General features: G+C 49.0%; 2 protein-coding genes across 2 annotated transcripts; one reads left to right on the forward strand and one right to left on the reverse strand.

Moving 5' to 3' along the window:
• The first annotated feature begins 9,964 nt into the window (after positions 1-9,964).
• On the forward strand, positions 9,965-57,538 carry FAM241B (family with sequence similarity 241 member B). Its single transcript, XM_060126497.1, has 4 exons — positions 9,965-10,005; positions 54,588-54,735; positions 55,877-56,026; positions 56,743-57,538. The coding sequence occupies exons 3-4, from the start codon at positions 55,934-55,936 to the stop codon at positions 57,010-57,012; spliced, it is 363 nt and encodes a 120-aa protein (XP_059982480.1). The 5' UTR covers positions 9,965-10,005; positions 54,588-54,735; positions 55,877-55,933; the 3' UTR covers positions 57,013-57,538.
• NEUROG3 (neurogenin 3) lies at positions 17,742-18,389 on the reverse strand. The gene has a single exon (XM_060126764.1). The coding sequence runs from the start codon at positions 18,387-18,389 to the stop codon at positions 17,742-17,744; it is 648 nt and encodes a 215-aa protein (XP_059982747.1).
• Positions 57,539-70,974: the final 13,436 nt, after the last annotated feature.

Genomic DNA, 70,974 nt, shown 5'->3' on the forward strand with positions numbered 1-70,974 from the left:
GAAGGAGTGTGGACGTGGAGTGGCAGCATTTGGTAGGCTCTCAATAATTATTAATTTTCTCTCCCTTTGTTGAGCCCCGTGGAACTGCTCCTGGGAGTCCTCCGCTAAGCTATTGGGGCTGTGTGTCCTATAGGCAGACAAGATAGCCCAGAAATGACAGCATGGAAATATGATATACTTTAGCTTTTAGGACAGAAAACTAGAAAGCAGCTTCTATTAAAAAAAAAAAATTAATCTCTTAGACTAGTCACAATTTACAAAGGCCCACCCCCTGTCTCTCCCTCAGTCCCCATGGCCATTGTGTGAGAGTGATATAACTATCATCCCCGTTTGCAGATGGGAAAACTGAGAGGCAGAGTGGTTCTGTGAGTTGCTTAAGGTCACAAAGCTAAGTGTGGGAGGCAGCCCTTGTTGTCAGTTTAGGTCTGGCCATGGGGCAAGGCTCTGCCCTCCCAAAGACTCAACTAGCATGGTGGGGGACGGTTGCCACAGCTGAGGGCAGGCCCTGGCTGCCTCTATCTCCCACCTCCCCTAGAAAGGTGGCGCACTTCTTCCCCAACCCTTTGCCCCACGTGGACTACTGCCGCTGAGCAGCCACATCCTTCTCACCTTCCAAGGCTGGCAGAAGTGTCACCCCCTCTGACGTCATCTCCCCTGTAGATTTTCTCCTTCTCTACTCTGACTTCTATGGTGCTTCCAGTACTCACCTCCCAAACCCATGGGCTTCCTTACCTGCCTGCTCAACAACTTCTCTTCCTGGGTGGAAGCCTGGATGACAACCCCCCTGGTGGGGTGGGGTCCATGCTAGATTGGCCTTATTTCCAACCTCTGTCCACAGGCCACCCTCCTCCTACCTCTGCCTCTCACCCCGGTGCCGGTTGGACAGTCCACAGGCTCCAATAAACACAGGTCTAACCCTTTAGCAGTATATATCAAAAGCCTGAAAAAGTACATATACTCTGACCTAAAGTTCCACTTCTAGGACATTTTCCTAAAGAAATAATTGAAATATATATGTGTAAAAATGTTCATCTAACTGTTATTTATAAAGGGCAAAAATTGGACAGAACTTAAATATCCAATAGGGGATTTGGGGTTAAATATATTATGATACTATACCTGAATACTTAGAATATGTGTAGCAATTAAAATGATGAGATAAGATCTCTACTTCATTGGCATCATAATGTATTAAGTGTAAAAAAAAGATGGTAAGAAAAGTATATGAGAGTGATCTCTCTCTCTTCATATATGTATGTGTGTGTTTGTGTGTGTGAGATGTCTGTGTGTGGGTAGATGAAGATAGATATAAAATCTACCAAATGTTAACAGAGTTATCTCTTGGTGGTGAGATTAATGGGTGATTTATAATATTTTGCTAATCTACACTTTTCTGCAGTGGGTTACTTGGGAGATTGAAGAAGCAGGAAAAACATTTATTTTAAACCTGCATGTCACAGGTTGGGCTCTAGGAGTCTCTGCAGGCTCCCCCCCATTAGAGACCGAATGAGGCCAGGTGAGGCCAGGTGGGATTGGGGACAGGGTGGGTAGCAGGGGCAGCGAAGCTGGCTCCAGTTCACCTCTGGTCAAGTACGAGCCAGGCCGAATGACATCAGGTTTGGTTCTTGGCCTGGGTGGGGCATTCAGTCTCCAGGAGGCACCCTGTAGCCAGGTGATTGTCCCTCCCCAGCCTGCACCTGCTCCATTAATCTTCCCTGTCCCAACCTGGCCGACAGAGCCCACTCTGTCTGTTGACCTAAGCGGAGGGTGCCAAGGGCTCAGGGAGGGGCTCCTGTTCTATACCTGCCGTTGCTCAGCAGCTGAGCCTGGAGCCCTCACAGGGGGCCAGGTTTGTCAGCACTGATGGATGGGGAGCTGCAGGAAGGCCACTCTGTCCTGCCACCACTGCCCCACCTCCCCTGGCCCACGCTGTTCTTTGGAGTGTTAGTGCCCTAGACAGGATGGCTAATGAAATCCAACCTGCAGATGTCCACGACCCACACACAGACCCCTCCACAAGTACACTTCTGCAGTACCACAGGTTTTCTCATTTAAACCTCCCCTAAGCACGAGAACATAGCAAGTCAGATACTAACTTTTTTATAGATGAGAAAATGGAAGCAATTAACCTAGCAATTCAAATAACAAGGTAGATCTGTATTTCACTGAGATTGAAAGATATTTGTAATATATAAAGTGAAGTAAGCATGGTTCAACAAAAGTAGAGCATCATTTTTCCTGTGTAATATATATATGGAAGGATATCTGCCAGTTGTTAAGAGTGACACAGCTGATGTTTGAACCAGGTGTGTGGGCTCACATCCCATGCTCATTTCACTGTCTGCCATTGCCTCTTTGTCGTGAGGGTCTTCCCTCCTTCAAGCTCCACCTCCTCCAGGTGGCCTCATGGGACTCCTCCCCCAACCGGGGTTGGGCCACCTCAGTCTTCTAGAAACTCTCTCCTCTGATGAGCCCTTAGGCTGGACACTGCCCACCGCAGCAAGTTTGTGTTTGGCCTGATGTCTGTACGCCTGAGAGCCCCCAGCTGGTACCATGAGGTCTTTGCCCCGACCCCACTAGATGAGGCCACCCTCCTTCCCATCTCCTCTGGCATCATCCTGATGGCACGAAGTCCAAGACTCAAAGCTCATGCGCTCAAATGGAAGAGTTCCTAACTTAGATCCCACTTATTCTTCTTTTGCACACAATCCCACTCAGCTTGGATAACTGGCCCCACAGGCCACAGGTCTCTAGATATTTTGTAGTAGTTTGCAAGTTGCCTTGCCTGCCATCTTGCTTAAACTCCAGTTTTTCTCACTTAGCAATATACTGTAAACATTTCCCCTTTTAAGAAGCATTATTTTACAACACAATTTTCAATGGGGCATAGTAACCCCACTGAATATATATAATAATCTAATATATATTAGAATATATAATAATCTAATCTGTCTTCTGTGGTTGAACATTTCTTTTGTTTTTGATATTTTAGACACATATCTAATAATCTAATATTTAAATGTAATGTGTAATTTGAAATATAATCTGTCTAATATATAGTAATATAATTTGTTCTCCATGATAGAACATTTCCTTTGCATCTTCATTTTTTTGCCATTATAAAAGATGGTGTTATGAATGCCTTTGTTGACACATTTTCATGCAATTTCTTTTTAAAATTAATTAATTAATTATTTTGGCTGCGTTGGGTCTTCATTGCTGCACGCGGGCTTTCTCTACTTGCGGCGAGTGGGGGTTACTCTTTGTTGTGGTGTGCGGGCTTCTCACTGCGGTGGCTTCTCTTGTTGCGGAGCACGGGCTCTAGGTGCGCGGGCTTCAGTAGTTGTGTCATGCGGGCTCAGTAGTTGTGGCTCGCGGGCTCTAGAGCGCAGGCTCAGTACTTGTGGCACGCGGGCTTAGTTGCTCCATGGCATGTGAGATCTTCCCAGACCAGGGCTTGAACCCGTGTCCCCTGTGTTGGCAGGCGGATTCTTAACCACTGTGCCACCAGGGAAGTCCCTTATGCAATTTCTGATGATTTCTCTAGGAGGAATTACTGGGCCAAGATGTTTGACCATTTTCAGGCATTTGATAATACTGCCAGCAAGAAAGGATGGGTCAATTTTTAAAATAATTAAAGTAGTATATGGACATTATAAAAAAATTTTAAGTACAGAAGGACACTAATCATGACAGTAGCCACAGCTAACCTTCACTGATGATCTCTTGCAGTCTCCTACTTTTGTATGTTATTATATTGTATATAGTGTATACTATATACAATATATAGTGTATACTATATAGTGTATAGTTGGATATTGTATTATACTGTAGATACTATGAGAGAGGCACTATCATTATTCCTATTTCACAAATGGCATCGAGGCTTAAAGAGCTTGTCTAAGGTCACCAAGCTGTAGGTGGCAGATCTGTCATCCAAGTACAGGCAGCCCAGCTCCTAAGCCGCGCTCTTGTCCACTACAACAGAGAGTTGTAGGAGGACTCCTACAGTTGTTGTAGGAGCTACAGGAGCTGCAGTGGGAAGATAGGCTGTGGCGTGCGGGCTGGACCAGAGGGAGAGGGGACAAGAAGTCTCCCGGCAGGGACCTCTGCCATAGTGTAGCCAAGAGTTGAAGGAGAGCCAGGGCGGCTCCACGGACATTGCAGAGGCAGAATCAACAGAGCCAGGGTGAGGCTGGCACCCAGGTTTCTAGCTTGGGAGGTGCGTGGCTCGTGGTGGTGCTGTTTGTAGGAGTGGAGCCTCGAGGAGGAGGTGTGACCAGTCACAGAGGAGAAGCCTTGCTCTGCTCTGCTAGGGCTGTGCTTGTGGGTCTGACTGGCCCCTCCTGCTGAGGCCCATGGGGCTCTCTTTTCACACAACTCACACAGGGCCTGGCATGCACTGAGGACCGGTGGAGCCAGAGCCCCTGTAAACCTGCCTGCTTCTCTTTCCCCTCCTCCTTCTCTCTTACTCCTTCCTGTTTCATGTTGACCTGGTGAGATGCCTGTTGCCACCTCCCTCCCTGCTTGAGGCTTTGAGGATTCCAACCTATTTGTCCTGCCCCTGGAGAAGGGTGAGAGCACCTCTCTCCTTTCCGCCAGTGTTGACTGTTCCTAGAAGGGGAAATGGCTAGAAGGGGTTTGACTGCTAAACGTACACCTCTTTCTTATGTATCCTCCCTGCTCGCTGGGCCCAGGGAAGGGAACACCCTGGGCCTGGCAACAAAACCACAGCCCAGAAGGTGGCTGATACGAGATCCAGAGAGTAGGGGCCAGCCTGGCCCCTGCATTCATTCAGTTCAGTTTCATTAAAAACATTACCACTGAATGCCTACCACATGCCAAGCATTCAGGGGACACTGCGATGAACTGGACACTGTGATGGCCCCTGCTTTCGAGCTATGACCCTCTCTTAGCCAGACAGCTGAGACATAAAAGGAGAATAAACTTGGTGCTGTGGGCATGGAGGGGTAGCCTCAATTCTGCGTAGCGAGTCTAGGCTGCGAAACTGGGACACTCAGCTCCGGACCCGGACCTGCCACTAACTCTGCGTGTGACCTTGGGCCAGGCTCTTCCCCTTTCAGGGCTTCAGTTTCCACAGCTGTGAAGCCAAAGTTCAGGACTCAGGGGTCCATGAGGCCATTGCCAGCCAGAGCAAGAGGCAGTTCTGTTCCTGGATCCCGAGTCCTTTTTCAGTTGCTGCTAGCTTTTTGCTCCCACTCTTTAAAAGCAATGAGAAGAGGCTGGGATGGGGGCAGGGGACATGGGGACTGTAAAGAAATTCCCAGACTGATCTGTTGCTTTTTTTGTGTGGATGGAGGAACTGGGGAGTGCTGGGGGAGGGCGGAGGGGAAGGACAGGGATGGAGTGAGGAGGGGGAGAGGAGGGTGCACAGGGGAGACAGAAGAATGAAATAAAGGCGAATCCAACAAAAGGAAGTGAAAAGTGAGTGACAAGTTTGAGGCTGCAGGCCGGAGGCCGGCCAGGCCTTTAGGGCAAAGAATGGAGACAAACGAGCTAGATTTTCATGCTTGGTGGATAGTGAATGAAGAGCATCTTTTAAAACCCTATCAGGAACTCTTTGGATTGTCATTAGATCTGGAGAGGGGAAAAAGACGGAGGGAGGAGACTGCTGAATTTGGCCCCTTGGGTGTGAAAAGATCCTGATTCTCTGCTGGCGGCTGGGGGGGCCTTGGGCCTTCTTCTTCCTGGAGCTAGGCGCGCCTGGGCCCCTCAAAGCTTTCGGTAAATTATTTATTATTTCGAGGGCCCTTGAAATTCGGTGGCAGGCTCCCCTTGCTCTCAGTGGGTGACACCACACTGGAGCTAGGAGGGGGAGGGAGGGCTGGGGTGGACACAGGTTTCTGGTTCCTTGTAGGGTAACCAACCATCGGGATTTGCTGGGGACAGGACTTCTAGTACTAAAACTGGGAAAGTCCTGGGCAAACCAGAATGATTGGTCACCAAACTTTGGGGTGAGACTGGTGGGGCGGGGAGGAAACTGACTTGCCCAAGGCCAGTCCCACTAAGCCAGGGAGTCAAGGCTGGCCTGGTCTTGGTCTTGGCCTTGGTCTTGGCCTCCAGCTGGCCGCCTGGCTCACCTGCTCAGCTGGGAGAGAGGAGATTCTAAGATGGAGATTCTTTGCACATTTTAAAAAAGTTGATTGGAAGTGTTTGAATATGACTAGCTGTTAGATCATATTATAGAATTGTTAATTTTATTAAGTACAAAAAATGGCTTTTTTTTTTTTAAACGTTCTATCACCTAGAAATGGACACTGAAGTCTTTACAAGTGGGATGATCAATATCTGGGATGTGTTTTTAAAAATTCCACACAAATAAATATAGAAGTGTGTGTGCAGGATTGGGGCAGACGGGGGCAGGGTGAATAGATGAAACAAGGTTGACCATGACTTAACGGTTGCAGAAGCGGAGTGATGATCCATGAGGACACGGGATTCTATTCTAGTTTATGCATGTTTGAAAATGTCCAAAACCAGAACTTAAAAAGGGGAAAAGTAGAGCATGGCAGTGGTACAGTGTAGCCGTGGTTAGGTCTACTGCCTCCAGGGCAAAGGACCCTGAGTTCAATCCAACTCCACCTCTCGCTGGGTAACGTGTAACATGTTAATGGCTCTCAGCCTCAAGTTCATCATTTGTAAAATGGGAATAATAATTCTGATCTCATAGATTAACAGAAAGCACTAGAACTCTGCTTAGACATAGTAAACACTCAATAAAAATTAGTTGCCATCCAGAAAAAGGGAAGTTTGGGGGGCCCTTTCCTCCCAAGAGAACTCTTTGGAGCTTTGATCCTGGGGGTGTGGGTGATTTCCTGGAATAACCTTTTTTGGAGAGGTCAGCTGTTAGGACCCGGGCCTCCTCTATACAACGAACCTCGGTAGGCTGGCTCCCTTCCCCCACCCTTGGCTTCCACGGAGCCCCCTCCCTGCCCCTCTCTTCTGTTCCCAATCTTATGTGTTTGGTAGACCTTAGTTTCTCCCTGCTTCCTCCAGGAGGTCTCAGTACCATGCTTGTGCCGTCATGCCTTTGTTTGACCAGTTTGACTCTGGTCTCTGTCAGTCAAATGTGAACTGCAAGAGGGCAGGTTTTAGTCTCCATCTGGGGTCTCTCTCAAAGGCTGAGCACATGGAGACATGAGAATATGCTAGTTCACACAGAGGGACAGCACACACTCAGACACACATGTACATGCACACACAGAAGCATGGGCACATGCATGCACACACATATACATGCAACCTTAAGGCAGGTAGATTGACACCTGCTCACAAGTGGGACCATCAGGAAAGAGGTCAGAAGGCCTAAAGATGCAAGGAGAAGAGAAGGGGGTCCTGGTCTTGCTGATCTGGGGGTCCATAGTGCAGAGCTGAGCAGGGTTGTGAGTGGTAGAGGCTAGGGGCCGTCAGCACCTGACACCAAGCTCACTGCTGAGGTCTGTGTTCTCATAGTGCAGTGCCAGGCACAGAGTAGTAGTGACAAGCCACTTGCCTCTATGCCAGGAGACAGCACCAAGAGACCTGGATGTTGGAGGCCAAGAGCTGACTTCCTGCCAGACTACAGCCATTGCTGATGGTACAGTGGTAGCAAAAATGGAAACAACGAAAGCCTCCATTTACTCTGCCCCTGGCACAGATGCTGAGCACTTGTCTTGTAAAATTTCATTTAATTCTGACAATTACCCTCTGAGGTATCATGGTATCCTTTTATAGTTGAGGAAACTGAGGCTCAGAGACATTAGGTTACTGGCTGAAGGTCACACCGCTGGGAAGGGGCAGATCTGGGATTTGAACCCAGAGTGTCTGTCTTCAGAGCAGCTCTCAGCTGCTACACTCTATGATGCAAAAAACAAACAAACAAACAAACCCAAAAAACCCCTGAAACTGGGGAAGGATTTGTGGTTGAAATTGTATGATGTCTTGGATTTGCTTCAAAATAATCCACAGAGGTAGTGCTGGGGGAAGTGGGTAGGTATGTGGGTGAAAAACAATTGGCTCTGAGTTGATCATTGTTGAATTTGGGTGATGGGTACATGAGAATTCATTATACACCTCTATCTGTGATTTTTTTCAAAATAAATTTTACTGGTTCTGCGTTCTACCTTGGCTACACCATCACTAGGTGACCTTGAACATGTTACTGAACCTCTGTTTTCCCACTGGGCCTTGCTGCATCTGTTCCCACCTCATTGCAGGACTGCAGCGCTGCTTAATTTGTGCCCGTGGATTAAGGGGTGTGGAATCTGGATCTGCTGAGACACAAGCTCCCCTGTTTCTAAGGACAGCCATGGATCCCTTCTAACTGACCATCACTCTCTGCCTCTCACTTTCCAGAAAGAAGAATTGTGGCAGAGCTGCCTGTGTGTTTGGTCTGTGTCCGGACTCCTAGAGTGGAAAATATAAGTGTGTGTGTGTGGGGGGGGGGGGGGTAGGGAATGTGCAATGCCCTGCTCACTCCACCTGTGTGGGTATCCTCTTCTCTTCCAAGTCGCCACATGTTCATTCCTCGTTCAAAAGGAGCATAGGGGCCCCAGGCAGAATGGTGGTGCTCAGACCCTGGGGGAGGCAAATGAGACTCTGGGCCTCCCAAACACTGGGGATGATAAATGGGGTCCAAGTCTTTCAGGCTTCATTATAGAGTCACCATGGGTTTGCCCAAACCATGGCAACCGATTCAAGCAATGATTAACCTAATAAAGCAGAGGCAAAGGGGAAAAAGATGCATTCAAGACCCCAAGTCAGGCTCTGGTTCTCTAGAGGCAGTAAATTTCCCTTCAGTGGGTACGGTGTCCAGGCTCCAGACGTCCTAAATCTCTGACTCCGAGAGTGGGGGTGGGAAGGCCTGTGAAAGCAGTAAACGGATGTCAGAGATCAGCTGGGGTAGCTCCAGTGCTCACTTAATGGTGCCCCTCCTGGGCCCTTCTTGGAAACAGACCCAGCACCGGGAGGCAGAGAGACATCTGCTTTAGGCCCAGGAGTCAAATCACCTAGGCTTTCTTCTTTTGAACTTTGATATATTTGGTCCTAGGGAGGTATATGTGTGTGAGTGCACACATGTGCGTGCACATGTGTGTTTGTCTGTCTGTCTCTAGGGTGTAGAAGGCAGGCAGCAAATATTCTGCTACTGCCGCTGTGATGGGCAGCCTCTAAGATGGACCCCAGTGATCCATGCTTCCTGGTATTCGTGCCCTTGTGCAATCCGCTCACCTTGGCTGTGGCCTGGATTTAGTCATTTCTAGTGAATAGAATGTGGCAGAGGGATGAGATGTCACTTGTGAGATTAGATTACAAAGAGACTGTGGCTTCCGTCTTGGGTGTCCCTCTACCTCTTGTTTGTTTGCGTTGAAGGAAGCCAGTTTCCATGTTGTGAGCTGCCCTATGGAGAGGGCCACGTGGCAAGGAACTGAGGAAAGCTTCTGGTCTAAAGCCACTGAGGAACTGAGGCCCTCAGTCCAATGGCCCTTGGGGCATTGAGTCCTGCTAACAGCCACATGAGTGAGCTTGGAAGTGGATCCGGCCCCAGCGAATCCAACAGGTAAGACTACATTCTTGGCTGACACCCTGACTGCAGCCTCATGGGACACTTGGAGTCAGGGATGCCTACCTAAGCTATGCCTGGATTCCTCACCTACAGAAGACCCACAAAATAAATGTTTCTTGTTTTAAGTAATAGAGTTTTTTTGTAATTTGTTATGCAGCAATAGATAACTAGTAGGACAGAGGTACTATAGCTGGTGATGATGTTAGAATAGCAGGAGCATCAGTTTGTCTCCATAATTAACAGGCTTGGGCAAGTCATATAAACCCTCCCTGGTTAATGTGGGAAAGTCAGTCCTGGTCTCTGCCTTCTTAGCTAGCCTTCTGTAGGCTTAAGATGGAGATGGGGTGGGAATTATAATGAGGTCTGCTTTAAATTGCAGGCAGGCACGTGAAGTGTATGGACATACCTGTCATCTCATCTGAATCCTCATAAAACCCTATGAGGTAGGTGTGGTCTTCTTCATGTTGATATTTGGAGAAATTTTTATATATGAAGGCTTGGAGAGGCTAAGTAACTTGCTCATGTGATAGAATTAGGAAGTGCTGGAGTTGAGATAGATGCCAAGCTTCATGCTCTAATGGACTATCTTAGGAGGGATTGGAATTGTTACTGGTGATCTCAGAAACAATGATACTCTTGTGATAACCCAGTCTCACCAAATCAGTTGGAGCATCTTCTAAAATAAACCTATTGGCAGCCAAAGACAGGCTATCTTGGTGCCGAGGAGGGTATGATGCAGGAAGGGTAATGGGTCTCTGTATAATTTATTAATTTATTCATTCACTTATTCAACAAATGTTCATTGACCTTTATACAGCAGCCAGTTGGGGGAAGGATAGAAATTTCTAACATACAATTGAAATACCTTTCATTCAGTCAGTCAATTCACTTACTCTAATTCATTCTAAAAACATGTGGCATATGGTTGGGAATGGGTACTCACTGGAGACACGAAGGACACTTCCTTTTGCCAGTGGAGGGCACAAATAGCAAACAGATAATCACAAATGCTACCTGGAAAGTGCAAGGATATTCTTATGCACAGGATATTATGGAAGCAGGAGCAAGGAGGGAGGAATAGTTCAGAGAAAGATTCTGAGAAGAGGTGATATCCACGTTGGAGATTTGGGGAGGGGGAAATGAGGGTTTGGGCAGGACAGCAGTGTGGGAAAAAAGCATGGAAGTGGTACTGACTGTGTTTAAGGGTAAAACTTCAAGCAGGTCAGTATTTCTGAGGGTAGATGCCAAGGCAAGCAAGACATTATGAAAGAAAGGCTGTTGCAGCAGGACTCTGGTCGTAAGCATGAGTGATTCGTGATGATAAAAACAAATATTAGCACATATAATCCAATGTAATCCTGACAACAGTCCTGTGGTGAAGACTGCTCATCACCTGCCAGAACCCATTCTTCACTTCTTCCTAGGCACATAGCCCCTCTTCCAGTTAGGTTGAGGGGATACGATCATGTACTCCCAGTGGAGTGTTAGCAGAGGTGAAACATGCTACTTCTGAGTCTAAGCTTTAAGACTGTGGGTGAGGCTCCTCCATGACTTATTTCCCCTTCCCACTGGCTGGGACCCATGGCAATGAGCCTCAATCATGTGGATGGCAGGGACCTAGGAGCTGGGGGAGGAAGAAGATGGAAGGAGCGTGGGTCCCTGAGTGATGCCACAGAGCAGAGTTATCCACTCACATGGAATGCTCACCTCAGAATGAATTATTGGTGAGTCTGGTATAGCAGCCTGGGTTTACTTTAATCTAAACTCCATAAGGTAATATTATTATCCCTGCCTTACAGTTGAAGAGATTGAGAGAAAGGCTAAGGAACTTGTTCATGAGTCATACTGATAATTAGTGAACCAGATGGGAATTGAACCCAGATCCATATCACATCAAAGCTCACATTACAACATCCTTCTCTATTGGAACGTGAGCTTTATCCCAGGGATGATTGGAACCATTTGAAGATTTTAAACAGGAGAGTGACAGTCTTATATTTGCATGTTTCTGTGGCTGCAGCATGGAGGGTATAGGGACAAGTATTGAGATTAAAGGTAGAGAAATCAGGGGGCTTCCCTGGTGGCGCAGTGGTTGAGAGTCCGCCTGCCAATGCGGGGGACACGGGTTCGTGCCCCGGTCTGGGAAGATCCCACATGCCGCCGAGCGGCTGGGCCCGTGAGCCATGGCCGCTGAGCCTGCGCGTCCGGAGCCTGTGCTCCGCAACTGGAGAGGCCACAACAGTGAGAGGCCCGCGTACCGCAAAAAAAAAAAAAAAAAAAAAAGGTAGAGAAATCAGTTGGGCAGTCTCTCCATGTGAAAGTTGAGAACCTGAACTAGAGACGTCATCATAAGGAGGTAAAGGAGAGGCCAGGTTCAAGAAATAGTGGGAAGGACAAATCAGCAGGTCTTAAGGGTTAATCAGTTGTGGGTAGTAAGAGAGAAGAATCAAGATGAACCCTAGATTTCCAGTACGGATGACTGGGTGATGCTAGTTAGTGAGATCAGGTACAAGAGGCAGCATTAGTTTGGAGTTAGGGGAGAGTAATTCCATTTTGAACATGTCTCATTTGGGGTGCCCAAGTGACATCTGGATGTATAATCCTGGAGCATGGGAAAGGTAGATCACAGCTGGGGAGGGTCACCGGGAAGGGGTGGGTGGCCCTTGGCCTTTGTGCCAGCTTGCACTGCACAGGAGATTCAAATTCATACAAAAGCAACCTCCTCCGCCCCCCAAAATCCTGGGAGAATGAGAAGAATTTGAGACAAATGAAGATGTTAATAATAATAATAATAATCACCATTTATGGCAGCTTAATGTGCACTAAAAGCAAGCACATTTAATCAGCCCAATTAAGTGGCTACTACTTATTGTCCCAACCCTACAGGTGAGGAAAAGGGGCCTTAGGGAGGCAAAGGGGTGTAATTGAAGCCCACTAGTTAGTGGCAGTACCAGGCTTTGAACTAATGTCTGTGTGATTCTGAAGTAACTGTTCTTAACCACTCTGCCATTTATGTATGTGTTTGGAGGGCTTCCTTTTGTCTTTGTTCTTGGAATAACTAAAATTTCATTTTAACCCAAAGAATGAGACCCCTCCCTTTTAATACTTAAGAGATTTATTAAAGCATCTTGTCACAGAGATGGAAACACATACAGATTAGAAACATGCAACCGTCATCATCCACAGTCAAGTTAAAATGTTGTATATTTTTCCTGTTTTCATAGCTGAAAACTTCAGATCTTAGACTGAACTCACTCACCCTGAGTATTTAATTCATTCTTCCTGAAAGTATCCAGGGCAGCAAATAACCAAAATACAAACTATTATATAAGGAAGGTGCAAAGTTAAAAAAGAATATGTATGGAGAATGCCCCCTTCCCACCCCCTTATCAAAGGCAAACAATGGCACTTTGCTCTTGCTTAACCTAGATTGTCTTCAAAAATTATCGAGGGCAAAGTTCCAAACCAGTTTTCCAGTTAGGGCTGCTGCATCCTAAATTTCCAATATTGTTCCACTTCAGACCTCTCATATGCTGTCAGAAATTCCTCAGCTGGTAACTAACTCAATTCTAACTCCATCATTTATAAGGGAATTTTCTTTGTCCTAGCTGAGAAAAGGGCCTGTCTGGGGTCGGTCATACAGTCAGTTATTAGCAACAGAGTCTGTGCTTTCACCACCATATCAAGGAAACCGACAGCCTTCTGGGTCTACATATCCACAGGGGGCTCCCTAGGGACTCAGCACTGGAAAGGTGGGCAGAGGCGGTTGATAGGTGGTTTTCCTTACTGAGAACGCCAAGTTCCCAGGAGCGTCTCTCCTCTGAACCGATGCAGTCATTTCAGCACCATGGTCAGGGGCACGCCGCCGCTTTTCAGGACCTCGGTGCCCGACAGTGTTAGCCAGGCATACGCTCTCTCCCACCGCTTTGGTGCTCGGATCGCAGAAGCAGAGGGGGCACACAGCAGCCTGTGAATCTCGCTAGGGTTCCGGAGAGCGGCCAAAGTGCGAGGGAGTCTCTTGGTCTTACAAGACCCAGAGGACACAGCTCAAGTCAGTACATAAACACCTAGAGACTGAGTTGGCACAGAGGGAGAGAGCTCTAAACTACTAGCCTAGAGCCAGGGTCATACTTTTAGCTTGCTCCAATAACTCACTGAGTGATTGAGGGCCTTGGGCAAGTCACCTACTTCCAAGACTTTGGCTCTCTATTTCCATGGGTGTCACCATCCTGCCTTGCCCCCCTCACCGGCTGTAGGAGGGGACCTGAGATAAGAAGTGTCCAGCCCCAAGTCTCCCACAGTCTGTGCTTTTGGCCCTTTGAAGGTGGAGCAGGCAAGTAAGGTGAGTGAGTGTCCCTGACGCCCCCCACTCCTTCTTGAGCACAGTCTGCAGATATTTAAAAGGGGAGGAGAGGGAAAAGAAACATGACAGAGAATCTTAATTACATATATGTAAAATGTAATTATAATATACTCAGCATTTGTTCTGCACCGCATTCTCAGTCGAATCTCCTCTCCCTCTCGCCCACACACACACTGTACACACACTGTTCCCCTGGGTCTAAAGGCTCTTTCCCACTGTCTCTTTTCCGGGGTCGCCCAGGCCTATAATTCTGTCCATCATTAGCAAGGCCTTCTCTTAAGCACCCAGAAATCCAGAGAAAGGGTATTAGGGACTCTCTCCAGCTTCTCATGTGAATTAGCTGAGGCTCAGAGACTTGTCCAAGGTCACACAGCCAGGCAATGTGGCCTTTGGGTGAGAGGAGGGGCAGAGGGCGTCTGTGGGGTTGCGTGCTCCCCCGGCCCCGCCTGCCTTTGTGCCAGCCCTGCGGCCAGGCTCCCAGACATTAGCATTCCAATAGCCCTGGGACGCTTTGTCCTCCGACTGCAGCCGGCTTGGGGATGGGGTGGGATGGGGGCAGGACACCATAAATCTACCTGCTTGTGTGTGCGGACGGGGTGGAATGGGGTGGCCGCAAGATTCATGTGCTGTTTTTCTGGAAGCCAGGGCTCAGACAAAGGCACAAGAGGGGGAAGAGTCCTTTGACCGGAGCATCCTTCCTGGCCCCGCTTGGGACCCTGTCTAGGTTTTGGGGAGCTGGGGCGCAGGCGACGACCTCAGACCACGGGAGGCCCTGCAGCCACTCTAGCTGAGGTGTAGTGGGTGGGCTTCCAGCTGAGACCCAGAGCAGCCTGACCAATTGTAAAAGCCGCCAAACGCAAAATGCCCGAGGATGGGTGGGTGGGTGGGGGCGTGGTGGTGATGCCACTGGGTTAGTTGTAGGCGCCACCCAGAAATGTTTCCTCGCCCTTCTTGATGAGGGGCTCTTTGGAAAGAGGCGTGGATGAGGTTTCCCATCTCAATACGATTCCATGCGCCTTGATGGAACTCATCCTGGGCAAGGAGCCCTAAACCTTCCTCCACCTCCTCCTGACTTGGAGACTAGAGCTGACAGCTCTGGGGGATCAAATCCACCCCAACCCAAGGTGGCAGCCCAGCATTCGAGTTGGTTAAATAGTACTTTTTTTTTTAATTTGTGGGGTGAAGGACCAGTCTGCGTGTGTTGGGTGACTAATACCTCCTTTATGAGCACCCTCACAAGCAGGAGAGGGACTGGGCAGTGGGTGTCTCCACCTGGAACACAGGGTCAACACTTTTTCTGCTTCTGGAAGTCGTTTGCACCAAAGGAGTCCCCTGCCTATTTGAACACTACTTTCCACAGCCTTTCACAGGAAGAATGATCTTCCTGCTTGAGGGCTTCCTCTCCAAACCTTTAGTCCTGGCCCAGAATGCCACCTTCTCTGGCAAGCTTCCCAATCTGGCTGCAGATAACAGTCCCACTGTCCCTTCTGTGGCTCCTACCTCCACTCAGCACCAATGTTTTTTAGCTTTGAATGATTTTGTCTATATACTTGCTATTATCCTCGGAGGACAGAGATGGACCTTCCTGATTTTTATGTCTTTCCACCCCTCCCCCCAATGTCCAGTAATTAGCAGACCCTGGCTTGGTCTGTGCAACTTGGAGCTGCCGACACCTGCCCCAGGGCGGTGCCCCAGGTGGAAAATTGGCTGCTGCAGAAGTCACCAATAACCCATTAATCTTTTCCTTCCAGATTAAAGCCATGAAATACAACAGCCTCATTCATTCGTTTGCAGCGTCCCCGTCCCCCCCCCCAATCCAGCCCCTGATAACTAAGACTTATCTCCTCCGAGCTACCTCTAGGGACCTAGGAATAGAGGAGAAAGGAAAAGCTCAATTTGAAGCGGGGAGGGCATAAGAGGCAGACACAAGAGGCATTAACCCCTGCAAAGCCACCACCTTTGCACTCTAACACTGGAAAGCAACCTGCCCTACCCAACCACTCCCAGCTCCTGACTGTGCCATGCATTCCCCACTGGGGTTGGCTCGCTTCTTCCGCTGGCACCCCGGGCCAATCCAAGGAGGCCTCCGGGGTTCAACTCGTAGGGTAGTGTGCCCACCTTCCATTTTCCTGTTCCTGAGAGTCAGGCCTGGGTTCTTAGAGCTCAAACCTGCTTCCCAGAGGTCCTGGGGGTCTTGGAAGCTAATGTAGGTCTGCTCCAGCAGTGCTCTGGGGACATGTCAGTGTCACTGTGCATCAGCCCTACTCTACCTTGGAAGTAATAGAGAACATGGGGCTGGAAACCTTGAACAGTTCCTTGAAAAGAATAGTAGTTTATTCAGTCAAGTTTGCTGGGTGTTGGGAGGTGTCAGAGACTGCAGCCGGACCCTCCACTTTCTCTACTCCCTGCTGCTTAGTTCCATGAGTCTAATGCCACAGCCTCAGCACCTGCGGCAGCGTAAAATGAGCTCAGAAGATGGGCTTGGGCTCTAAGCACCTTGGGAAAATTCCTGGGATGCCCAGCCTACCAGCATTTCTGAGGGTTCTGACCCTGCTGCAGGGTTATTACTCCCTCCCTTCCCCCAATGCAACAGTCACTCTAAATCCAGGCTAGTGGCATAGGGGAAAGGGCCAGCACCACCAGTGAGTAACCCTAGTTGGAGGCTTGTCTTTCTCCTAAACCACTGTTTAGAACAAGACAAGTCGCTGCCGCATAAATAAAACAAGGGGGCTGAGCCAATGATTTTTAAGAGCCTTCCAGCTCTTCCTTTCCAAGTGTGGATAGCTGACTTGCCCTGAGAATGCAGTCTGCCTGGCCTCCAGCCTAGCGCCATAGTTTCTCAGACCAGGCCTCAGGAGCGGCCCCAGATCCCCGGAAAAACTCTCATCCCTCTGCTTGGACAGGGCCCTCCTCCCCCAACCCCAGCCACAGAGGCTGGCCCCTCCCCTCTGCACCGTCAAGTTACCTTGCTCAGGCTTCTTTTTATTGGTTCAAAATCTCATTCACCAGTCCCTAAATCATCTTAGGTACAACATAAAAACTTTTCCCACTGTGAAATCTCATCAATAAATACAAACGTGTAAAACAGGGGAGGGGCCATATAATTTACCAGACAAAAATTCATTTCAAAAGATATCAGATAATTTACAAACTGATTTTTTTAAGACAGGGGTGCTTCAGTTTGCAGGGTGGTGGTGGAGGCGCTCCCCCTGTTCATAGCCTCGTCTCCCGCCCCTGGGAGGGCAATGGCTCCGGGAAATTGCACAAGGAGAAGGCAGAGGATCGCCTTCGTGAATTAAGGCAGAGTAGAGAGGCCCAAACGCCGGGGCTTGATAGGGACTAGAGGAGGTCGGCGGCATCCTTGAAGAAGACACGCTGGGCAACAGGAGCAAGTGCTGAGAAACCAAATATTGGATTAAGCCGCATTGGGGGAGGAGTGGTAAGAGAGAGACGGGCAGACAGACTTCAGTGGGGGTAGGGTGGCGGAGACAGTGGGTGTCACCTGCTGTGTAGTGCTATCATCCTCGTCTTTTCTGCACGAGATTTTGGGGTGGCCACAGGGAGGGGGCCTAAAACGCGCGGAGCCTGCAGTGCCCACTCGCGCGGGCAGCGGCAGAGGGTTGCAGTTGGCTTGGCGCAGAAGACCAAGGGATTGAACCCGGCCCGCCACCCTCTTGGGCGCCTGGGCCCGCCAGGGGTCAGCGAGCCAGAGGCAGCAGGAGCAAGTACGCCTGAGGGCCTCCACCGGGCGTCTCCGACGGCTTCCGCCCCTTCCCTTTCTACCATCACCCACTGCCCAGCAGCGGATAGGCCCCTTCATAGAAAGTCTGAAAAAGCCAGGGCGCCAGGGTGCAGGCAGGCAGGGGAAGCAGGCGCCTGCAGCCCGGGGCGCTCCTCCAGCGAGGCGGCGGGACTCAGGCTGCCCTCCTGGGAGACCGGGGAATAGAGGGAACCCCAGTCTCCCGGGGAGCAGCCGTCAGGGCTGGCCAGCTCCTCGCAGGGAGGCGCAAGCGACTCCAGCCCGTAGAGGCTGTGGTCCGCTATGCGCAGCGTCTGCGTCAGCGCCCAGATGTAATTGTGAGCGAAGCGCAGCGTCTCGATTTTGGTGAGCTTCGCATCGTCCGGGAAGGTGGGCAAGACGCCGCGCAGCGCGTCCAGAGCGGAGTTGAGGTTGTGCATCCGATTGCGCTCGCGGTCGTTGGCCTTCTTGCGCCGGCTCCGTCGCTGCTTGCTCAGAGCCAATTCACTCTTGGGGCGGCTGCGCCCTCCGCGTCGCGCACGGAGCTTCCTTGAGGACCCTCGGCAACCGCCCCCTTCCGTCTCGGCGCAGTTCCCCTGCAAGCGAGTGGGGCTGGGCGGAGCGGATGCGACGCAGGTCACTTCGTCGTCCGAGACACCCGGGAAGGGCTGCTCCGTCTCGTGGGTCACTAGGACACCTGGCGCACACGAGGGATGAGGCGTCATCCTGCGGCGGGGTAAGATGTAAGGGTAAGAGTGGGTCAGTCACCCGGGCGCAGTTCCCAATCCTGGGGCCAAGTGGGAAAAATCAAGAGAAAGCCACCCCCCACCCCCGCCGGACCAGAGGACCCCCTTTCCCCTCTGCTCATCGCTCTGTGGCTCCAGGCGTTACCTTGCTGTAGGGCGCAAAGGGGTAGAGAGCCGTAGGCAGTGAGAGCAGCGGTGAGCTGCGCTGGCTTTTTCGTCTGCAAGTTCAGCTGAGAAGCAGGCGCCGCCGCTGGAAAGTTTCTTCGGCCCCAGAGAAGAAAAGTGTAAAGGGGGCCCCGGGCCTCTGTTGCTCTCTTTTGGCGCGGCTGCGAGACCCTGCAGATTTTCTGAGCCGCCAGTCGTGTGCCCCCTTGGCACGCTTTATCTGCTGCGCCCGGGCTAGGAGCGTGCCTGCCCCGCTGCTGCCCGCGCCGCCGTCCAATCAGCGCCCGGGCCAGGGGGCCGCGCCACGCGAGCCCGCTCCGCCCTTCGAGGGGCACAGCTGGATTCCGGACAAAGGGATGGATGGGGTCGGGGGAGGGGAATGCCGCTCTGTTTGCTTTCTCCCCGCGGGCTCTGTCCCAGCAACTCTCGGTTCCTCAAAGAGCCTCGCCCAGTGAGAAGGGCCTTGTCTAGCTCGCGTCTGGCGGCCCCAAACCGCTTTGCTCCATTCTGGCTTTCCTTGGCATCTGTCCAGACCCTTTCTTGGTACCCTGAAGGGGGCTTTGAGAAGTCAGTAGGGTAGGTCAATCCCCGTGTGTTACACAAGGGGAAACTGAGGCTCAGAAAGGAGGCAGCTTGCCCCCAAACCACTCTGAAAGGACAAGGAGCCAGGTGTCCTGTCAGCTTGGAGGAGCATCCACTAATTCCTAGTGCCATTCTGCTCTCCTCCTCTGTGGGTCAGGTTAGGAAATACAGAGGGTGATGTTTCACTGACCCTTTCTATTTTGGGAGGAGGCACTGGGTGACCACAGAGAGAGATCCTGTCTATGTCCCTGCCACTTAGAGACCTTTGCCTGGGGATGATGAGCCCCCCACCATGCCCTGAGATGATGCCCCATGCTCAGATGTAGGTGCTTAGAACCTCTCCCCTCATCCCACCACCCATCAGAAACCTAAGACATTTTTATCGTGCCTCAGAGTTGGAGGGTGGCTATGGTGGGACCTCCAGGGGCATTCCACCACTGCCAATTGTGGACAGTACCCTAGCAATCTGCCGGGGCCTGTGGGGGAAGAGCTCAGATGAGAAGGGGTCAGGAGAGGGCCAGGAGTTCACAGCGAGCCCCTGTGTATTTTAAATGCCCCTGGAGTGCTGGTGCTTCAAGAAGCAGATCAACTCTTTCTCCCCTTAGTCCTCCTGTCCAATCACAGGCCGGCAGGGGCTGCCTGCACTACCTGGTGCAAACCCCTAGGCAGGGGTCAGGCAGTGAGCACAAGGCAGGGTGTCTTCAAGACCCCCAGTTAGCAATGTGTGGAAATAAAAGTGAGTCTGAACACACCATCCCTCCTTTCTTCCCCCGCCTGTCCCTTTGTCTCTGCTTTGGACACCCTGTGGTCTTCTGCTTCTGGTCAGTCAGGGTGAGTGTGCCCCTGGGGAGAAAGCCGAGTCTGGGAAGACCGGGGTCTGGATTAAGTCTCTGCAGGCCCCGAAGGCTTCACTTTCTAGCAGAACCAGATAACCTGAGCCTCTGGAAGCTGGCAGAGGGGGGCAGGACCCGGCAGGGAAACTGAGGGGATAGGGTGAGGGAATGAGGTAAGTAAGTCTGCATATCTGCCCTAGTGACAGCCTCTTGACACTTGCCCAGTCTGCTCGGAGGGCGAAGTTACCTTGAGGCAGAGAGAGGGTGGATATGCTTGGGAGCCAGGGAGCCAGGGCTCTAGGTCTGCGTGGAGGCGACGGTGCTGTCCTCAGGATCTCAGCTGCTGTGCTTTTGGCAGAGGCTCCTTCCCTTGTTGCTTGGGAACTGAAGCTAGGAGCCAGGCTCCAGACCAACAAAGGGACCCTGCCGAGACTCCTGAGTTCCACATTTTGCTGCTGCTCCTCCCTTAGGTCACAACTTGCTCCAAACTTGTCTTCTAGTCGTAAGAACCTTAGGCCCATTTTTTTTTTTTTTTTTTTTTTTTTTTTTTTTTTTTTTTTTGCGCTACGCGGGCCTCACCATTGTGGCCTCTCCCATTGCGGAGCACAGGCTCTGGACGCGCAGGCCCAGCAGCTCACGGGCCTAGCCACTCCGCGGCATGTGGGATCCTCCCAGATCGGGGCACGAACCCGTGTCCCCTGCATCGGCAGGCAGACTCTCAACCACTGCGCCATCAGGGAAGCCCCTTAGGCCCATTTTACAGATGGAAAGTCAAGGCCCAGAAAGGGTAAGTGACTCAACACAAGGTCACACAGCAAGTTCTAGCAGAATCACATAGAACTCAGGTCCTAAGACTCCTAGTCCTAGATTCTCCCTTGCAGCTGTTGCCTCTCTTTGATTGGGGGAAATTTTTTTTTTCAAGGCAAAACCAGACATCCCCAAATGTAGAAGATAGAAGTCCTGGGTCTATGAGGAATGACAGGGTCAGAGGACAAAAAGGATAGTGGCCCCATCTCCCAGTGCCAAGGGGAGCCAGTATCCACTCAGGCTCCATCTCTCTACTTTCACACCCTATACACCTGCCTTGCTTGATTTCTATCCTGCAAATTAGGATCTGAGAGAGGAAACCCAAAGCGTGCTTCCCTAGGGCTAGGGGACCCAGCCTGGCTCCGAGGAGGGAGCCCTGGCCATAAGGGATCAAAGCACCCCTATGGGTCCCTGGAGGCCTGAAGAGCAGCCCACAACCAGGGCTCTCATCCTGCAGTGGCCCTCAGATGAGAGCTGAAGGCGGGACTCGCCTTGGCTCAGTCTTGCCTCAGGTGGCCCATGTGTACTGATGAGAGCCGCAGGGCAAGCTTTCTGCACCAGGGAAGATTCTAGGGATACTTGGGAATCTTCTTGACTGGGAGAGAAATCTGGCACCTTCTGAGAATTCTTATCCAGCTTCCCCAGCGTCATTCCAGCTCAGGGCTCTCCAGGGCTTGCGGGCCGCCACCACTCCTGCTTTGCGCAAAACACAGGGCGAGGAGCGCGCAGCGGCCGGGGGCAGCGATCTCCTTGAGGCACTCAAGAACTCTCCGCAGCCCTTCCTCTGGTCTGGAGGGTGGGGCCGGAGGTCGAGGAGTCCTGGGGGATTAGAGATCAAGGATCCACGTCTTCCCTTTCAGCTGTAGAGGATGCGCAGCCCCCTCTCCAAAGTTAATTCCTATACTTTTGGCGGCGGAGGCGCAGGCTGTGATAACTCAGTGTGCGCTGGCGGTATTTGTGAAAGGGCTCTTCCAGCCGGGAGCAGAGCCTGTTCCTGAAGCCCCCGGCCGGCCACCGCCTCTAAGGCCTTAGGGAACCCCGCGCCCCTCAACTCTCTGAGACCTAGGCTTGCCTGGAGGCTGAGGGGGCCCAGGAGAGAGGCGACAGCCTGATGCCTGGAGACCGCGGGCAGATTGGAAAAGAAGGAAGGCAGCGGTCTGCCCTGCCGCCTTCCCGTCGGCGGGGGGAATCTTAGCAGTGCCTGGGGGCTCTTTGAGAAACGAGGGGAAGGGAGGGGGGGCCACAGGAGGCTGAATAGCTAATGACTTGCCAGAGGAGGGGGCTTCTTTCTCTCGCCTTCGCCTCCGCACTGAAAGAGGGCAAGACAAAAATCTGGCGAGCGAGCTGCCCAGGCCGAGACTAGCCACTTCAAACAGCCCTTCAAACAAAAGGAGACGACGAAAAGAAAGCCCCACCTGTCTCCAGTGTTTGCTAAAATAATAATAAATAGATTTCGTTTAATAAATAATTACAAGAGATTGTAAAGTGGAGTGCTTTGGAAAACATCTACTGCGGGAGTCCCGCAGCCAGCCGTCACCTGCTCCCAAGGCGGGCAACTTTATTGTTAAGCCACCCCCCAACTAGTTTGCCTCTGATAAACCCTCTCTCGTTTTCACAGTGACTGTTTACTCATAGTTAGCACAATATTACCTTTGCCGTGATAAACCCAGATGGGGGAGACCTGGCCCCTGGCCCCTGGGCACACCTGTCCCAGAAGCTGACACATGGATTTGGCACGGAGCAGGCCTTCCCCCGCCTCCCCTGGCCTTCCCCCGTGTACATTGGCCCAATTGCCACCCATTTATAACAGGTTGGCTGCAAGGCCTATCTCGGTCCTATTTGTCTTCTTTTATTGAAAGCATATGGTCTCCAGGGGCTCACCAGCCCCATATTTCATCTGCCGGGAGCTGGGGCGCTTCCGCAGGCTGGTGCTGCCCTGCGCTCTGCTCCCCACCCAACGGCTGCTGCGCCAGCTGAAAGGATGGCGGAGGTGGGGTGGGGAGAGATAAGGAGGGCTCCTCATTTGCTTTGGGAGAGAAGCTACTCCCCCAGAGACTCCCCCTCCCCGACTCAGGGAGCTCGTGCGCTCCTGAATGGGTAGCCGGTTCTTTTTCTTGGGTAGGTGAGAGGGCGCCATATGCCACCCCCCAGGGCGCACGAGGGAGCTCCGGCCCGGGGAGTCCTCGAACAAAGGGAAGAGAGGGCCCCGGACCTCAGGAGCATCCGAGGTCTTTATTTGCAGATGCCCCTCCCTGCCTAGGGCCGCCTCCCCCCGGGCGTCCGTAGCTCGCACGCAGCGCCTGGAAACAAAGTGTCTACATTATCTCCGCCGCGGACGGAGACAGTGAATGCGTGAAAAGGTGCATTGCGCACCAAGACACCTGTTGAAGCGGCGCCTCTTCTCAGCGCCTCTCTCTGCTCTGCCTTCAGTTAGGAGGGAGTGGGGGGTGGGAGGAGGGAGAGATACTGTGATTTGTGGCGACATATGTTGAGCAGATCGGTGTGTACTCTTCACAGGGACACACGCACCCTCGCTCCCATACACACCCCGAGAGAAGGAGCAGCTGCTCTCCTCACCTTCTCCCGACATAATACCTGCGCCAGGCGCTTTGGCGTAGCCTTTTGAGACTCCAGCTCTCCCCACCCTCTCTGCCTTCCGCCCCCACCCGCTGTCCCAGTCTTGGCAGCTTCGCTGTAGGACTTTATTGTCAAATTTAACAGATGCACGTTTGTTCCCAGCGCCCGGGCCTCAAACACACACATACACACACGCAGACATCCACAGAAAACGCGACAAATGACACAGATGCGGAGCGCGAAATGTCCATATGCCGGGCTCCGCGCCCGTGCGGACTGGGGAAACAAACAGGGCTGTGTGATTTTTCCCTCCCCAGAAAGGAAGAAACGGAAACCGCCCGGGGGGCCGTGAGGCCCCTCCTGGCGCCTCCAATTTCGCGCTTGCCCCTTGGCGCGGTGGCGCACTGCGCGGCGCTGGGGGCCAGGAGAGCGCAAGGTGTGGACGCAGAGCGCAGAAGGAAATGCTGCAGGAAAGGGGCCCCTGGGAGAAGCGATGAGGGCTGGAAGCTCTGCAGGTGCGGGTTCGGCACTGCCTGACCTCTGGCCCTCACTTGACCTCTGGGCTTCTAAACTCCTGAGTGGTGAAGACGCCTTGGTCCTTACAGGATTCCCTGGGTGGGCATCCACCTGAGGCGCACTAGGGCCGGAGGAGTCCGTTGGGCGCGCTTCACCAGCCCACTTATCTCCTTGGCGGGTGCGCTAACAGAGCATGATGAGGAGAGCAGTGGATGGGGGAGAGGGGGCCTGGCTCTGCCAATATCCCTGTGCCACCTGAGCAAATTTTTTACATGGGCCTCGGTTTCCCCTCTGTTAAAGGAAGAAGCTGTGAAGGAAATACTTCGTAATTTTCTTTTCAAGTTTTGCAAAATTTGGAAGTCTTGGATAGCAATGGGCCTTAGGCTGTGAGTGGAGGAAACCCAGAGGCAGTGCAGCTATCCTCCTCTCCCCAACACCCATACTGGTTCCCAGATACGAGCTTCTGGTTGGATGAGTCTTTCACCAACATTTGAGTGGCTGAGGGCAGTGTTGGTCTTAGGGAAAGACAGACACTGAGGGGTTTAGGAAGCTGTCTTCTGTCCCTCTGTCTTTCAACTCTCAGGGCATAGGCAACCTTTGGGCCACTGTGACATTCGGTGACAGTCAGGCATGCCTGATGAAACCAGGCTTTCAGACCTTCATTTCTTCCAGTGCCAGGATGGAGCTGGGAAGCTGGGTGGTGGATGTAATGCTCTTAAGCCCTTTAGTCTCTCCAGGCCTGTTTTTGGAGAAGAACATGCCCCTCCCACCCCCATTGTGAGCTTGGATGAACTCTGCTCGTTCTGAAAGAGAGAGACAGCTTCCCTCAGCCTTTCACAAATTGTCTTTATTTTCTGTGTGCGTGGTTTTTTTTTTTTTTTGACTGTAGGGGTTCTGACCTTTCTGAGGTCCACTGGGCCAGGGCAGGGGGCAGTCTCCTTTGGGAGAAATCTCCTTTGTAGAAGTCAGGGCTGGTGCTGGCAGGGGAGCCGTCTGCCTGGTGGTCCCTCTGTTCCCCGGTCCTGCTGTCCCCTACCCAACCACCCCCAGCCCTGTGGGGATTCTGTATAGGCAACAGCAGTCAGAACCAAAGGGTGTCAGAACTGCTGTGAGTTGGGGTGAGGACACCTCACTTTTTGAGGTTACCATAGATGAGATACTCACCCCACCTCCAGTTATCAGATTGGGAAGGCAACCTAATAAAGGGACAGGGGTAGAAGGTGGGCAGGGTCAAGAGTTAATTCTAGAGTAACTCAGTGGAGAAGCCACAGAATGTAATGCAGTGCAGCTTTCTACGAAGCACTTAATAGCATTCTATCCGTATAGAACCTTGAAGGAGGCAGAGCACCCTCTCACACAACCTGTGCGGGCTCCAGGAAGGGATTTTTCTTGTTCCCATTTTACGCCTCACCAGTCTGAAGCTCAAGGTCATAGAGCCGAGTCTGGAACTCCTCTTCCCTGTGTCCCCTCCAGCCAGCTGGCAGGGAATCTTCATTTAGTCACCCTCCTGGCCCCCTACCCACTGCCCACACTCCAGGATCTTCATCCTGCCACCCCCTGGAGCCCTTTGGAGATGGGCAGGTCTCAGCCAGGGCTTTGGGGGCACAGGAGTTGAGGGGTTTGAGAACAATAAATAAGGCAGACTTTTCCCTTCTCTCTTGTCTTCGTCTTCCTGTGGCTTCCAAGAGCCTCCCCTAGCTCCCGGCAATGCTACGGAGGCAGGGCCAGGCTTGCAGGCCCTTGAGACTGCGCACCTTCTTAATTTGTGTGCCCAAGGCACCTCACTTAACCTCACTGCAGCCCCAGCCCTGCTGTGAGGGCAATAAGCTTCCTGTCCCCCCTTTAGACTGTAAAATAAGTGGGCCCAAGTTTTTTTTTTTTTTGAAATCATTTTATTTATTTATTTTTTAACATCTTTATTGGGGTATAATTGCTTTACAATGGTGTGTTAGTTTCTGCTTTATAACAAAGTGAATCAGTTATACATATACATATGTTCCCATATGTCTTGCATCTCCCTCCCTCCCACGGGCCCAAGTTTTTTTGATTATGTGGCACTCTCAGAAAACTATTTTAGGCACACCCTTCAAGATATGTTAGCTACTTATAATTCTTCACATATTATGTACAATATAAAGCATATGCAAAATATGATTTATTGTAAATGATAGATGTCTTTCTGTACCAGACAGGGCAAGTAGTGGAAAAGAGAATGTGATTTGAGCCAGACACCCTGGGTTCCATTTTGGATTTCTGTGCCTAGCAGCTGTGTAACTTTGGCTAATTGACTCAACCTCTCTGAGCCACCTCCATTTTCTCACCTATAAAATGGGCATAATAATAGAGTACCTACCTCATGGGGCTTAAATGATTGGATTTGTTTAAAGTGATCAACAGCAGCAGGTAGTGAGTGCTCAGTCTTTATGAATACAATGTAATATGTACTTTATAAAACATACCTTCAAAGAAATTTGCACCCAGGAAATAAAAATAAATATAACTAGAAGTTCTAATACGTGACTCTCCTCATGCTCCCCCGTCCAGGCAACCCACTTTGAAGCCTGCTGTGTTACGCAGCCACCGTAGCAGTATCATCAACAGTTATGACACAGGTTTATATTTGATGGGTACTTTATCACCCGTTATTATTTCTCACCACACCAGTGAGGCCACAAGGTCAGAGATCTTAATCCCGTTTTACATATGAAGAAACTGAGGCTTCACAGAGCTGATGTGACTCACCCAAGGGCAACCAATTTGTACTGTGGAATGGGAATAAGAATCTAAGTCTTCTGACCCCACGTCTGTGCCTCGTCCACCCTGGCTCTATGTTACACTGTGGATCCCACTTATGAGCTGGTTGTAAACCCAACCCAGTTAGGCTCTTGCAGAACAACTACCAAGGAAGGGGGTGTGGGCTAATCAATGAGCTGGTGGTGTGTGCATATGGCTCATTCACTCTTGTCCAGCAGAAACCGTAGTGGGCTTGGAGGCCCCTGGCATGTGACCTTATTTGGTGGGTGGGGTACACGTTGCAGATGTTAAGTGTAGAAGGGAGCACTTTTATGCAGAGCTTCAAGTCTGCACAGGAAACAGCAAATCAAATTCCTGTCAATGCAATTGCCCAGATACCAAGATGGCCTGGGTTAATTGGGCACACCTTACCTTTGTCCCATAAATGTTTATGAAGGGTCATCAGGAGACAGTGGTGGCCAGCTGTTCCCTACAGTCACAGAGATTAGACTCAGGGGAAGTGGTTTGAGTTGAAAAGGCAGGGATATAGGCTATTTATGACCATGTCTTCCCTAATAGATAAACATGGTAAGAGTCCTCTTCAGGTGAGGTGGAATCCTCTCTGTAAAGACCTCCCATTCCTGGCATAGAATGGTTATATAGTCTGCTTAGAGGCAGGGGGATGGCCTGGATGATCCCAGGAGACCGTATCCATCCCCATGACTTTTCCACTGGGACTATTCAGTTTTATAGAACACACTTGGGGAGTCAAGTCACCTGCCACAGAAGTCCTTCAAGATCATGGGTGGAATTTATTACTATAGTTCTTAACCTGAGTGAATTGGAAGTAATACCAGTCCCCTTCTGAAGCATTACAGAACAATAGCACAAACCCATGATATGCTAGGTGTTGTGAGAAATATCAAGAACCAGAGGGTTGGGGCTGAGGAATACCTTCACTAGTATGTGGTCCCCAACACTAAGTTGACACATGATTGGGAACAGAAAGGAAATTTGTCTTGTCCAGTGTCACACTACAAGTGTGGCCAAGTCAGAACTCAGGTCTCTTTCCACTATTATTCCATGATCAAGTCCCAGAGCCCTTGCTCTGTGTTGTTCTCATTTGGTACCCACCCTTCTCTGCCTGGTGTGTGGAGGTCCCTTGTCCTGTGTCTCCCTCAGTAGAGGATGAGCTCCCTGAGGACAGGGGCTGTGTCATGTTGAGAATTTAGCAAGGATGTTGTAAATGGTGGGTCTCCAATAGAGACCAGCTTTATGGGCCCAGGCAGGTGAAGGTTATGTGAGACCTGAGTATCTGGGCAGCAAGCCGGAGGTTGGCAGGATATGGAAGGAGTGGAAGGGGCTGATCAGACCCCGTCTGCTGTTGTAAACTCTGATGCAGGTAACGCAGCTGAGGCTGTGGGGATGATGGAAGCAGAAAAAGGGAGGCACATTCTTCCCTTTAAGGGCACAACCTGGAAGTGGTATACATTACTTCTGCTTATGTTCGGATCAACTAGTACTTAATCCCATGTTTCATTTAGCTGCAAGGGAGGCTGGGAAATGTAGTCTGAAGTCCAGGTCACCATATGCCTAGTTATAAATTGGAAATCTATTAACAACAGTCTTTATCACACTTAGTTATTAGAAAAGATGAACTTTTCCTCCTTGGACTTCAGTAGAGATCCTTAATGTAGTGTCCATCCCCCAGCCTGGGGGCTCCCAAGGATTGTGAAACCCCAAAGTTAGTAGGCAATGTTCCGTGTATGCATGCATCTTTCTGAGAAAATTTGAGTTTCATTAGGTCATCAAGGGGTCCTTGGCCCTCTGCCCCAAACATTAAGAATTTACTATGGTCTGAAGGTTGCTGAGAAATTTTGTGCAAGTCATACAATCTCTCTGAATTTTTTTTTTGAGAATTCTTTTCTCTTCTATAGAGATGTGCTGAGGCTCTGAGTGAATAAAGAGCTTTGAATAAAGTTCTGGCAAAACAAAATGAAGGTCTCTCAGTCATTTAGCATATATGCACTGAAACCTGAAGTGGACCAAGCACTGTGGTCAGCGCTAGGAATAAATCTAGTCCCTGCCTCAAGAGCTCAGAGTCTAGTGGCGAGACAACAGGCACCTAGACTAGGAATTACAGAACTCTTCTGTGCCTACTATCGCAGATCAGGCCCTCTGGTAGCCCAGAAGTCTGAAAATTTAACAAGTACCCCAGGTGCTTTTGATATGAAGCCAGAGTTGGGGCCAGGCCACAGATGACTAGCTTATAAGCTTTTGAGGAGGTCACTGCAGGCAAAGATGCAGGAACCAAGGGTGGCAGGAAGAGTCCTGGGCTCTGGGTTCTAACTCCAGCTCTGTGGAACTGTAGACAGCTCCTCTGTAGACTGCTCACTCATTCATGAAGAGCAGTTACAGAGAGTGATCAAGAGCAGACTGTGGACATTCACAGAAAGATAGACAAATGAAAAGGCAGAGGACTTTGTACCAGATGAAGGGACGAGATAAAACCCCAGAAAAACAACTAAATGAAGTGGAGATAGGCAACCTTCCGGAAAAAGAATTCAGAATAATGATAGTGAAGATGATCCAGGACCTCGGAAAAAGAATGGAGGCAAAGATCGAGAAGATGCAAAAATGTTTAACAAAGACCTAGAAGAATTAAAGAACAAACAAACAGAGATGAACAATACAATAACTGAAATGAAAACTACACTAGAAGGAATCAATAGCAGAATAACTGAGGCAGAAGAACGGATAAGTGACCTGGAAGACAGAATGGTGGAATTCACTGCTGCGGAACAGAATAAAGAAAAAAGAATGAAAAGAAATGAAGACAGCTTAAGAGACCTCTGGAACAATATTAAATGCAACAACATTTGCATTATAGGGGTCCCTGAAAGAGAAGAGAGAGAGGGAGGACCAGAGAAAATATTTGAAGAGATTGTAGTCAAAAACTTCCCCAACATGGGAAAGGAAATAGCCACCCAGTCCAGGAAGCGCAGTGAGTCCTATACAGGATAAACCCAAGGAGAAACACACCGAGACACATAGTAACCAAACTGGCAAAAATGAAAGACAAAGAAAAATTATTGAAAGGAGCAAAGGAAAAAAGACAAATAACATACAAGGGAATTCTCATAAGGTTAACAGCTGATTTCTCAGCAGAAACTCTACAAGCCAGAAGGGAGTGGTACGATATATTTAAAGTGATGAAAGGGAAGAACCTACAACCAAGATTACTCTACCCGGCAAGGATCTCATTCAGATTCAACAGAGAAATCAAAAGCTTTACAGACAAGCAAAAGCTAAGAGAATTCAGCACCCCCAAACCAGCTCTACAACAAATGCTAAAGGAACTTTTCTAAGTGGGAAACACAAGAGAAGAAAAGGACCTACAAAAATAAACCCATAACAATTAAGAAAATGGTCATAGGAACATGCATATCAATAATTACCTTAAATATGAGTGGATTAAATGCTCCAACCAAAAGACACAGGCTCGCTGAATGGATACAAAAACAAGACCCACATATGTGCTGTCTACAAGAGACCCACTTCAGACCTAGGGACACATACACACTGAAAGCGAGGGGATGGAAAAATATATTCCATGCAAATGGAAATCAAAAGAAAGCTGGAGTAGCAATACTCATATCAGATAAAATAGACTTTAAAATAAAGAATGGGGCTTCCCTGGTGGTGCAGTGGTTGAGAGTCTGCCTGCCGATGCAGGGGACATGTGTTCGTGCCCTGGTCCGGGAGGATCCCACATGCCGTGGAGTGGCTGGGCCCGTGAGCCGTGGCCGCTGAGCCTGTGCGTCCGGAGCCTGTGCTCTGCAACGGGAGAGGCCACGGCAGTGAGAGGCCCGCGTACCGCGAAAGAAAGAAAGAAAGAAAGAGAGAGAGAGAGAGAGAGAGAAAGAAAGAAAGAAAGAAAGTTACAAGAGACAAGGAAGGACACTACATAATGATCAAGGGATCAATCCAAGAAGAAGATATAACAATTATAAATATATATGCACCCAACATAGGAGCACCTCAATACATAAGGCAACTGTTAACAGCTATAAGATAGGAAATCGACAGTAACAGAATAATAGTGGGGGACTTTAGCACCTCACTTACAACAATGGACAGATCATCCAAACAGAAAATTAATAAGGAAACAGAAGCTTTAAATGACACAATAGGCCAGATAGATTTAATTGATATTTATAGGACATTCCATCCAAAAACAGCAGATTACACTTTCTTCTCAAGTGCACACGGAGCATTCTCCAAGATAGATCACATCTTGGGTCACAAATCAAGCCTCGGTAAATTTAAGAAAATTGAAATCATATCAAGCATCTTTTCTGACCACAACGCTATGCGATTAGAAATCAATGACAGGGAAAAAAATGTAAAAAACACAAACACATGGAGGCTAAACAATACGTTACTAAATAACCAAGAGATCACTGAAGAAATCAAAGAGGAAACCAAAAAATACTTAGAGACAAATTATAACGAAAACACGACGATCCAAAACATATGGAATGCAGCAAAAGCAGTTCTAAGAGGGAAGTTTATAGCAATACAAGCCTACCTCAAGAAACAAGAAAAATCTCAAATAAACAATCTAACATTACACCTAAAGGAACTAGAGAAAGAAGAACAAACAAAACCCAAAGTTAGTAAAAGGAAAGAAACCATAAAGATCAGAGCAGAAATAAATGAAATAGACACAAAGAAAACAATAGCTAAGATCAATAAAACTAAAAGCTGGTTCTTTGAGAAGATAAACAAAATTGATAAATCTTTAGCCAGACTCATCAAGAAAAAGAGGGAGAGGACTCAAATCAATAAAATTAGAAATGAAAAAGGAGAAGTTACAATGGACCCGCAGAAATACAAAACATCATAAGAGACCACTACAAGCAACTCTATGCCAATAAACTGGACAACCTGGAAAAAATGGACAAATTCTTAGAAAGGTATAACCTTCCAAGACTGAACCAGGAAGAAATAGAAAATATGAAGAGACCAATCACAAGTAATGGAATTGAAACTGTGATTAAAAACTTTCCAACAAACAAAAGTCCAGGACCAGTTGGCTTCACAGGTGAATACTATCAAACATTTAGAGAAGAGCTAACACCCATCCTTCTCAAACTCTTCCAGAAAATTTCAGTGGAAGGAACACCTGCAAACTCGTTCTACGAGACCACCATCACCCTGATACCAAAACCAGACAAAGATACTACAAAAAAATAAAATTACAGACCAATATCACTGATGAATATAGATGCAAAAATCCTCAACAAAATACTAGCAAACAGAATCCAACAACACATTAAAAGGATCATACAGCATGATCAAATGGGATTTATCCCAGGAATGCAAGGATTCTTCAATATACGGAAATCAATCAATGTGATACACCATATTAACAAATTGAAGAATAAAAACCATATGATCATCTCAATAGATGCAGAAAAGACTTTTGACAAAATTCAACACCCATTTATAGTAAGAAACTCTCCAGAAAGTGGGCGTAGAGGGAACCTACCTCAACATAATAAAGGCCATATATGACAAACCCACAGCAAACATCATTCTCAATGGCGAAAAACTGAAAACATTTCCTGTAACATCCCGAACAAGACAAGGATGCCCACTCTCTCCACTATTATTCAGCATAGTTTTGGAAGTCCTAGCCGTGGCAATCAGAGAAGAAAAAGAAATAAAATGAATATAGATTGGAAAAGAAGAAGTAAAACTGTCTCTGTCTGCAGATGACATGATACTATACATAGAGAATCCTAAAGGTGCCACCAGAAAACGACTAGAGCTAATGAATGAATTTGGTAAAGTTGCAGGATACAAAATAAATGCACAGAAATCTCTTGCATTCCTATACACTAACAACGAAAGATCAGAAAGAGAAGTTAAGGAAATAATCCCATTCACCATTGCAACCAAAAGAATAAAATATCTAGGAATAAACCTACCTAAGGAGGTAAAAGACCTGTACTCAGAAAACTATAAGACACTGATGAAAGAAATCAAAGATGACACAAACAGATGGAGAGATATACCATGTTCTTGGATTGGAAGAATCAATATTGTGAAAATGATTATACTACCCAAAGCAACCTACAGATCCAATGCACTCCCCATCAAATTACCACTGGCATTTTTTACAGAACTAGAACAAAAAATCTTAAAATTTGTTTGGAGACACAAAAGACCCCGAAAATCCAAAGCAGTCTTGAGGGAAAAAAACAGAGCTGGAGGAATCAGACTCCCTGACTTCAGACTATACTGCAAAGCTACAGTAATCAAGACAATATGGTACTGGCACAAAAACAGAAATATAGCTCAGTGGAACAGGATACAAAGCCCAGAGATAAACCCACACACCTATGGTCAACTAATCTATGACAAAGGTGGCAAGGATATACAATGAAGAAAAGACAGTCTCTTCAATAAGTGGTGCTGGGAAAACTAGACAGCTACATGTCAAAGAATGAAATTAGAACACTCCCTAACAGCAAACACAAAAATAAACTCAAAATGGTCTAAATGTAAGACCGGACACTATAAAACTCTTAGAGGAAAACATAGGAAGAACACTCTTTGACGTAAATCACAGCAATATCTTTTTTGATCCACCTCCTACAGAAATGGAAATAAAAACAAAAATAAATGGGACCTAATGAAACTTAAAAGCTTTTGCAAAGCAAAGGAAACTACAAACAAGACAAAAAGACAACCCTCAGAATGGGAGAAAATATTTGCAAATGAATCAACGGACAAAGGATTAATCTCCAAAATATATAAACAGCTCATGCAGCTCAACATTAAGAAAACAAACAACCCAATCCAAAAATGGGCAGAAGACCTAAATAGACACTTCACCAAGGAAGACATACAGATGGCCAAGAAGCACATGAAAAGCTGCTCAACATCACTAATTGTTAGAGAAATGCAAATCAAAACTACAATGAGGTATCACCTCACACCAGTTAGAATGGGCATCATTAGAAACTCTACAAACAACAAATGCTGGAGAGAGTGTGGAGAAAAGGGAACACCTCGCACTGTTGGTGGGAATGTAAATTGATACAGCCACTATGGAGAACAGTATGGAGGTTCCTTAAAAAACTAAAAATAGGGCTTCCCTGGTGGCGCAGTGGTTGAGAGTCCGCCTGCCGATGCAGGGGACACGGGTTCGTTCCCCGGTCCGGGGAGATCTCACATGCCACGGAGCGAGCCATGGCCGCTGAGCCTGTGTGCCCGGAGCCTGTGCTCTGCAGTGGGAGAGGCCACAGCAGTGAGAGGCCCACGTACCGCAAAAAAAAAAAAAAAAAAAACTAAAAATAGAATTACCATATGACCCAGCAATCCCGCTACTGTGCATATACCCGGAGAAAACCATAGTTCAAAAAGACACATACACCCCAATGTTCATTGCAGCACTATTTACAATAGCCAGGTCATGGAAACAGCGTAAATGCCCGTTGACAGATGAATGGATAAAGAAGATGTGGCACATATATATACAATGGAATATTACTCAGCCCTAAAATGGAACGAAATTGGGTCATTTGTTGAGACTTGGATGGATCTAGAGACTGTCATACAGAGTGAAGTAAGTCAGAAAGAGAAAAACAAATATTGTATATTAACACATATATGTGGAACCTAGAGAAATGGTACAGATGAACTGGTTTGCAGAGCAGAAATAGAGACACAGATGTAGAGAACAAACGTATGGACACCAAGGGGGGAAAGTGGCGAGGGGTGGTGATGGTGGGATGAACTGGGAGATTAGGATTGACAGGCATACATTAATATGTATAAAATAGATAACTAATAAGAACCTGCTGTATAAAAAAAAATAAAATTCAAAAAAACAAAAAGTAAACTGTGGAGTCAGCTAGGTAGGTCTGAATACAGGCTATGGACGGATCTTAATCTCTTTGTAATGTTGGACTAATTACTTAATTTCTCTGGCTTTGATTCTTTTATCTAAAAATGGATGCAACCACAGTGCTCACATCCAAGGTTGTTCTTGTTTTAAATGAGCTAATAGATGTCTAGCACTTAGAATAGTGCCCAGCTCATAGCAAGGGCAATGCTTTATTGAGGGTTACTGGGTGCTGGCCACTGGGTCCATGATAAGGATGCACAGGAGAGCAAAACACACAGTCTCTTACAGGCTGACAGCCCATCTACTTGGGGGAGGCAGATGTTAACAAAGCAGTCATACGAATAGATGATGACAAACCCTGGTGAGAGCTGAGCGACAAGCTTTAGAGTGCAATGGAAGCTTGCAATCAGGGAAGGTGTTCTAGAGAAAGGACCAACATATTTAAGGCCTGAAGCAGGAAAGAGCATGGCACATTTGATCTAGTGAAAGGGCCTTGTGGATGGGGCACAGAAAAGGAGGGAGAAAGGTTTGAGATGAAGCTGGAAGGCTGGCAGGGCTCCTTTTGGTAGGGCTGGGCCCTGCATAGCTTCATGGGTATTTACCTTGAGAGCAGTAGGAAGCCACTGAGTGGTTTTGAACTGGGGACTGGCATGTTCACAATGTACATTTATGGAGAGATCAGTGTGTATGTGAAGAGCAGATTGGTGTACACAGATGGGAAGCCAAGGGGCCTGTACGGGTGAGAGGATGGGGCTTGACTGGGGCCAGGGCATGGAGAGAAATGGCTGAATCTAGCTGAGAGAGGGAGAGTGGGCAGAGTCTGGCAATAGATCAAGTATGGGGCATTAGGGAAGGGATAATAGAAATAATGGGGCCCTTGTCAGTGAGATGGAGATCACCAGAAGACATGTTGCATTTGGTGCCTTTGAGATGTCCAAGACGGGTCTTGGTGGAAATGTGTGCTGGAGATGCACATTTGTTAAGCCATCTGGGTATAGCCAGTGTTTGGGTATAGATGAGACAGTTTAGGGAAAGAGCATGGAGTGAAGATAGGAGGGCCTGGGAATCTAAGGAACTCCGGGCTTTAAAGGCATAAGAGAGGAGGAAGAGCTAAGGAGATTGAGGAGGAGTGGCCAGAAAGGAAGGAGGACCACCAGGAAGGTGCGTTGTCCTGAAGGCAAGGGAAGGGTCTCTTAATTCTGCCTGGAGTAAGACACAAGGTATGAACCAGCTTGAGGGAGAGCTGAATGTTCCATATGGATATAAGAAAGCATTGTCATTACGAATGTAGTGCTGTGAGTGAAAGTGTTCTACAAACAGCAGAGGGCTCTGCAAACGCATGAGACTAGCCACGTGAGGTGTGTGGTGAGAACTCACATTACAGTGCAGGGAGACACTATGGAATTCATCCCTAATCTTGTTTCATTAGCCAGTCTTTGCTGGTCCATATTTTACACCCCAGGAAATGCCATGAGGACGAAAGTCTGGAGATAGAGGATGAGGGGAAAAGCCTAGGAGAAAGCAGGAGGTGATGGTCCTGAAATATTAAAATATGCAATTTTTTCAAATCCGTGTCTTAGGAAAGGCCTCTGGAGAAGTGGAAACAACTTTTTCCCCTGGCATTTCAGCTCCAACATAAATCTCCTGTCTTAGAATGCCCGCATTGCATTGCGTATGATCAAGGGATTTATGTCATAGAAAAGAAGGTGAGGAATTGGATACAGGTTCATGGCATCCACTGGTTATTTCACGTATGGCATCTTTGAGAAGCTGCTGGCCTAACAGAGTGTTGGAATGGGCTGCTGAAGGTACCAATGAGTCAGAAAGGATAGGATATCATCCTCCAGAACATAGCATACATTCTTTTGTTTGTTTATTGAAATATAGTTGATTTACAATATTATGTTAGTTTCAGGTGTACTACACAGTGATTTGACATTTGCATATATTATGAAGTGATCACTATGATAAGTCTAGTAACCATCTATTTCCATACAAAGTTATTACAGTATTACTGACCATATTCCTTATGCTGTATATGACATTACCATGGCTTATTTTATAACTGGAGGTTTTTACCTCTTAATCCCCTTCACCTATTTCAACCCTACCCTGGTAACCATCTATTTATTCTCTGTATCTATCAGTCTGTTTTTATTTTGTTTTGTTTTGTTTTTTTAGGTTCCACATGTAAGTGAGATACTTGTCTTTCTGTCTGACTTATTTCACTTAGAATAATAGCCTCTACCCAGCCATGTTGTCACAAATTGCAAAATTTCATTTTTATGGCTGAGTAATATTCCATTGTGTATGTATGTGTGTGTATATATATATCTTCTTGATCCATTCATCTATCAACAAACAGGTTACTTCCATATCTTGGCTATTATAAATAATGCTGCAGTGAACATTGGTGTGCATATGTCTTTTTGAATTAGTGTTTTGTCTTCTTTGGGTAAATACCCCGAAGTTAAATTGCTGGATCGTATTGCAATTTGATTTTTAATTTTTTGAGGAACCTCCATACTGTTTTCATAGTGGCTGCACCAATTTACAATCCCCACCAATAGTGCATGGGGGTTTCCTTTTCTTCACATCCTTACCAACACTTGTTATTTGTTGTCTTTTTGATGATAGCCATTCTGACAGGTCTGAGGTGATATTTCATTATGTTTTTTTTTTTTTTCTTGTGGTACATGGGTGTCTCACTGTTGTGACCTCTCCCGCTGTGGAGCACAGGCTCTGGATGCACAGGCTCAGCAGCCATGGCTCACGGGCCTAGCCGCTCCGTGGCCTGTGGGATCTTCCTGGACCGGGGCACGACCCTGTGTCCCCTGCATCGGCAGGCAGACTCTCAACCACTGCGCCACCAGGGAAGCCCTCGTTGTGGTTTTGATTTGCATTTCCCTTATGATTAGTGTTGTAGGGCATCTTTCATGTGTCTGTTGCCCATCTGTATGTCTTCTTTGGCAGACATAGTGTACATTCTAAATCAACAATCTATATGGTGCTGTATACTCAGTAGGGTAGAACACACAAGTCCCGGAATCAATAGAGTGGAGGCAGGAGTAGCCCCACTCTCTATCACACTCAATGACCCTTTTGGGGAATTTAGCTCTCTGCCTCCACCATTTTGGGTGTGCAGACCCTAGGAACCCAAAGGGAGAGTGCTCCAACAGGAGATAGAACATGAGTGCATGGAACTACAAGTTTAGGTTGCAGCCTTGGCATATCAAGCTCCTTGAAGCAGGAAGGTGAGTCATCATCTTGGCAGGAGTAGTTGATTTCAATCCCCAGAATGATGTAGACAACTGATGCAAAGTGGAGGCGGGGAGTAATATGTTCATTACCCAGATGATCTACTTGGATGAATCTTGGTGACAGACGGACAAGTGTAGCAGCCACAACCTGAGTAGGGCATGGTGATAGGGGCTCAGACCTCTCAGGGATGAGGGTCATGCCATCAGGTAAACCACTGAGCCCAGCAGAGATAATATCTATGGGGGAAGGAAATCTAGAATGGATTGAAAATGAGGGGGATTTTGTGTATCAGTTGTAGCCCAAGATCAGATACATAGCAGGTATTGTTTTCTTCTAGCTGATGCCTTCATTTTCTGAGTTATCCCCCAGTAACTAAACCATCCCATAATTCTAGAGAAGTTGCACCCTGAACTTATCTAAAGAAATTAATCTGAGATCTGAGCAGCACAAGGGATGGATTGTAGTGGATGCTACAGTGATGCTCCATCCAGTTTGCTCTTTAGCAATAAAGGATTTACTCTTTTAGATGCTAGAAGTGCCTTTGGCTGTCAACCCTCCTCAGAGATTGCCTCAGGTTAATGTAGTTGCCATGGCCAAGGTCATGTTTCCTTCTTGCACAGCCTGCATCTGATGACTGGTCAAAGTGGGGTATAGATATCCATCCCCATCACCCCAACTTGGGATAACCTTAAGGACCATCCCAGCTTCAGAGCTTTCTTGGGTAGAATGAGACCTTTGTTGAGAACATATCTCAGCCCAACTTCACCCTCTTCCCAGTCAGGCTTTCTTCCTTTCCTGTCCCCTCCACAGGTTTGGTCCTAAGAGAACTCTCCCATAAACTCCCTGCACAGTAATCTCCACGTCAGAGTCTGTTGCCTGGGGAAGCTGACTTGAGACATCGCTTTGAGAGTTAGTGTTTTGGAGATAATAATAGAACCACTGAACTTTTAGAGGTGGAAGGGATGTAAGGATAATCTAGTAATACCTCAACCACTTCATCTTTTAAATGAAGACCCCAAAGTTCAAGAGTAGTCTTGCCCAGAGTTAGTTGCTGGATCTAATCACTCCCAGGTTGTCTAAGGATTGGCTTCCTGACTTGACCTATTATGACTCCTTTGAAATCTTGGTTTGACACAAGGGCCAGCAAACTATAGCCAGCCACCTGTTTTTGTAAATAAAGTTTTGTTGAACACAGCTATGCTCATTGATTTAGGTGCTACAACAGCAGAGTTCAATAGTCACAACAGAGACTTTATGGCCCACAGTGCCTAAAACATTTACTAACTGGCCCTTTACAAGAAAGTTTGCTGACATGTTTTAACAGATGAATCAGTCAAGGTCCAGTGAGAAAAAGAGAAAGTACTCTACGTACTTCAGCTGAGGGAATTTAATATAGGAAATTGGTCAAGCAGGTGTTGGAAGCAAAAATTACCTGAAGGTGAAAAAGCAAAAAGTTTATGCCAAGGGAACACAGAGTAATAACTACAGGAAGCAGCTACTATCTCTAGGAATGGGGGTTAGAATCTACAAGTTCGGAGCAGGGTTTCCTTGAAGCCAGAGCTCAGAGCTCTGAGGAGGGGCGTTGGCTGGTGCTGCTACTGCTAGCTAAGGAGGAGTGATGAGACTGGTGCTGAGATTGCCAAAGGAAGCTGGAAGTTTCTTGCCTAGAATCAGTTTCCACTGTCAGGGCCATTGTTGGGGCCATGCTGATAGGAAACTCCAGCAAATAGGAGAAGCAAGTCCCTTCTCACCTCTTCTTGTCTGCCAGTCTCCCTCTAGTGACCCCTGTGGTCAAACCTTACAGGAAGCTGGCAGGTAAAGCACGTATGTGGTTTGCACACTCAGCTCCAGCACAGCAGAGCAGAGTATAGAAGGAGCTGAGAAATAGAAACACAGTGACCTGCCCCATAGACCAGGATAATGTTAGAGCTGCTAGTTAGCTTCTGTCTCAAGCTCTCCCCAGGCCTGGCAGAAGGAGTAGGGTAGCAACAGAAATAGTCCTATGCCCCATAGACTTGCCCTGCTTGGGACCTACAGGTCCTCTCCTATTTGTGGGCAAGTCACAGGGAAAATGGTCAGATTAATGGGTCTGAGTCAAAGATGTGCTCTAGGGACTGTTGGGATAAGCCTATGTCTCAATAAAGAAACATTCTTTTCTGTCTGAGGATAAGCCTTGCCAGATATATCTGCTTCCTTTGCAGCTCAAATTAGTATTATGAGTCTCATTAGCTCTGATTCATATCTGACTGGGGTTGTATGTCCATCTCTGACCCAGTTATTAGGACAAGAGAAATGAGATGCTCTGACTGGCTTAGCCTGGGCCACATGCTCCATCCCTGGAATACTGGGTATGAGGATGGGGAGGGGAAATGAGGGGTCCATTTCATCTGAATCAAATGGACTCAGAATGGGAAGGAAGAGTTCCCCCGTAGTCAAGCCACTGTAGTGTTACCAGAAGGAATGGTCAGTGTCCTATTAGAGTGTGAACAGAGTGTGGTGAGAACACAGAGGGGCCAGAGATGATTTGTCTCCAGGCTGGGAAGACAACTCAAATCATAAGTTCTATTGGCAACATGGGGGTTATTACAGGACTTGGCCAGAAAATCCAGATGAGCCTGGCTGACCCAGAGTTCAGACAGAATCACATGGTAGCGTGGCTGATTGGGTGATCTCAGTGTCAGGCAAGAAGGAGGGGGCATGGGGTGGGGTGGGGCTGGGTTGCCAAGCGTATCAGACTTGGGGTCACTTGGTGACTCAATAGATGGCTATGTGAAAAGGGGTTATAGGAGGAGGAAGACGTCCATACTAGCAGCAGGAGGCCCTCCAGAGCCAAGATAGAAAGACGATATGGCTGGACCACCACGAGCTGCCCTAGCCGTGCAGGGCCAAGCCCGCCCTCTTCTGCCATGAGATATGGCGATTTCCCAGCAGGCGGCAGCATCTCTGGAATAGTCCCTGCTTTCCCTGAGATCCCCTCTTTGCTATTCCCTGGCTCTGCTCGAAGTTGCAAGGAGCTGACCTTGGGTTATGTTTCCTAGGCTGTGGTTTCCGCCTGGGATCAGCCAGTAGGAGACACTGGTGGGAGATTAAAGGGTGGGAAGAAGAGAAACCAGGCTATTTCTCACCTTTCCTGTCTATCTAAGGCAGCATCTCCAGCAGCAAATTTACCAGCTAAGTGTTTTTTTACTTCTCTTCCATGGCTCTGGTCTTTCGCCACCATGTATGATGTTATTGGTAGGTTTTTCATAGATGGCCTTTATCAGGTTGAGGAAGTTCTTTTCTATTCCTAGCTCACTTAGACTTTAAATCATGAATGGCTGTTGAACTTTGTCAAATGCTTTTTGCCCATCTATCAAGGTGATTTTGTACTTCTTGTCTTTTATTCTTTAATGTGAATTTTATTGATTAATTTTTTAAAAATGTTAAACCAGCCTTGCAGTGCTGAGATAAAATTTACTTGGTCATGATGTATTATCCTTTTCATACATTACTGTAATAGATTTGCTAATGTTTTGTTAAGGACTTTTACCTCTGTGCTCAGGAAGGATATTGGTCTGTAATTTTCTTGTAAGTTTTTTCAGTTTTGTTTTCAGAGTTTTTCTGGCCACATGAAAATGGACAGAATGAATTGACAGGCTGTGCCAGTTATCAGTCTATTGCCTATCAACTCCAAATCCATCCTTCTTTGCCTGCTCTGCGATCAAGGAGATGGTCATGTAAATATTTCACCTTGGTCAGCAGGCACCACGTTAAGTCAGTAGAGGATGCTCGAGGGACACTGGAGGAGAGAAGGATTTTCTCTTCTTCCTGTAGCATGAGCTCCCAGTGCTTAGGTAGATCAGCATGGTGACTCCCCCACCTCCCTGTTCCTGCAGCACGTGGCAGCCAGCAGCCTTCCTGGGTACCTTCTCAGGTGGCGGTGGAGTGGTGCTGGTGAGGTACTTCCCCATAAATGGCCACCCCAGCAACTTTGTAGCAGGTTCCAAGGCACAGCACCTCACTGTGGATGACTTCCCTCTGCACCTCAGAGGACAGGTTTCCATCAAGTCACATGGTACCTCGGGCACCTTAACCCTCTCCACTGTCCAATGTGCTGTGCCGTGTCCTCTTCAGTGAAGTCTGGATCTCAGCCCAGGGAGGGGGATATTTAAGATTGCCCTAGCTCAGCCCCTAGGAATAGCGGCTACTCATTATGTTTGCTATTCCAGTATTCTTTAGGGCTCTCTTGCACTCTTACTAGACAATTTCCCCCTTTCCCCCCCAATCTCCTGATAATATTTCTTTATATTAAACTTCAAATTACCATTTGAATTACCATGTAGTTTCTGTCTCCTGATTGGACCCTGAATGATACAGAAGTGCTCCTTCCTCTTCTATTTTCCAAAAGAGTGTCTAAGATCGATATTATTTCATTTTTAAAATTTGTTCACAATATTTTCTCATTATTCTTTTAAAGTCTGTAGGATCTGTAGTGATACCACCCATTTCATTCCTGATACTGGTATTTTGTACTCTCTCCTTCTTCTTGATAAGTCTAGCTAGGGGTTTATCAACTTTATTAATCTTTCCAAAGAACAGACTTTTGTCTTTACTTTCTCCTTTATTTATCTCTTTCCATTTCATTGAATTCTGCCCTTAATTATTATTTTATCTTCTGTTAACTTAGGGTTGAATTTCTTCTATTTACTTCTTTTTCTAGCTTCTTAATGTGGAAACCTAGATAACTGATTATTTTATAATATAGATGGTATAGATGGCATAAATACATTTACCTCTAATGTAATTATTAATGTGGTTGGGTGTAAGTGTATCATCTTGCTACTTATTTTTCATTTGTTCCTTCAACTTTTTGTTCCTCTATTTTTCCTTTTCTGCCTTCTTTTGGGTCAATCAAATGTTTTTAAGTGTTCTAACTCATTTGTTCTATTGGCCTCTTAATTCTATACCTTTTCACTACTTTTATTATTTCCTTCCAAAAGTATGATGCCATTTACCTGTCCTCTCCATCTTTTGTGCTATGTTTGTCATATATTTTCCTTCTACATAAGTTATAAACCTATCTTACATGATTATTATTTTTGCTTTAAACAGTCTATTTTATTTTATTTTATTTATTTATTTATTTTTTGCGGTACGTGGGCCTCTCACTGTTGTGGCCTCTCCCGTTGCGGAGCACAGGCTCCGGACGCGCAGGCTCAGCGGCCGTGGCTCATGGGCCCAGTTGCTCCGCGGCATGTGGGATCTTCCCGGACCGGGTCACGAACCCGTGTCCCCTGCATCGGCAGGTGGACTGTCAACCACTGTGCCACCAGGGAAGCCCCAGTCTATTTTATTTTAAAGAAATCCCAAGAATAAAAGATAATATAGCCTTTCATATTTACCTACTTATTTACCATTTTTGGCGCTCTTCATTTCTTCCTGTAGATTAGTTATCATTAGGTATCATTTCCCTTCAGCTTGAAGAACCTCCTTCAGCATTTCTCATAACCCAGGTCACTAGAGACAAATTATCTCTGATTTCATCTATCTGATAATGTCTTCATTTTACACTCAACTTGAAGGATGTTTTTGGTGGCTTTAGGATTTTTTGGTTGGCATTTTATTTTTCTGTTTCAGCACTCTAATGATGTCATTTCATTGTCTTTTGGTGTCCATTTTTTTTCTGATGAAAAGTCACATGACTTTTCATTCATATCATTGATTCTCTATACATAATGTGTCTTCTCTAATTGCTTTCACGATTTTCACTTTATCTTTGGTTTTCACTTTATCTCTGGTTTGACTATGATGTGCCTAGGTGTGTTTTTCTTTGTATTTGCCCTACTTGGAGTTTGCTGAGCTCCTTGGATCTGCAAGTCAATGTTCTTCATCAGATTTGGGAAATTTTTGGTTGTTATTTCCTCAAATTGTTTTTCTGTCTCGATTTTACTCTCTTCTTCTGGGACTTTAATTATATGCATGTTAAATGACTTGTTATTGTCTTGCAGGTCTCTGAGATTTTGCTTAAATTTTTCCAGTATTTTTTCCCTCTGTTCTTTAGATTGATTTATTTCCCTGATGTTTTCTGCTGCCGTCTCCATTCTTATCACATCATAGCAAAAGTACATGACATTAGCAGCATGGTTTATCACTGATAGTATTAATCACGATCATTTGGGTGAGATAGTGTTTGTCAGATTTCTCTGCTGTAATTCCTTTTTTCCTTTCCATACTATAATTTTTGGAAGCAAGTCACTAAGTGCTGTCCACACTTATGATACGGAGAATTAACTTCCCATTTCTGGAGGAGTAAATATTTACATAAATTATTTGGAGTTCTTCTGTGTGGGAAATTTGTCTTTTCTTACTATTCATTTATTTATTCAATCATTTATTTATATCAGTATGGACTCAGAGCTGGCAGGATAGGGTATACTGTCAGACCAGGTCTGGTCCACATGGCCACCTTTGGACCTGGGAGTGCGATTAGCTTCAGCTGAACTAAATGGACCAACAGTGGAGAAGGGCCCATTCACTCAGGAGAAACTGGCCTGCTGATATCAGAAGAAGGGAGAACACATGCTGGGCCAGCTAAAGCAACAGGTGACCTTTCAAAGGTCTTTTACAGGCAAAAGAGCCAAAGTGTCCAGGATACAGTTGAAAATCACAACCCAGGGCTCTAAGAAACCCCTAAACACAATTTATGTCAGACTCTGGAGAAGAACAGGAATATGGGCTCATGGCATAAAGAGCTACAAGCAAAGAATGTGTGTGTAGTAACTTTACACTGGTGATCTTAAGCTTTAAAGTACATCGATGTGATTATGACGTGTGACAAACACAGCAGGTTTCCCTGTGTGATCAATTGCCTAAAAGACAACAAAAGGGCTCATAGAAACAGAACATTACATCATCATCATACATTAACCTGAAACTGAAAATTCATCATTGCAATAAAGATATTGAGCTTCATCAAGAGTAATTCAGTAATTTTTAAGTTAAGCATCTGTCTTAGTCAGTTTGGGCTTTTATAACAAAAACACCATAGATTGGATGGCTTAAAAAACAAACATTTATTTCTCACAGTTCTGGAGACTGGAAGTCTGAGATCAGGGTGCCAACATGGTTGGGTTTTACTTTCAGCAAAATCTAATTTCCAATCCTGTCTCCTTCTCCCATTATTGGAAACCATTTTTATTAGTTTTTGGTTTATCCTTCCATGTTAAATATATAAGGAAATTTATGTATGTATGTATGTATTTAGTTGTTTGCGTTTGTATTTTCCCTTTTCTTAGATAAAAGACACCACTCTATACATTGTTCTGTACCTTGCCTTTTTCACTTGGCAACTATCACTCCATAGTTGTGTATATGTAACTGGATTTTGAATGAGCTAGACTTGCTAGGATGCAAATAGAAAGCAGCTATATATATCATTTCTCCCCAGCCCTTTTAAACTGGCTTTCCCATCTTATTCTTCTTTGCCCCTGGGTGAGATCTCTGGCTGTTTTCAGGGCTTTCCCAATCACTAACAGGTAATGAATAGCATCTTTTTCCAAATCTTAGAATGTCCAGTCCAGTGTACTATAAGAACTCCAACTTTATTTAGGGCTTCTCGCCTCCCTCAGCCTAGACCTATAGCAGACTGGGAGCCCTGCAGGGGGACACGTGAGCTTATGGGGGGTGTGATCAACTTCTCTCTTCCTTCTCCTGCCCACCTCCCTAGCTGCTGGTTTCTACCCCAAAGTGGGAAGAATCAGGAAAGTTCTTGCCTGACTGCTATAGTTGTCACCTGGTGCTGCTGCTCTGTGGCTGTGGTTCTTTCCAAATGCTCGTCATCTCACTCTAGAAGTAGCTTCCTGGGTTCTTCGCAGACCATCTCTCTCACTAAGGATTTCTCACCTATAGCTCCCTTGGCACAGACATTGTCTCCATTTGCTGTTTCTGTATATGACCCCTCTCTGCCCCTTGGTTTCTGGAGGGTCACCTAGTCCCTTCACACTCTCAAGGTGACCCAGCCTGGCTTCCTTCTTCAGATTCCACATATGACCCAGAGGAACTCACGGATTCTTTGCCTGCCCACTTTCTGCTTTTCTCCCCTCAGCTATCCCAGGGCAGCCGCAACCTGGCTTTTTTCTTTAGACTTTTCAGATGTGAGTTGGACACCAGTTCCTGCATCCTTCAAACTCCAAGGAGCACATGTCAAATTCTACATGGTTTTCCTGAGGTCCCTTAACTTGGCTTGACGTCCCAGAATGTAGAGGAAATGCTTAGCATGCTTACAAGTCTCTTAAAAATTCTTCACAGTCCACTTCCATATCTTCAGAAATTTCTTGGTCTTCGTTTTTTACTGTCTGTTTCCTCACTCTGCTCTGAGTGTCCTCCTGGGCTTGTGTCAGGGCTGCAGGAGGGGAAGGTCACACGTATGATGATGGGTTGCTGATAACAGTAAACCTGCACAAAGCACTGTGTGCTAAGGGCTCGACAAGGCTCATCCTCATTAATTTCCATTGCGAACATAGAGGATGGGAATTATCACCCCATTTTACAGATAAGAAAACAGGTTCAGAGAGCTTAAGTCACTCACTCGAGGTGACCCAGTTGACGAGCAGCAGAGTGAGCATTCAGATGGAAGCTTGACTCTGAGTTCAGCCCTTCACCCTTGGGCTGTCTGGCTGCTGGGACCAGGTGAGGGGAATGGGGATAGGTCGGGGGTGGGTGAGTGGGGTGGGTCCTGCTCGTGGGCGTGGCAGGTACTGGTGACTGTCTGCTGTCCTAGACAGCCTCACCTGAATGGCACACTTTGGGAAACTGAGTCCCACAGAGGGTCACAGCCTGCTCGGGTGCCGTAGCTCTGTCCTACCCCAGGGGCATTTCCCCACACTGGGGTGAGGGCTCTGCTACCCTTTCTGGTTGTTTTATTTCCTGTTCTGGAAATAGTGGAAGGTGACTCTGGGAGACACTGTCGGTTCTTGTAGGGCTTAGGGATGGTCCCCCTCAATTCCCCCCCTGCTGGCTCCCCTCCCCGGCAGGCCATAGGGCCCAGCACCATTGAAATTTCAGTCCCAAACCTCAGCCAGGCCCTGAACATATGTTCTACCCTGAAAGGAACAATGGGCTTAATTAAGACCCCACAAAAAGCGCTTGGCTGGGCTGGCCTCATTCTCTGCTTTTGGTTCCTTTTTTGCTCACCCCACCCCCGCACTTCTGTTTCTGCTGCTCCCTCTGTGGAAGGGATGAAAGGCGTCCAGGACCCTCCCGGCTCCTCTACTCTCCCTGCTCGTCTTTTCTCACAGTCTGACCTCTCTCTGCTCTTCTGAGCCCTGGAGTAGAAGAGGCCGCTGGTTCTGGTGCCAGACTGCCCGAAGCCCCCATGCCCAGCCCAGCTGCGGAAGCAGGAGGCCAGTGAGGGCCTGCCTGGCTTCCAGTCCCTGAAGGGGTGCCCCAAGCCGGGACCCTCTGGATAACCCCTCGGCTCAGCCTGGCCTGGGCCAGCAATCTGGTCTGGATTTTAGTGGGTGGTGGCCTCATTGCCTCTAAGGTGGAGCTCCAGTTCTTGGGCCCAAGACCACGGGCCTGTGAAGGCTTATTGATGGGCCCAAGAGCACAGGTCCTCGAGGAATTTTTAGGTTGAATGAATGTACAACTTTTTACTTATTTAACAAAGCTCATGCCCAGTTTACTGCACGCCTGAGAGCTATTAATCTTCACATTAGGTAGTATTATTATCCTCATTTTTACAGATGAGACAACTGAGGCACAGAGAGGTTAGGCAAACTGCACAAGGTCACACAGCAAGTAGGTAGCAGAGCCAGAGAATTCAAATCCAAGTCAACTGAACCCAGAAGCCATACACTTAATCCATACCTAGGCAGCCTCTAATGAAAGAATAGACCCATTTGACCACGACTTGGATAGACTGACTCCTTCCTCAGTTCTGTCCCCCCCACTTCCCTGTGCAGTTTAACAAATTATTATAAAGTGAATGTGCATGAAACTACCAACCAGGTCAAGAAGTTGAATATTGTCAGCCCCTTATAGCCTCCGCTGCCTACCATGTGCATACCCCTTGCCATGCACAATTCCTCTCTCTCCCCTGGAGCTAACCACTAAATTTTGGTAATGATTTGTTTGCTTTTCTTTATACTTTTATCACCTAAGTATGCATCCCTAAATAGTATACTTCAATTTTACCTTCTCTTGATTTTTGTATAAATGAAACCATGCAGTAAGGTTCATTTTGCTTCTGGCTTCTTTTGTTCACTATCGTATGTTTTTCTTTTAGCATGGTTTATGTAGTTTTCAAGATAGGGCTACAGTGGTATAGTCAGATGACCTGGAAAGGCTCGTCAGCGCTGTAGGAGGCTGTGGGGCAGTCAAGGCACTCTCCTCAGGCAGCCTGAGGAGTTTGTAAGTCAGGGCAGTTTGTCAAATCGGAGGAGCTGGAGAAGGATTACGGATCCCTTAGCCCCGGGTGAGCAGCTCTTTTCTGGGTTGCACAGCCATGCTTTATCTTCCTTCTGGGTGTGTGATAAGTATCTTTAATGTACCTTCGCAAATTTTCTTGGTTTGACCCCTTTCTCCAGCGATTGCTTTAGTACCCATGCCATGCTGGCTTTGACCAGTTTTCTGCAGGTGAAACCTGAAGGTCTCTCCTCAGACTTGTGCTGCTGCGGGTCTTGATGTCAGCCCTTGATTTCACTGTTGATGGGTGCCTCTCTGACTCCCCAGCATGGATTGCCCATGCATAGAACATGCTAAACAAAAATATGGGTAAATAAAATAGGCTTTCCTTCTCCTCTTAAGGTTTCTAAATTATGTTTGACCCTTGAAACTAAAATGATAACACTGTCTGATGTGGTTCTAAATATATGTAGAGTAAATGTTTAAGACAATTACATTATAATTGGGAGGGTAAATGGATATAAAAGAAAGTAGGTTCTTATGTTTCACTCAAACTAGTAAAATGATGTCACCAGAAGACTGTGATGAGTTATGTATATGATATTTAGAGTAACCACCAAATAAGATATATAAAGAGATATAATAAAAAGTACTATAGATAGGGACATCCTTGGCTGCTCAGTGGTTAGGACTCTGCCATTCCATTGCAGGGGGCACGGGTTCGATCCCTCGTTGGGGAACTAAGATCCCACATGCTGCGCAGCACGGCCAAAAATAAATAACTAATAAAAATTTTAAAAAATGAAAAATTCATTGAACTAAGTGAAAATGAAAACAAAACATATCAAAATTTGTGGTGCACAGATGAAAAGTGCTGACAGGGAAATTTATAGCAGTAAATGTTTACCGTAGAAAATAGGAAAAGTCTCAAACAAATAATCTAAGCTTCTACCTCAAGAGCTTAGAAAAAGAAGAGCAAAGTAAACCCAAAACAAGCAGAAGGAAAGAAATAATAAAGAGCAGAAATCAATGAGATGGAAAACAAAAAAAAAACAATAGAGAAAATCAATAAAACTAAGCTGTTTCTTTGAACAGAACAATAAAATTGACAAATCTCTAGCAAGAATGAAAGAAAAAAAGAGAGATGACACAAATACCAGTATCAGGAAGGAAGAATGGGATATCACTGCAGACCCTACAGACGCTAAAAAGATAATAAGGAAACACCACAAACAACTCTATAAACAAATTCGACAACTTCGACAAAATGGACCAGTTTCTCCAAAAGCACCTTCCAGCCTCAGCCAACCTCAAGAGGAACTCTGGAGCTGAAATGGCTCATGGATACCTCCTACCTCCATCAGTCATTGAATGTGGGCAGCCTCTGGAAGGGCTTGACCTTGAGTGAAGTGTCTCTGTGGTGAAGCAGTCTATGAAGGGGCTGATGGCTGAAGGCTGCCCTGATGGCCTCCCAGAAATTAGGGCAACAAATCCTTCCTTGGAGGGGGTCTGGCCAGCAATCCTCATGTCTCCCACAGTCCACTCCTTGTACCACTCAGATCTCCTTTCTAAGGATTCTGGTGGGTCTTTCTGAGAAATACTAGTGGGACAAACTACAGTCCCCTCTGTTGTAGCTGCAAATGGTCCGTCCACTACCCCTCGGCTAGCACCTCTTTTGGTTTTAGTGGCTTACCTGGTGGCATGACCCAGACCCTTGTCCCTGAGGGCTCTGGGCTCCTGGTCACATGCCCTTCTCAGGACAGAGTTGCTGCACCTGCCCTTTACCATTACATTTGGGTAAAGGAGAACCCAGAGACATCCAAGTGGATCACCTGGGTGCCAAACATGGTCTGCTTGTCCCCATTTTGTAAGAGCAGCCCTACCTCCCCTGGTGATCAGGAGCAGTTTCTCCTGCCAGGACAGTGACTCCTCTTCATGCCTGCGAGTCTCCAGAAATAGGAACTCAAAGTACTCAGGCTGGGCTTCCCTGGTGGTGCAGTGGTTGAGAGTCCGCCTGCCGATGCGGGGGACGTGGGTTCGTGCCCCGGTCTGGGAAGATCCCACGTGCCGCGGAGTAGCTGGGCCCGTGAGCCATGGCCGCTGAGCCTGCGCGTCCGGAGCCTGTGCTCCGCAACGGGAGAGGCCACAACAGTGAGAGGCCCATGTACCACAAAATAAAAAGTACTCAGGCTGCACTCTTAGCTTGACAGGACTCTTGCTGTGTTCTCTGGTTCCAGTTACTGCTGCTTCCACCCCTTGGTTCCTGAATCCATTTCTAATTAGAGACACAACAGCTTGTAAAGGTATTTGATTCAAGGTATTGAATGCATACTTGAGAATGACACCCCATCCTTGCAGAGTACTGCCTCTGAGCTGGCATTTGCCTGTGCCTTCAGTGGGCTGTTGTAGTGTTCTATCAGGCCAGTAGCCTCTTTTTTTTTTTAAATATTTTTTTTTTGTGTGTGTGTGTGGACCAATTTTAAAGTCTTTATTGAATTTGTAACAGTATTGCTTCTGTTTTATGTTTTGGTTTTTTGGCCCCAAGGCATGTGGGATCTTAGCTCCCTGACCAGGGATCAAACTGTCACCCCCTGCATTGGAAGGCGAAGTCTTAAACACTGGACTGCCAGGGAAGTCCCTCAGGCCAGTAGCTTCTCGCTGGTGACATATGTGATATAACCAGTGAATCCCATGGTCATGAGCACGATCCTGTGCCTGTTTTGCTGTAAAATGGGACCACTGGTCTAATGCAATGTTATATGGGATCCCATACTAGTAGATTAAACACTCTGTAAGATGTATGGTGCTAGCTGAGGCCCTGCAGGCAGGAAAGGCACACACACCTGGAGTGTGTGTCCATTCCTGCCAGAAGGAATCTCCGGTCCTGCCAGGCTGGGAGGGGCCCAGTGAAGTCAACTTGCCATCAACTAGCCGGAGGGTCTCCTTAAGAATTGGAGCTATATTGGGGGCTCAGTGTTGGTCTTTATTGTTGGCATTTGGATATTCAAAGGAGGCAAGTGACTGTAATTATGATGATGTACCTTGGGCAATGTTCCCCGTCTGGGGCTTTGGCTATTATACAAGTTAATCTTTGTTAGCAAAGTGGAATTTGCTGCTTTGTATCCGAAGAGGCTTTAAGTTTGAGGGGCATCTACCACAGTGTTTTAAAAATGACTACACGTCAGTGTTCACAACCTTGAGTGCCTATTCCGTCACCTGGAATGGAGGTGCCTAGGCTTCACCTCCTAGAAGTTCTGATTCAATTGGTTTGGGCACCAGTGGTTTATGAAAGTTCCCTTTGGTGATTCTAATGTGCAACCAGGGTTGAGAACCATTGTATTAGTGGATAGAGAAATCGAGTGAGGTCTCGATTGGCATTTTCTTTCCTTACAAAATAGAAAATGTCACCGTATAGCTAATATAGAAAGGATAATATTGTTTTTGAAACTTCTTTTTCGTGTGTGTGTGGGGAGGGGCTACTAGGTTGTGATGTAAGATGTATTGCCATCAAAAGAGCTTGAAAAGCCCCTGGTCCAAAGTAGTGCTTGTCAAACTTCAGTGTATGTAAGAGTAACCCTGCAAAGACCAGGAAAACCAAAAGCACATTTTTACCGGGCACCTTCTGGGAGTAAGACATGACCTGGGGCCAGTCTTGTGCCAATGGCATTGGATGGGAGAGCACAAAGTAAAGAGGCAGCAGAGATGGGACAACGCTGGGGGAGGCTGTTTGGTGGTGGCTAGATACAGAGCCTACAGTGCAGAGCTGGGGGGATCCTGGCTCTGCCACTGACCGCGGGATGGTCACCCAGAGTCCCTCTGAGTCTCTTTATTAGCAAAAGGGGAACAATAGCCTACACCTTTCCTATTTCAAAATCCAAAAAGGATGATGTGGTTTCTGGAAAAGCAGTTTGGAAGTGGTAAGGACTCTGTACACATAGAGGTTATCATTACTACATGGAACAATCAGAACTGAAGTTTATATTGTTGGCATTAAAATTTGGGGATAGGGTGGGATTTAGATTGGGTGGGGAGGGCCTTTGGGCAGATAGTCAGGCCCAAGCAAAGCAGGACTTCGGGTGATGTACTTCAGGGAGAGTGAAGAGACCCTGGCAGGCGGAGCTGAGGGAGGGAGCTGGTAAGAGTGTACTGGGGCCAGATTTGGAGGGTTGTTGGAGCCTGTCAATGAGTGGGTCTTATTGGAGCAGACAATAGGGAACCATTGCAGGTTGCTGGGTAGCGGAGACATCTGAAGGAAGTGGAGAGGTAGGAAAAGTGATTCGCAGCCTCCTGAAGTTGTTTTAATTGGTAATGATAGGACTTTTCTAAGTGCAGTCAAACACTACTGCCTCCTAAAGCGGTTCTTGACCCCCTCTGGAGGGACTTACTTCCTCCAACGGGCTCTCGCGTCTACCTCTGCCTAGACTGTGTCTATTTGGCAGCTGTGGTACCGGCTCAAGCCTTCCTAGAAACTTCTCATTTCCTCCCTGGTTTCCCCAGCCCACAGAAGTCTCTCCCTTCTTGGGGTTCCTAGGTTATGAGCCCCATGTATAGAGCTCAGTTCATGGAAGGTAGTGGTTCTCTGTCCTGGCTGTTCATTAGAATCACCTGGAATTTGTTTTTTTAAAACCTCTTCATGCCCAGGTTGTATCCCACATCAATGGCACTGTCACCTCTGGGGTGGGACTCAGGCATTGGGATTGTTTTTAAACATCACAGATAATTTCAATGTGAAGACAGGTGTTTTGTTTTGTTTTGTTTTGTTTTGTTTTGTTTTTTGTGGTACGCAGGCCTCTCACTGTTGTGGCCTCTCCCATTGCGGAGCAGAGGCTCCGGACGCACAGGCTCAGCGGCCATGGCTCACGGGCCCAGCCGCTCCGCGGCATATGGGATCCTCCTGGACTGGGGCACGAACCCGTGTCCCCCGCATTGGCAGGCGGACTCTCAACCACTGCGCCACCAGGGAAGCCCCTGCAGACAGTTTTGAGATCCACAGACCACCTCTGAAAATTGGGCATCCCGCCTTGGGATTACCCCTTCAATGTATGCACTATATCCACCTGCAGCAAGAGTGTAGGAAGAAAGTATTAGGATTTCCGTTTATATTTATTTGAAATCCTGTTCTTTTCTAATGTATATGCTTTACAATATAGTACTTAATGTAGTGGAGCAGTAGCAATGACAGTGACTACTGAGAACATATTGCGGCCTCATCTAAGGCTCTCATCTAAGCACTTTACACTAAGCACCTAGTGCTTCACAAATACTTAATGAAGTGGGTACTGTTATTATCCGCATTTTACAGATGAAGGAACTGAGGCCAGAGAGGTTGAGTAACTGGCCCATCACACCACCAGAAGGCAGCCGTGCCGAATTCCAACCCAGGCTGGCTCTAGCATCCACCTTTTATCCACAATGCCAATCTGCTCTCATAGCACACATGTATAATTTATAAACAAACAACTAAATAATACACAAATAAGGTACAGATATCAGGGGTCCTGCTCAACATTTTTTACTGATAAGTTTTCATAATCAAATAATTAAACCGTGGTGGCAGAAGATGAGCCCTTGAGGCAAGGTCTAAGTCTCAACCTTTCTGTTCCCCCACCCAGGGGCTAGTGAGCATCTAGGTCTATATATGCTTAATAAATATCTGCTCCCAGAAACATCTACTGCTTGATAATCATAACAAATGGTTATCAACACTTGCCATGTGCCAGAGACTCTTATTCTTAATCTTCACAGCAATCCTGAAGGTAACTGCTATGTTTGGCCCCATTTTGCAGATGAAGAGACTGAGCAGCTCTGGAACTTGCCAGAGTCTGACTCAAGTTGTGGGATTGCCGAGCTTATTCTCTTCCACTGGTGAACAGGTCCACAGGGAGCAGCTTATGAAAGTGGGCGGGGGTGCGGGGTGAAAACACTGGGAAAGAGGCAGAGGTTTATCATTCACTCCTTTGCCAGGTGCCCTTCCTTATTTGCCTGACAGGTAAACTCCTACCTACACTTCTTGCCCCAGTTCAAAGGCCACCTCCTCTAGGAAGCCTGCCTTCCTTCACGTTGCAGTTAGTTGCACTTGCCCTGTGGTTCATGTGTTGGCTTCCCCACTGGGAGGTTCCACACTGGAACAGGAGCTGGAGTTCCTTGAGTACAGGGCTGGGTCCTACTGAAGGGGCATCCGCTGAGCGGGCTCAGCAAACTCATACGGGTGGGCTGAGCCTGTGCCACCCAGGCCAGAGGCGCCCCCACCCCGTAGGTTTTTCCTCCTCCTCTTCTTCTCCCTTCTCTTTGCTTTCCTTCTTCCTCCGCACTCGTCTCCTCCCTCCCTGCCCTGTGGTCCACCCGGTCCTATCTTCGTTCTTCTCCCGCCCTCTTCCTCCCGCTCCTTGCGCCGCCCAGGGTCCGGAAGCTGCAGTTCCCCCAGAGGCCTACAGAGGGAGCTGCTGCGCCACCTGCGGGGCCGTACGGCTGCGGCGCGCGCTTCCTGTGAGGTCAGGTGGGAGGAAGCGGCCTGGGAGCCGCGGGGACTGGACGCCGTCGCCCGTAGGTGAGTGTCCGGGCCCTGGGCGCGGAGGAACGAGGGCGCATCCCTCCCCTACCCCGGGCCTGGTCTCGGAGTCGGGCTCCGCGGCCCGGGCAGCGGCCTGTCCCACCGCGGCAGCAAGCCCAGCCCATCCCCGTTCCCCGCCCCCATCCCTCCTTAGTGTCAGGTGGAGGGAGGGCCCGCCGCACCCTCAGCCCACCCAGCGAGGCGGGATAACAAAGCACAAAAGGACTGCGGAGGACCCTTTGGACACGCTTGGCTTTCTGCAAGGGCCAGCAGGCTTCAAAATGGGGACCCGCCAGCCCAGGCCACGGGCGTGAGAACAAGGGCTCTTAATCTCTTTTGGCGTGTGCGTCACGAGTGCTTTTGAGAATTTAGACGAAAACTGGCTCATCTTCTGAGAAAAATGATGGCCTTTACCCAGATTCGGGAGAGGCGTGGAAAGGCCCCCACCTCCAGCCTGTGGACCCCCTTGTGGTCTGTGAGTGTGGCCTCCGCAGCATCCCTCAAACCATATTTCGGGAAGGCTGGCCGCGCCCGCCCTGGTGTTACCTGAGAGGTGAGGGACAAGTGAGAGTATGCCCTCTGCAGGAAAGCAGCTCTCCCCGATCTCCTGCGGGGAGAAGGCCTGAGTCCTTCGCATCTCCCTGGACCATTTTTTAACGGAAGGGAAATGGAGACACTGGGGATCCTGGTGTCCTGGACTCCCTACTAGGGCCAGAGTTCCTGGCGTCGTGCTCGTTCTCTGCTGCCCATGGATGAATGGTCCCGGGTGAGTGAAGTAAGCCCCTCTGGGTCCCTAGCTGTATCTGCCCCGGAGGAGTGTTGGGAGGTGTAAGTGAGATGAGCCTGGGTGGACTTTCCACAGGGCCTGGGCCCCAGCAAGGGTTGTCATCCCTATTGTTGCTGGAGGTGGTGGTTAATAATAAAACTTCCTTCTCCAAGAATCTTTTTGATAGTTTTCCTAGTGGACTCAAAGTCTGAAAGATTTTTGTTTGGCAAACAACTTGTATTTATTTCTCTCCTTTTTATTAGTCAGACACACTGCCTACTCAGCATGGGTCACCAGTGTGAGCACCCAGAATTGCAGTTTCTCCCACTGAAAGCAAGCATCTCTTTAACTTTGGTAAATTTTTTCCTTCAGGTGTTTCGAGGTCTGGGGAAAGGTGCAGCCCAGCTGGAACCCATAGCTCCTGGAAGGATGGTTCGGATCTTGGCCAATGGGGAAATTGTGCAGGACGATGACCCCCGTGTGAGGAACGCTACCCAACCACGCAGCAGCACCCCTCGACAGGTAGTCGCCCCGCCCCTGTGGAGGGGAGCAGCTGGCCTCCCGTCCTCTGTACCAGTTACTCCTTAGCTCCCAGAAGCTCCCTTTCTGGTGATTAACCTTCTCTAGCCCGAAGTCCTCTTTGCAGAGAGCCAGGCTGAGCAGCATGGGGGTTTAAGACTTGGGGAAAACCCCAATAGATTTGTTGCCCAGCCTCCTGCCTCCCCAGCTCTCCTTTCTCCAGGCAGCCTTCCCAGACTTTAAACCCAAGAGCTCTCTCTCCCTTAACCTGGTCAGCAACCCCCACTGGAGCCAGCATCTTTTAGAGTCTGTTGGATGAGAGGGAAGCTGGAGAGTAAGTGGAGAAGAGGAACCCACGGCCACACAATGATGAGTTTAAAGGAAGGAGTGAGGAGTGTTAAAAATGCCTGCTCAGATGCTGTGCCCTGGGTGTAGTCCCACCCTCCTTGCCCCCTTCCTCTTCTCTGTCCCGGGCAGCTTCTCCCTGACGTGACATAGGGAACCTGGACTGGCATTTTCTGTGCTCTGAGAGCTTGCGACTCAGTGGTTGGGATCCCCATGGGTGGCATGTGAGGATTGCTGAGAAAGGAGGGCATGGCCCTGGGTGGCCGTAGGGGAGAGCAGGGCCCCACCCAGAGGGTTCCCTCCTGCCTCTGGTGCCTCAACTCCAGCGAAGCTCTCTCTGGATTCATTCGTCTCTCTCTGTCTTCACCTTCCAGAGCTTTCTCAATAGGGGCCATGGCACCCCGCTGGGGGGTCCCGGCCCTCGCCAGCAGCAGGCGGGCGCCAGGCTGGGTGCCGCTCAGTCCCCCTTCAGTGACCTCAACCGGCAGCTGTTGAACATGGGCTTCCCCCAGTGGCATCTGGGCAACCACGCCGTGGAGCCGGTGACCTCCATCCTGCTCGTCTTCCTGCTCATGCTGCTTGGTGTGCGTGGACTCCTGCTGGTGGGCCTCGTCTACCTGGTGTCCCACCTGAGCCAGCGGTGACCTCCGGGGGCTGCTGGAGCAGGTGTGTGGGAGAGGGAGCTGCTGGGCCTCGGTGTGAGAGCGGGCACCTGGGGAGGAGCTTCACTGGTGCCTTGAACGTGTGCTCAGAGAGCATGTTTCCATGTTGTGTTAAGCATGAGGCAGAGGGAGCCTCTAGTCCAACGTTCCCAAAGGATCAGGTGATACCCTCATTCCCTGGAGATGCATTTCGGTCGTATCAGGCATTAAGCACAAAGTCAGAGCGAGAAAGGGATTCCCTTTCCAATTCTCACCCAACCCTTTTATGCCACGAAGAAAGTCTGCTGTGTGCCAATATGTTCTTGTGCGTCTGGAACACGGGCTGACTTCCCCGTTACTAGGGAGCAGGCCTTGAGCTTAGGGCAGGTGGGAAAGGTTTCTAGACTTTTATAGCTCTGTTTTGTTTTAATGGGATATTTTTATTGGCTACCTTTTATTTACGACAGGTGGTACTGGTATTCTCCTTATTGTGGTGGCGTTTTCAATAAAGAAATTTAAGTAAAAGTGAGTCCATGTAAAGACATTCGTAAATAATTGTACAACTGCATGTAGATCTGGAAGACGTGGTGAAAGTGGTTTGGGATTGGGGACCAGGTAGAAGGGGGCATTTGACCTTGGAGGGTGGTTTCTAACCTCTTCCTGATGGGCTCTGAGAGCAGGGGCAGGGGGCCAGGTGAAGCCTGTACTTGGGCCCCTTGACCGATGCCTGGATAACTCTGGCTTACTCTGAGATGTTGGCCTTGTCCGGGGTGGTGTGGGAGAGATTCTCTGACCAGAAGGGCCAATGAGGCTGTGGGGTCAGGACAGCCGGGGTGCTGGCCTCCCTTCCCAGGGTCTCTGACCAGAGGCTGCTCAACCTCGCTCAGTCTCCTGAGGCTCTCATAGCCTCTAACCTCGGCACACTCTCCTTAGAAAGCAGGGGTCTTGGCGCTGACTACTCCGTGCACGTGGGCTGAGGGTGCCCTGCTTTCCGTGAGTGGAGGCCTTGAGTTATGGCTGGTTGAGCCCTGGGTCTGTGTGGAGGCCCTGCTGGGCGGCGGGGTGTGGCATTGGATGGCTGAGGGCTCTGGGCCTACAGTGCTGACCGTTCAAGGTCAGGGAGAGGCTGCGTGAGCTGGAGGGCTTCCCCGGCTCAGGGACCAGATTTCTCACCTCACCTTCCTCTTAAGATCCTTCTGGGTCTGGTGGTTTGGGGGAAGAAGTCAGGTTTTAGAGGTGCTTCTTGAAAGCCAGGGCCAGGGCAGCAAACCATCATGGGGTGTATGTGGGGGGAGGATGGGGGAGAGAGATGGAGGTTGATTCCATCCCTCCGGAGAGCCTGCGGTGCTCCGGGGGAACAGAACCCTCTTCCCCCCCGCTTGTGCCCACCGCTGCCCTTGAGGGGGCTGGCGGCCTTTATCATAGACATTCCCGGGGAAGCTTTATACTGTTCAGATAGGACTCCTATCTCAGGGTTTTCTGTGTCTTTATTTCTACAGAACAGGGAAGGGAGGGTCTGGCTCCCGGCGGCTCCTCTGGGGCCTGGGCAGGGGAGGTGGTGCCCAGGCCTGGTTGGTATCCCAGCTGTTCCCCGTGGCATCTCCTTCTGCCCAGCACATCCCCCAGCCCCCAGGCTCCTGTGGCTCTAGCCCAGCAGCCGTGGGGGAAGGGATGATCCTCCACAGCACTCCCTCTCCTGACACCCCCCTTCAGTGCATCTCTCTGCGGCTGGGCTTTCCCTTTCTTTTTGCCTTGCAAAGCTGTGGGACTTTCTGAAGAAATAAATCTTAAGTGGACCCTCAATATATAAAATTCCTTGAAGGGATATGAATCTGAGTCCACAAATTCAGGGCTGAGAACTGTGTCTTTTTCCATAATTCAGTTTCCATTCCCAAAGCCTGAGGCCTTTGAGGAGAATTGAGGGTGCTTTAGAGAAGGCAGGGCTTTCCTTCCTGCTTCTGACTAGGAGACAGACTGGGGCAGGCCCTGGCGGGCAGGAGGAGCCCTGGGCACCGCCCCAGGGACTTGTTAGCCAGCCTAAGGGAAGCAGCTGGGAGCTCGGACGAAGTGAGTTGTTCAAGAAAGAAGTGCTTTTTGTTGATTGAGCTCGACACCCATGACACAGACCCAACAGAGCTGCGCTGGTTGAAGTGGCCCGGGGCGAGGGCCCAGGGCCCCACCTCTCGACCCTCCTTTCCTCAGCCAACCTTCCCTATGCCCCCTCGGGCTCTGGGCATTTTGCTGAGCAATGCTCTGCCTCACTTCTCAAGGTCCAGGGTCCGAAAGTCTGCCTCGGCAGAAGCAGCGTGCTGAGGGAAGGCTCCCCCTGGGGTTGTGCAGCCTGTGGAGCTGCTATAAGCCGTCTGGGGGCCGCGTCTCCACTTCTTGTGTGAATGCCCTTCAGTGGGCTCTCGCCCGCCTGCACTCAGAAATCATGGTGCAGGCATGTTCTGAGCAGGTAGAGGCTTGTTGCCTGGCTGGGTGGCCAGATGCAGAGCCCGACGGGCCCCTGAGAGAGGCCAAGGGCCACCTTGGCCTAGTGTGCGTCCTAGCTGGAGGCTTGCTGAGGAGGGTGGGCCCTGCCTCCTCTGCCCCCCCCTCCCCCTACCTGCTGCGTGACGGGACCCCCCAGACTGGGCCACCTTGGGAGGATTTCAAGGGAGGTTTCTGCTAATCTCTAGGGCTAATCCTCGGAGCCCTGTGTCTCCGTGTCAGGTTGGATTTGCGGCCTGGCTGCCTCGTGAGCCACAGCGGGGTTCACACCAGGCCTCTGCCGCCTCCATGGGGCTGGAAATAACTCCCACCCCCCCATGGGGTTGTTTGACTCCCTGGTTGGGGCCACCTGGTGAGGCGCTGCTGGGGTCCGACTGTGTGTTGCTACTGCATCTCCCAGGACGAGCGGCCTCCTGGGCCCTTCCTTCCACAAGTTCCAAGCCCTTTGCTTTGCACGCTCTACCCCTCCCCGCCCTCCAGCTAGCCTGCCGGTGGGGTCCACAGTTCCATATCCCCAGAAGAGACGCTGCGCCTGAGAGCTACATGATTTGCTGCCTCCAGGGCTCTTCCTGGGCCTTTTGGCAGAGGCAGGGACTTGGGCTCCCTGACTGGGGACTCTGGCTCTGTGAGTTGAGGAAAAACCCTGGTGTGGTGGTCAGAGCCTCTGCCCAAGGACACCTGACCTTGAGGGCAGAGAAGGCCCCCCAACCCTGGCCGGCTGGACCCTGGAGGAAGCTTGCAGGCCCTGCTCTCCTTTGTGGGTCCATGACCTTGGACAGCTCACTCAGTCTCTAGGGCCTTGTTCCTCATCTCTAAGGAGGGGTGATGGTCCCTCTGGGTCCCTCCTGCCGTCCGGAGCCTCAGGGATCACCCTCAGTGCAGTGGGTGAGGGAGATGGACAGAGGGCATGGGGAGGACTGCTCCAGCTCCGGCACCTCCTCCTCGGATGCTCTGCCTTGGACCACAGCTCCTGTGCTGTGGGCTTAGCCAGAGCAGCCGCCATGTCCCAAGCTCCTAGGACCCCCAGCTGGGGTCGTGCTGGGCTTCTAAGACCAGTGTCACCATCCACCCACCTTCTCCCGTTGGAGAAGAAATGCAGCTGCTTCTCTCACCCCTGGAAGCTGAGGGGCTTGTTGCAGGTCTCGAGTGTCAGGACAGGAGGAATTTGCCAAGTGTGCTGTGTGTCTGACACTATGCTAAGCACTTGGTGTCATTTAATTGTCACTAGAACTTTATGATCGAGGTACAATCACTGTCATCCTCATTTCACTGCTGAGCACACTGTAGAGCATTTATAACTCGCCCCCAGGACTCCCGCACCCCTCCCACCCCCAGGTGAGTCGGGGGTGGAGCTAGGATGCAGACTGAGGCCAAGCCCACATGTTCGACCACGCCTCTGTTCACCTTTGGTATATGTCAGCATCACCTCCAGACTTGTTTCAGGTGCAGATTCCCAGGCCTCACCATAGAGTTTCTCAGAAGCGCTGAGGGATGTGCTCCAGAGCCTGCCTCTTACAAAGCCCTCCAAGTGATTCTGATGGAGGGTTGTGAGTGAGGGGTAGTTCATCTCCTGACTGTGCAGAGGGTGCCTGTGGCCGAGAGAGAGGAGAGAAACAGGGCAGGAACAGGCCTCACTACCTGCTGGGACCCATTGTGACCACTAGATCAGCTCTGTGAGGGCGGAGGGCACAGGGTGGGTGTGAGGATGCTGGCTGCAGCTGCCCGGCTGGGTGGCCTCCCTAGCTTCCCAGCTCTGGGCCACAGCCATTGAATAGGGTGCAGCCCTCTTCCCTGCTTTCCTGAATGCATGACGTTTCACAGCAAAATGGCAAGGGGAGAAATCCAGTTACCTCATGTAGGGTCCCTGAAGGATGGTACAGGTGAGGGTGAGGGAGGCAGAGGGCTTTTCCCCCAAAACTAGATGGAGAGAGAAGCCTGCAACCTGTCTAGCAGGGCACGATGGTGGGAGAAGCAGAGCTTAGCCCCCCTTGTGCTGCTGCCTGGGACCCCACAGAGCGAGAAAGTTCAGGAAGCAGATGGAGTGCTTCAGTGGAATTGCAGAGGGCGTGTGTGTGTGTGTGTGTGTGTGTGTGTGTGTGTGTGTGTGTGTGTGTGTGTGTGTGTGTGTGTGTGTGTGTGTGTGTGTGTGTGTGTGTGTGTGTGTGTGTGTGTGTGTCTATAATCCTTTGGTTAGGGGGTGGAGGGAGAGCTGAAACCATTTGGCTTAGGGACCCAGAGCTTGGGAGGAGGAAGATAAAGCTGTCCAAATGAGGCTGAGCCTTTAGGGCAACTACCTAAAGTGCAGGCTGCCAACGGCTGGAGGGGGGAGGGCTGGTCTGCATTCACTGGGCCACCAGCTTTTAGTCCCTCCGGTGTTGGGCCCTACAGGAGGCTGGATGCCTGGGTTCAAATTCCAGCTCCACCTCCAGTCAGCCAATGACCTTGGGTAAGGTCCACATTCTCCCTGCCTCTCTGTGTCCTCATCTGCACCTCCCAGGGATGGGAGGGTCAGTATATTAATTCATGGGAAGCACTTAGCAGTTTCTGGTGCAAGGTTAGCACTTGATAATACCATATTCACAAAGAAATGGCATTAGGGTTTATGTAATAGTTTTTTTTAGAGCAACATACAATTTACTTAAAATATTTTCAAAAGGAAGACTCATATTGCTATTGCAAATTGAAGACCAATGTTACTTGCCATTCCTAGTAGATATTAGTACAAGTAAATTGAGTGTAGAGAAAATAACATGATTCCATTTTCACCCTTTAGCTAGCTGCCGCTGTCAACCAAGGCTCTAAGCCTGATGCCTTTTTTCTTTGTTAAAAAGGCAGTTTACCAGGATTTAGAAAGGTATTAAAGACCTACTAGCATCTCACTGAGTCATTCCCCCTGACGGATTCAGAAGACTGAAGAGAAATGAAAAGGGAATGGCTTTCTCACTGAATGATTCAGTGCTGTGTTTGTGAGTTGCTTACAGTCACCTTGTGCACCCCAGATCATTTCACGTGAAAGCATCCTACCATGTGAAAGCATCCTACCTACAACTGTGGGAAACACTGTATGATCTTGGGCAAACTGTTTTTAAAATTTAGTCTTTGAAACAGAATTCATTTGCGTGGTTCAAAGATCAAGTGATGTACAAATGCATACGGACAAAGTCTCCCTCCCTCCCCTGTCCCATCCATCCATCCATGCATCTCCCCTCCAACCCTATAACTACTGTTCTTAGCATCTTTTAAATCCTTCCAGAACTTATTTATGCAATTATGTGCAAACACAAATATACTAATTTTGTCTTTTTTAATATAAATAATGGAAAATTAGACAGGTTTTCTGCCCTCTCTTTTTTACGTTAACAGTATCCTGGACACATTTCATATTAGTGCATAGAAAGCTGCCTCATTCTGTAGAGTTTTGGTATTGAGGTGAGTTGTTGACCCTCTTTTGCTCTCAACGGAATCATCTGTACCACAGGGGGTTGACCCAGTTGACCCCCAAGGGCCTTGCAGCACTGACCTTGAACCACTCCATGGGGCTGTTTCTCTGAAATGAGGGGACCCTGAGAGAAATGTCCCCCTTCTTCAGGGCTGGAGGAGGAAGCTCCCTGGATGGTTTAAACTTGGTCCTAGGTCTGCAGTCTGTTCAGCAGACATTCAGGAAGAGTGTCCTGTGTCCCAGGAGAGGGTGAGGCAGGAATAGCCTAGGAAGTCACACCCAGTTCATTTTCTCTGTTCCCTTTGCAGTCGGATGGGATGCCTTTCCTGTCTTCCCCTGGCTTTGTCTGGCTCAGCTCAGCAAGGAGGAGGGGAGGAGGCGAGGTGGCCTCACCTGAAACCTGTCCTCCTGAGTCAGGCTGCACCCTAAGGTGAGCCTGGCAGGCCTCTCCACCACGTCTAACAGACAGGCGTGACCCTCCCCTGGCCTCCTTCCATTCTGGAAAAACAAAGGGGCAAAGGTGGATTTCCTTGAAGGCCCCTCTCAGCTCTAAAACTCGACAATACCTGCCAGAGGGCCTTGCCCATAGTAGGTGCTTGGTGGACTTCGCTGCTGACATGGCCTGGCATTGCCACTGTCACTGTCCCTGTGCCCCCACCCCCTTCCCACCACACTTTTGATGAAGATCTAGATGAAGGAGATGGAGGGAAGCTGTGAAGAATGACACAGCCTCAGGCTTTCTTTAGCTCTGACTGAATGAAGTCCTGTTCTTGTGCAGGAAGACCCTGGAGACCCCAGCGATCCTGGTGTGTTGGCCTGAAGGGCTGTGAATGTTGTACCATGGCGCCACCTGGTGGAATGTCTCTGCAGGAGCATGATCTCTATCCCTCCATCGAATCATCCTTCCTCCTGGCCCAGGTGAGTGCTCCGCTCAGCCAGCCCAGGCTTACGATTGCCTTGCATTTCCGTGATAGCAGAACTCGGGTTTCTCGTGGAGAGTACATGCGATTCCACTGGAATTAATTTACTATGGTCTCATCCTGGGGTAAGACTCTTGTCTCGTTTCATCCTCCCGCAAAGAAAAATAGACGTCTTTCCCTTTTTTACGGATGGCGACTCTGAGGCTTGGAGAGGTTAAAGCAACTCACACGTGGTTGCACAGAGATGGCAGATCTGGGCTGGGACCCCTAGGGGAGGGGGGGGGGAGGGTGCAGGGTGGCTGAGGCCCCCAGGAAGAGACTCTGTCACCAAGGGCCTTGGGCCTGTTTTGAAGAAGAGCCCCTGGTACTTAAGCCTCCAGGGTAGGAGTTGGAATGAGAAGTCTCACACTGGGTGATTTTCTAGTCCAGGATTGCTGTCATCACGGAGGTGACCCCAGCGGGAGAGACTCACTTGTTCTCTAAGGCTGGGCTCTCTCTAGATAGGGTCTGGGGGGAGCTGTGTCTAGTGCAGCCCGCCCAGTGCAGTGCCCACCAGCACTTCCACGCTCACCTGTCTTCATTCCGCCCAGTTTCCTTTGATGAATGTGATTTCGTGATCTGGTGTCATTCAGGACACAGTGTCCCTTGTGTAGTGCTTGTCTTTTACGTAGGAGGCAAGGAGTAAGGGAGTCAGATCTCCCACTTGCTAGTTGTGTGCCTCAGCTTCCTCATCTGTGAAATGGGGAGAAGGTGTCATTTAGGGCTGTTGTGAGGTCCAGATGGTAGACGTATATAGTACCTGGTGTGTAGCAGCGTGCCGTGGTGATGGTTTGTATTGGATCCCTTCCTGCAGTGCTCATTGGTGAAAACTGGCTGTCCTTAGCCAACAGTGTTCAGAATGTAATTTGCTTTTGAAATTCCAGGAGAAAAAAAAACTGAGAACATTTCCAATACGGCAGTTACCAGTATACAGCAGCTACGAAGTTTGCCTCTGAGGCACTGGCCTGGGCTAGAGCCCGCTGCAGTCTAGGGGAGGTGTTTCTTTTGCAACTTTGAGCTCACCTAATCCTGAGAAAGCATCTTCTTCTGATGAAGTGACTAAAATCCAGATGCTTTCCGCAAGGGAAGGGACAAGGCAACCACAGATGCCTGAGACAGGGTGTTCCCTTCCCTGTGACAGTGATTCTCAACCCCTGCTGCACAATAGATTCACCTGGGTGGGCAGCTTTAAAACTTGCAGTGTGGGGTCCAGCCCTGGAAGCCGGACTGGGCTGGCCAGACTTGCTCCTGGCAGAAGCCTCTCTCGCCATGGGGAGTGGGGTCTGTGGTGCCTGTCCTTTCACCCACTACTTGGTTCTTTTCTGTGCTCCCAGCCCCTGATGAAGGCTGGGCCCTAATCAGAGCTTAGGGATCATTGAGTGAATTGCATGGGAAGGTACAAGCGACCAGCCGAACTGAAAGGAGAAGGGCGACCCAAGGGCAGAGCTCACCCTTCCTGCCTTGGCTGGGTGGATCCTGTGACTTCCGGTGGATCGGGAAAAAAAAACTATCACCTGTGCACTTGGCCTTAATTCTCAAGTTATAAATACAGACAGTCCCCCCTTGTCCACCCCCAGCACAAGTGGTTGAAAGAGAGGGAGGGAGGAAATAGGGAAGGAGGGCAGGAGGGAGGGAAGAAGGAAGGAAGGAAAGAACCTGGGTCAACAGTGTAAGTGCAGCCCTGAGTCAGGGCTCCTGGGGCTTGTTGTGCTGTCTGCCTGTGTCCCTGTGTTTCTCTAAATGAAGCAGTAACCCTCCCGTAGAGACCACCAGATGAGGACTCCCCGAGTCCCCTGGCCCCTTCGCTGCCCCAGCCTCGGGAGCCTTAGAGGGGAGCTGCCCCTCTAAGGCTGTAGTCTCCATGCATCCCTATCCTTCTGCTGTGCTGCTCCCTGGGGTGGGGTCCTTAAACCAGGCCCAGCCCTAGGGTGTGGAGGGTGCAGCGACCCTGACGTCACCATACACAGATGTCATGAAAATGATGCACTGTGGCCTCACAGCTCAGGAAGGGAACTGCGCTGGGGATGCTTGCTACCTTGTTTTCTCTGCGCCATTCCCCGGGTAGTTCGGCTCTTGCCCTTTGCTCCCAAACCCTTGAGGAAACAGGACCTGCTGTATGTGGCCTCTAACTCCCAGTGCCCTAGTTATACGGGGTTGGAGACTCAAATGCCTTCAGGAGCCTGGCAGGTGGCTGAGAGAACCATGTGAAACAGCTGGGGACCAGGCTATAGGGGGGGTGGGGTCTGTGGAGAACTGGACAGAGAGCATTTGCCTAAAGGCCTTCATGTAGCTGCACAGCACTGTGCAGGGTGAAGCTAATGCTGCCAGCAGGCCAGTCACAGGGCTCTTCACTGTGTAGTCTCTAGCGCCTGTGTCATAGCTCCCTCTTCCCCAGTTGCCGTGTGACCTTGGCAAATCAAGCCTGTTTCCTCTCTGTAAGTAGGGGTAATAATACCCCCTATTAGAGTTGATGTGCTGACGAAAGTAAAGTGATACATTCCTTAAATACTGCGTAATATACTCTTGATATAGCACCTGTATTCCCTTTCTCTGCATGTGACAAATTACCAAACACTTAGCACTTAAGCAACATGTTTATCACTTCAGTTTCTGGGCATGGCTTAGCCAGGTCTTCTGCAAGGCTGCAAACAGGAACCCCAGGACTGGGTTCTCATCTAGAGGCTCGACTGGGAACAGTTCGCTTTCAAGCTCTTCGGGGTATTTATTGGCAGACTGCACTTTCTTGCCACTGGAGGACTCGTGGCAGCTCTTTCTTCAAAGCCAGCAATGGAGAGAGACTCTTAAGCAAGTCCACCAGCAAGACCGAGTCTTACATAATGTAATACAATCATGGGAGAGACATCCGGTCACCTGTGCCGCACTCTGTGGGTTAGAAGCAAGTCCCAGGGCCCACCTACACTCGAGGGGAGGGGATCCCAGAAAAACATGAACATCAGGAGGCCAGATCACGTGGCCACCTGAAAGTCCATCCGCCACAGCAGCTGAAAGATTGTTGGACATCATTACGATTGATTGGGTGCCACATGCCAGGCAGTGACGCGGGGGTCCGGCGGGGGGAGTTCATACATATCATTCCATCTATTTTTACTGTTCTATGAGTAAACGGAAACTCAGAGAGGCCAAGCAAGTTATCTAAACTCATCCAGCTAGTAAGCGACACAGCAGGATTTAAACCCAGGTCTCTGCTGTCTTCCCTAGACATGACATTCAAGGTCAGGGTCAACTTCAAGCCATCCCTGAGGAGCCCTCTAACACCCCAAAAGTATTTTGTTCTGGCGGTCAGTTCTTTCCCTGGGTTCAAGTCCTTCAGCTCTTGTTCTGCTAGGTCCTGTCCTTGGCTGCTGAATTTCTCTGTGCCGCCTTCCTTTCGCTCTGTCCTCAGACACTGCTTGAAATGGTTTGGGTTTCTCGCCCCAGATTTACATCCAGCTTCAATTTATCTGTCCATGATTTTTGTCTCTTGTTAACTCCTTCCCACTCAACAAAACTCTACAAACACTCTCCTATGAAGAAAGCCCTGGGCTGGAGACTCCCTCTGCCCCCAACATTCTTACAGTCTAATGAAGAGGCAGCATGTTCATTACTAATCCCAGTCCAGTGGTTCAGAGCTTTTTGAGGATAAGGACAATTAAAAACTAAAAAATACTGTTCTTAAAGAAGATTAAAATCATTTTCTGTCAAGAAAATGAATAAAAACATCAGAATTAGACAATACAGAGAGGGTTTGGACACCTTCACAAAGTCATCAGGCATGTAGGTCCCTCTTATCCAGCAGCCCTGCCTCATGGTCCAACATAGTTGCTAAGCTCCAGCCATCATGTCCTCATTCCAGTCAGCATGAAGGAGGGAGAGGCAAAGATTAATCATCCCTAACCACCCAGATCAGGTCATCTCTCCAGTCATATGCTCCCTTGGCACTTTTGCTTCCCTTTCAGAATGGAGAGTAATTTATTCTTTGTGTCATTATTTGTTTGATGACCGTCTACCACTCTCCCTTACCTCTCACCAGACTAGAAACTCCATGAAGTCTGGCATCACGTCTGTCTCCTCTGTTGCTCTAGCCCTGTTGTGCAGCACTGTGCCTGGCACATAGTAGGTGCTCCACGAATAGTTATTAATAGGAGGAACTTTTTACATGTTGTTAATATTATGATGAGTCAGAGTTGGCCTGGTCCAAATCCAGAGTTTCTGAATTGAGTCTGTAATGATGAGTGCTGCTATGGGCCAGGCCCTGTGCTAAGGGCTTCCCGTGCATGATCTCATTTTAATCCTCACCAGAACTCTGGGAGGTAGATACTGCTGTTACCTACGGTTGGCAAATGGGAAAATGGCACCAGGTCATGGAACTACTAAACGTGAAAGCTGTGATTTGGACTTGGCTCTCCTGACGCGAGTCCTGTATTCACTCACTTCCTGCCTTTCTGGGGAGCCACCATTGCCTCCAGACCTCCCCCACGGCAGCCCTGGCTCTCTCGGTTGCAGCAGACAGCTCAGCAGGCACTGATGCCATCACAGGGGCTCAGGAAGCCTTCTGCATTTGGCACCGTGTCCCAGAGTGGCATCTCTCCTGCAGATGTGGTAGGCACCAACACTGATTGGGAGCATGCTGGTTCCCCAGCTTTCCTTCCCCTCTAACAGCTTTTTAGGAGCCTTTGTGGACCCGGGAGCTTTCTCAGACTACAGAGGAGGGGTAGGTGGGATTGCAGGGCCTGGGACATGTCTTGTAGTGGCTGCTGTGTGTTACGGTGCTTAAGCTTTTGCTTCCCTCTCAGCGGGGCCCACTTGGTAAAGGGAGGGTGACGGGGAAACTCTGGTGCCTTCCAGGCTGCCCTTGAACCACGTGGGGCTTACAGAGCCCCCAGTCCAAGGAACAGTACATTGGGGGAGGGGTTCTGGTATCTCCCCTCAGACTTAAAGAAATATTCCAGATAGGGGCTAAATTCTGGCTTGAGTCAAGGAATCAGAGTATCCAAGCCATAAAGAGCCCTTCTAGACCTTCATTGCACAGATGGGACGTGGGAGCCCAGAGAGGGAATTGACTTGCCAAGATCAGACACCGAATGCGACTGTGGCTCATTTGACTGAAGAGTTCATCTGGCCCACAGGCCGTCCGAGGGGGCGTGGCGGAGGGTACCAGTTTCACCCCTGGCTTGAAGAGGTTGCTGAGGCTCAGTGGTGGGGGCAACAGTGGGCTCGGCCAATTCTAGTCACTGCTGTCTTGCTCCCAGTGGTCACCAGCAGGTGGCGCTAGGCACCCAGTGGCCACTTAACTCCCAGAAAAAGGGAACCACAGACCCGTGTCTGGGAGTAATCAGGGAAGAGGCTGGCTTTGGGGCCACTTCCAATCACCTTCCCTCTGGAACCCCTGTGCTTGGGCACCCTGGGGGAGGAGGGACAGGAGGCCCCACGTGGGGTTCCTCTGGTTCCAGACCCTTTGGGGGGTTGTTCTGTGGTCAGTGAGCAGGCGCCCCAGGGTATGCTTCATTTACTCATTTTGAGCAATGATGGAGTAAAAGCAATGAGGACAAGTGGGTGCCTCGGCTGACGTGAGGTTCAGCCTGGGCTTCAGCTCAGTCCCCTTCCCTTCAGCTCACTTGTACATGCCCATACTCAGTGCACAGGGCGCTTCCTTCTCTTCTGGGCAAAGCCCAGAGAACTCAGGATCCCCCTGAGAGGCTGTCTGGTTCCTAGAACCTTCCTCTCCTCCCTCCTTCCTTCTATCACCCTCTCTCTCTCTTCTCTCCATCTGCTCTCCCCTCTTGCCTCTCTTTCCTGCCCCTCGTCTCTCTCCCCTCTTTTCTCCCTCTCTCCTCCATCCTGTTCCTCTGAGGCACCCTGCAGGTCTAGCCCCTGCCCCCAGCACCTTATCTGCAAACGCAAACAGGGACCAATGCCAGTGGGTTTCTAGGATGTGGTTTCCATGGCAACAGTGCATCTCCTGCCTCTGTGGTTCTCAGCCCTGGGCAGGTTGCTGTGGAGACTCACCTCACTGAAGAGTGATTTGTGGAACTGTTTTTCTTAGCTTCATCTCGTTCCTTCTCTCCAGAAATTCTGCCAACCCAGATGGGCTTTTTCCCACTGATGGCAGACCTGGAAGACTTCTCCAGTGGGCTTTCCCGCCCAGGGCCACAAAGGCCTGGAGAGCATTCTGTTTACTCAGGGTTCCCCTGGTAACCTTCTCCCGTTCTAATGGGGAGAGTAAGACACGGCTAGAGGCTGGGGTGAGGGGTCCCCACAGAGAAACAGGGCAAAGCAGACCCGGTTCCCACCTTTCCTGCCCACAGCGCCCTTCAGTACGCTGGCCCCATTGCTTGCAGCGAATGATGTCAGCCTGAGAGCTTCCGCTCATCAGCCATGTTCCCCAAGAGTCCTCAGCTTTGGCGAGAAGGCGAGAGGCAGCAAGAGGGGTGTGGTGGGGAAAAGAGGGATGTGAACATGGGGGAAAAGAGGTGGATTAAGAGAGAGAAGAAGAGTATTAGGATAGGGGGAAAAGTGAGGCGAGGAGACAGGGATCTTAAGGGGAGAGGGAGAGGGTGAGGGTGAGAGTTCAAGTCAACACAGAAAGCCAGCCCATGAATCTGTAGCAGGAGAATTTCTCTGGTGTTAATGTTCCTTGTAAATCACTCCACATCCCCAAACCCCAAGCAGGCCTCTTTCTCTGCCAAGGAGAGAATGTGTTTGTCGACATAAAAACATATTAGGTGCGTTGTGCCCCCTCCCTCCCCCAAGTTGAAAGCCATTACAATAATTAATGAAGGCAGGAAATTAAAGAGTCGTTTTCCCCCATTCTCCCCAAATAGATCAGTTGGGGGGTGGGGAATATGTGCTACACTGCAGACAGGAGAAGCGGGGGCTAGAGGAGGGGGTGTGCAGAGAGGTGTTTACAGACACAGCTGTAGACAAAGGACCTACTGGAGGGGGCAGAGGGGCTGGGGGCGGGGAGGAGGAGAGCTTGCTCTGCTTCCCCTCCTGGTTTACAAGGCATGAGGGGTTCTGTCACCATGGAAACAGGTCTGGGGGACACGAAGGAGTATGAGTCCTCCACTCCTGGAG

This window comes from Lagenorhynchus albirostris, chromosome 16 (genome assembly GCF_949774975.1).
Source record: "Lagenorhynchus albirostris chromosome 16, mLagAlb1.1, whole genome shotgun sequence".
NCBI lineage: Eukaryota > Metazoa > Chordata > Mammalia > Artiodactyla > Delphinidae > Lagenorhynchus > Lagenorhynchus albirostris.

Excerpts from the sequence above, each read along its gene's own strand:
- NEUROG3 (XM_060126764.1), bottom strand. The coding sequence starts at position 18,389 with ATGACGCCTCATCCCTCGTGTGCGCCAGGTGTCCTAGTGACCCACGAG.
- FAM241B (XM_060126497.1), top strand. The coding sequence starts at position 55,934 with ATGGTTCGGATCTTGGCCAATGGGGAAATTGTGCAGGACGATGACCCC. Across the intron at positions 56,027-56,742 it reads GCAGCAGCACCCCTCGACAG|AGCTTTCTCAATAGGGGCCA; the intron begins GTAGTCGCCCCG and ends TTCACCTTCCAG.